Source organism: Syzygium oleosum, unplaced genomic scaffold (assembly GCF_021117445.2).
Source record: "Syzygium oleosum isolate NSW1041296 unplaced genomic scaffold, Sole_v2.1 Sole_v2.24, whole genome shotgun sequence".
Taxonomy (NCBI): Eukaryota; Viridiplantae; Streptophyta; class Magnoliopsida; order Myrtales; family Myrtaceae; genus Syzygium; species Syzygium oleosum.
In genome coordinates, this window is record NW_026607508.1 from 59,637 (window position 1) to 131,725 (window position 72,089).

At 41.6% G+C, this 72,089-nt stretch overlaps 2 protein-coding genes, 1 non-coding gene and 2 pseudogenes across 3 annotated transcripts; 4 read left to right on the forward strand and 1 right to left on the reverse strand.

Annotated features, from left to right (window-relative positions):
- Positions 1-2,716: 2,716 nt before the first annotated feature.
- On the reverse strand, positions 2,717-7,919 carry LOC115665966 (uncharacterized; annotated as a pseudogene).
- Positions 7,411-7,517, forward strand: LOC115665967 (small nucleolar RNA R71). Its single transcript, XR_004003817.1, has one exon. It is a non-coding gene; the product is annotated as a small nucleolar RNA R71 (small nucleolar RNA).
- A 24,848-nt stretch (positions 7,920-32,767) lies between the features above and the next one.
- Positions 32,768-35,742, forward strand: LOC130134876 (TMV resistance protein N-like). Its single transcript, XM_056302655.1, has 3 exons — positions 32,768-33,557; positions 34,132-35,236; positions 35,329-35,742. Exons 1-3 carry the CDS (start codon positions 33,064-33,066, stop codon positions 35,626-35,628), a joined length of 1,899 nt encoding a protein of 632 aa, XP_056158630.1. The 5' UTR covers positions 32,768-33,063; the 3' UTR covers positions 35,629-35,742.
- Positions 35,743-42,767: 7,025 nt separating this feature from the next.
- Positions 42,768-45,288, forward strand: LOC130134806 (disease resistance protein RUN1-like). Its single transcript, XM_056302511.1, has 3 exons — positions 42,768-42,794; positions 43,482-44,246; positions 44,578-45,288. The coding sequence occupies exons 1-3, from the start codon at positions 42,768-42,770 to the stop codon at positions 45,286-45,288; spliced, it is 1,503 nt and encodes a 500-aa protein (XP_056158486.1).
- Positions 45,289-46,662: 1,374 nt separating this feature from the next.
- On the forward strand, positions 46,663-55,256 carry LOC130134807 (tRNA-specific adenosine deaminase TAD2-like; annotated as a pseudogene).
- The last annotated feature ends 16,833 nt before the right edge of the window (positions 55,257-72,089 follow it).

Genomic DNA, 72,089 nt, shown 5'->3' on the forward strand with positions numbered 1-72,089 from the left:
ACAAGTAATATAATGATGAGAAGAGTATCGTCCCACAGAGATTGATGATAATAAACCAATTAAATATTAAAAATGGACTAATTCTAAAATTTATCTAACTGATCAAAATATAATTGAGAACAAATAAAAATTGACAATTTTTAAAAACGAAATTTTATAAACTAAAGGCAGATAATCAATCAGGTAAAATATGTTAGAGCATCCGATTTCACCATAACCGCTAGATATGAATTTCGGATCATTATGCATACAAGAACAATATCAAACATGTGATAGCGGAATTTCCGAGTCTATTTACTATCCTATCTCTAGGTATAGCAAACCTACTCAGTTTATCAATTCACTATATTTCTATGTGAATTTAAATAAACATAAGCGCATTAAAATCTGTGAATATTCCCGGTTTACAATGAATCTTTTGGACCACCTTATCACCGAAAGCTACACAAATAACATGGTATATTTCTATCCACATTTAATTCATGGTTATATATTATAAGGAGCAATTGCATATTATTACTTCTCAGTCTCAAACATGCACATCAGATCATTCAAGTGGTGGCCAGTCACCTAAACGCATTAAGCACAATAATATATAACTCACATGAATGAAATTACTTGCAAAGCATAAAAAGCATGAAATTCATATTATCATGGTTAGGCTACATCGTAGCTCTAACAAAGAAAATTAGAACATAATAGAAGAAGAAACGACAATAGAAATTAAACCAAACATCTTGAATCAAAGAACAAGAATTCTGTCACCACTTTTGTCTTCTCTTCAAAATACTTGAAAAACTCTCAGAACACTGAAAATAAAAACGATCTAAAAAAACTCCATGTTCCCCCAAAGTTATCCTATTTATATGATAACATCCAAGACTCCTCTCACAAGGCAATTGCTTCTTTTTCGTATAAAATTAGGGAAGAAATCGCAGAATTCCCAATGTGATATCCACCTTCTAACTCTTCTCTGGGTTGCATATTCCTTTCCTTCTTTTTGCCATATTGTCCTTATTTTCTCCATATCTCAATATTCTGCATAAACAAGGAAAAATTAAGTAAATAAAAGGAAATCCAAATATATTCTAACAAATATTGCATTATTTATTGCCTAGAGTAGATAAAATAACTCTATTTTTATAAAGTTATCAAACCCCCAAACTTAACATTTTGCTAGTCCTCGAGCAAAAGCAAGATATAAGACATACTTAAGCTAACAACCCCCTCCATGACTTCCTTCCATAATTGCTCGAAATCACAATTCAAAGACAAACAAAAATTTCATCCAAACATTGAAATAGATTCATAAGTTAAAACCAATTCTAACTATGTGATCCAAGTGTGTGTGTGAGTCCTTATCTTTTCAAATTATATGCAATCCAGATAAGTTCACATTGGTATGCAACCTCTCAAAAACTCTTTATAATTATAACCAAATCTCATAGGTTTGCTTTTCATTCCTCTCTCCACTAATGTAAGCTAATCATCCAACCAAAAATCAATAGGACTTTCCTCAGGTTGTAATGTAAGGCTGGGCTAACGGTGAGATAATGGTAAATTTAAGCTCAAATCACCCATGAACACATTGATTTCTAGGATCTAATTGGAGCATATGCCACTATCCCCAATTTCACATCTTCAAAATAATCTTTCTGCCACCACGTATCATCATGCTTTCTCCTTTTTTTTTCGTTTTTTTTTTTCTCTCTTTTTTTTTTTCATTGCTTTATGGTGGAGTTTCTCCCTAAGTCCCTCCTAATATAACGTGAACATTCCCAACCCATTGAGTATCCGAAAGGCTCACTCAATTGAAAGTTGGATAGGGAACCATAAAAGCAAATTTTTTTTTTCACCCCAAACAACCATAGCAATCAAATTATTTCCATGCTCCACCCTTCCTCCCAAATAAACTTTTATCCTAAAAAATTAACATGTTCATGGGGCGTGGGACAATGATATAATTTGGTAAAAGGTAAGCTAAAAAAATGCGGGTGCCAATAAAAGATTGGATAATAATTAAGGCTCAATGGGGGTGACTATGGATAAATAAACAGGGTTGGCTTGAAAGGTTCAATCGATCCAAAAATTGCCTAAATCATTTTCTCAGTTAGATGTAGCCTAGGATTTCGCCTCAAGAGAAAATCAAACAAATTCTAAGATTTGGGTGAGATCTAAGAAAATCACATACTTAACGTGAATGTTCTCTAAATGTATACACTACTCAAAAATTAAGGACTTCTAGTGCTCAGTAAGTGGATCGACATCATCAGAATCAAAATTAACTCACCTATCATTCGCAAGTTTGAACAAAATTTAAATTTTCCTAAGAATCGCAAAAATTCACAACAAGGAATGCAATAAAAAAACAAATTCAGATTTAGCAAAAAAAATTTTGAGCAAAAATTTTGTTTCCCCCCAAACTTGAATGAAGCATTGTCCTCAATGTGAAAAACAAAAGAAACAAAAGAAAAATAGGAACAAGAAAACTCCCCTTGCTGTCGGATGTGTCCATGGATGGTCTTGATGACTAAACTCCAAAAGGGTGATCCTTCAAGAAAGAAAATTAACCTGGATAAAAAAAAAAATTAATCATGTTTTTTTTTTTTTGAAAAAAAAATGAACGTAAAAATTAATGAAGAAACATAATAAAAATGCTTGGGTTGCCTCCCAAGAAGCGCTTGCTTTATAGTTTTCAGCCAAACTATCTCAGATGTTATTCAGGAGGATGAAGTTCAATAGTGGTCTTCTGCTTGTTGTAACCACCTTCGAAGTAGGGCTTCAAACGTTGACCGTTCACCTTAAATGTGCCTTCGGTGTCATGTGCAACTTCAACTGCTCCGTATGGAAATACCTGTGTGACTGTATAAGGACCAGACCATCGAGAACGTAACTTTCCTGGAAAAAGTTTTAGACGAGAGTTATAAAGTAAAACTTTTTGGCCAATTTCGAACTCTCTTCTGAATATGTGTTTATCATGCCATCTTTTGGTACGCTCCTTGTACATCTTAGCATTTTCATAGGCCTCATTGCGAAATTCCTCCAATTCATTTAGTTGCAACAATCTTCTTTCACCTCGTGCATCGCATGTCAAAATTCAGAAATTTCAATGCCCAATATGCTTTGTGCTCTAATTCCACCGGTAGATGACAAGCCTTCCCAAACACTAGCCTAAAAGGAGACATCCCAATTGGGGTTTTGAATGCTGTCCTATAGGCCCAAAGTGCACCATCAAGTTTCATTGACCAATCTTTCCTAGAGGCATTCACTGTTTTTTCTAAAATTCTCTTGATTTCCCTATTTGAAACCTCTACTTGACCACTAGTCTGAGGATGATAAGGGGTTGCAACCTTATGTGTGACTCCATACTTACTCAAAAGTGCTTCAAACTGTTTGTTGCAAAAGTGTGTCCCCCTATCACTTATGATTGCCCTAGGAGTGCCAAATCGCGTAAAAATATTTTTCTTCAAGAATTTGACAACAGCCTTAGCATCATTTTTTGGCAATGCTACAGCTTCTACCCACTTAGACACATACTCCACAGCCACTAAAATGTATAAATTACCATAAGAAGATGTAAAGGGTCCCATGAAATCAATACCCCAAACATCAAATAATTCACACACAATAATGTTGTTTAAAGGCATCTCATTTTTTCTAGAAATATTTCCAGTTCTCTGACACCGGTCACATGAAGCTACAAAGGAGTAAGCATCTTTAAAAAGTGTGGGCCAATAAAATCCAGATTGTAAAACCTTAGCTGCAGTCTTGGAGGCACCGAAGTGACCACCTGCCTGTCCATCATGGCAATGAAAAAGAATGTTAGGTATTTCTTCATTGGGAACACATCGCCAAATAACTTGATCAGCACATACCTTAAACAAGAAAGGATCCTCCCAAAAATAGTGTTTAACATCAGAAAAGAATTTCTTCCTTTGTTGATAAGTCAATTCAGAAGGGAGAACCTTACTTACCAAGAAATTAACATAATCAGCATACCAAGGGGTTTCGATTTTGACAGAGAAAAGTGCCTCATCAGGAAATTCATCTAGGATTGGTCTTTCTTCCACAGGGGCATTCGGCAATCTAGAGAGATGGTCGGCCACTAAGTTTTCTTTCCCTTTCTTGTCTTTGATTTCCAAGTCAAACTCTTGCAGCAGTAAGATCCACCTAATCAACCTAGGTTTTGAATCTTTCTTTTCAAGCAAATACTTAAGAGCAGAGTGGTCAGTGTAAACAATGACTTTGGAACCAATCAAATAAGAGCGAAATTTATCAAAAGCAAACACTACCGCCAAAAGCTCCTTTTCAGTTGTGGCATAATTCAATTGAGCTCCAGACAGGGTGCGGCTTGCATAGTATATGGTTCGAAAAATTCCATCCTTTCTTTGTCCAAGTACGGCTCCAACAGCCGAGTCACTAGCGTCACACATCAACTCGAAAGGCAAATCCCAAGTAGGCGCAGTCATGATAGGGGCCGAAATTAACTTCTCCTTCAATGTGTTGAATGCCTGCAAACAATCATCAGAGAAGTCAAATTTAGAATCTTTTTCCAACAATTTAGAAAGGGGTCTAGCAATCTTAGAAAAATCTTTAATGAAACGCCTATAAAATCCTGCATGTCCTAAAAATCCTCGAACAAGCTTCACAGAGGTAGGAGGCGGCAGTTTTGAAATAACTTCAATCTTAGCTCGGTCCACCTCAATTCCTCTTATAGAGATCTTATGGCCTAGCACAATCCCTTCCTGCACCATAAAGTGACACTTCTCCCAATTCAAGACAAGGTTAGTCTCCTCACATCTTTGTAACACCAAAGCTAAATTATTCAAGCATGAATCAAAAGATGAGCCAAAAACAGAAAAATCATCCATAAATATCTCAATATATTTTTCCATCATGTCAGAAAAAATAGCCATCATGCATCTTTGAAAAGTAGCAGGCGCATTACAAAGACCAAAAGGCATCCTCCTATAGGCAAAAGTGCCATAGGGACAAGTAAAAGTAGTTTTTTCTTGATCCTCAGGTGCAATAGGGATTTGATTATAACCAGAATATCCATCTAAAAAGCAGTAAAACTCATGCCCTGCAAGTCTCTCCAATAATTGATCAATAAAAGGCAAAGGAAAGTGATCTTTACGGGTGGCATCATTCAATTTTCTATAATCCATGCAAACACGCCATCCAGTAACTGTTCTAGTAGGAATCAATTCATTATCATCATTAGGTTGAACAGTCATACCTCCTTTTTTTGGAACAACTTGCACAGGACTTACCCAAGCACTGTCAGAGATAGGATAGATGATCCCTGCATCAAGTAGCTTAATTACCTCAGCCTTCACCACCTCCTGCATTTTTGGATTGAGCCTCCTTTGGGGTTGGATGATCGGTTTGAATTGCTCTTCCATCAATATTTTATGCATGCATATCGAGGGGCTTATTCCTTTAATATCTGCAATGGTCCATCCTATTGCTCCTTTATGATCTCTCAGGACTCGGAGTAACTTTTCCTCCATCACACCTGTCAAAGAAGAAGAAATAATTACTGGAAGAGAGGACACTCCATCAAGAAAAGCATATTTAAGATGAGATGGTAAAGATTTGAGTTCTAGAATTGGTGGTTCTTCAATAGAGGGTTTCGGTTTCTTCAAATTCGATCCCAATTCTTCGAATTTCGGTGGTCTAAATCTCGGAAGAGGTGGATTTGCTTTCAAAAATTTCGTGTACTGCTCGACCTCTATAGCTTTGGCTTCTTCTGTGCTTGGCCAAACCAAGCATGCCTCCAACGAGTCTTCAATTGTGGCTTTACTAAAAATTGATTCCACAAGCCTATCAACTGCATCAACTCTCAAACATTCATTCGGCTCAGCAGGATATTTCATGGCTTTGAACACATCAAAGGTGACTCGGTCATCTTGAACTCTAAGAATTAATTTTCCTTGTTGCACATCAATTAGAGCTCTCCCTGTTGCTAGAAAAGGTCGGTCTAGGATGATCGGGACCTCGAAATCCTCCTCCATCTCTAAGACAATGAAATCTGCAGGAAAAATAAACTTGTCAACCTTAACTAGAACATCCTCCACTATGCCTTTTGGGTATTTGATCGATCGATCGGCTAACTGAAGAGATACGGTGGTAGCTTTTGCTTCCCTCAAACCTAATTTCCTAAAAACAGAATAAGGCATTAGATTAATACTTGTACCTAAATCACACAATGCCTTATCAAAATAAGAATTACCAATAGTACAAGGAATAGTAAAACTCCCTGGATCTTTCAACTTTGGTGGTAACTTATTCTGCAAAATAGCTGAACATTCCTCATTAAGCTTCACAGTCTCATAATCTTCCAATTTCCATTTGTTTGCCAAAATTTCCTTCAAAAATTTCGCATAACTAGGCATCTGGGCTAAGGCATCTGCAAAAGGAATATTAATGTGCAATTTCTTAAAAACATCAAGGAATTTAGAAAACTGCTTATCTATTTTGTGTTGCTGAAGTCTTTCCGGGTATGGAACTGGTGGCACATATGGCTTTGGATTATCCGGAAATAACTTGCTTCGAGGTGGATCAGCTTTGGAGGGTTCAATTTCGGGTGTTTCGGCTCCGGGTGGTTCGATTTCTTTCTTCTTTCTTGCTGCTTCATTAGACAAATTTCTGCTAACTTCTTTTCCACTCCTCAAGGTGATTGCTTTTGCATTCTCAACTGGATTCTTCTCAGTGTTGCTCGGAAGGGTACCATACGGTCTTTCAGACAAATGGTTAGCTAATTGGCCAACCTGCTTCTCCAGATTTCGAATGGATGCCTCCTGATTTTGGAACCTCACATCTGCACTTTTAATGAAGTCTTGAGTTGTTTGAGCTAGCTTAGTAACCATCTCCTCAAGGTGATTGTGTTGTTTCTCCTCAGGCGGCCTAAATGATGGTGGTGGTGGTCTCGGCCCTTGCTGATTTTGGTTGCTCCAGGAGAAATTCGGGTGGTTTCGCCATCCAGGATTATAGGTGTTTGAATATGGATTATTCTGGGGAGGCCTGCTAAAATTTCCAACAAAGTTAGTATTTTCAGGAGGATGTGTGAAAGGATTACCTACCTGACATTCGGTGCTAGCATGGCTTCCATTGCAAAATTCACAAGTCGGGCCTTGAATCTTCAACACTGAGTCGATCTTTTTGTTTAAAGCAGCAAACTCTGCGGCAATGGTAGTATTGACACCGACTTCATGAATTCCACTCGACTTTCTAGCAGATAGCCTCTCAATCGGCCATTGGTAGCTATTAGCCGCCATCTCCTCCAAAAGATCAAAGGCTTCCTCAGGCGATTTATTGTTCAACGTCCCTCCAGCTGCGGCATCAATGGTAGACCTCAAATTCGGCATCACTCCATTATAGAATGTATGCACTTGCATCCAAACTGGTAGGCCATGATGCGGACAACGCCTTAGTAGTTCTTTAAACCTCTCCCAAGCTTCGTACAGAGATTCACCATCCATCTGTACAAAAGAAGTAATATCGTTACGCATCTTGGCAGACTTAGCAGGAGGAAAGTACTTACTAAGGAATTTTTGAGCCATGTCATTCCAAGTCGTGATAGATCCTGCAGGAAGAGAAGTTAACCACGTCTTAGCTTTATCACGCAAGGAAAAAGGGAATAATCTCAATCTAATGGCATCATCAGTAACGCCATTATATTTTATAGTGTCACAAATTTCAAGAAAAGCATCTAAATGGATATTAGGATCATCATTCGGCAATCCACTGAATTGGACTGCGTTTTGAAGCATCTGAATTAGGGAAGGCTTAATTTCGAAATTGTTAGCTTGTATGGTTGGCCTCCTAATGCTTGATGTTGATCCTTGGACCGTAGGTGCAGCATAATCCTTCAAAGTCCTCCTTGGATTTTCTTCTCCCTGTTGGTTTTCAGCCATGGTGTTGTTGTTTTGCTCTCGTCGTCGCCTTAGAAAAGTGCGCTGAATTTCAGGATCAAACTTCTCAAGTTCTCCCTGTTGGCTTCGAGTCATGCAATATTCCACCCAATTCTTGTACAGAGTCGAATTCCTCTTTCTTCTTTTTTTTCTGTAAAATCAAACTAATAAAATTAAAATAAAAAAATAAAAAAATAATGTTAGACTAAACCAAGAATTGCTCGGTATTAATATTAATTGATAATTATCAAATCAGTCCCCGGCAACGGTGCCAAAAACTTGTTCGTAAAATTCTACACGTGTCAACGAACGTGTTGAACAAGTAATATAATGATGAGAAGAGTATCGTCCCACAGAGATTGATGATAATAAACCAATTAAATATTAAAAATGGACTAATTCTAAAATTTATCTAACTGATCAAAATATAATTGAGAACAAATAAAAATTGACAATTTTTAAAAACGAAATTTTATAAACTAAAGGCAGATAATCAATCAGGTAAAATATGTTAGAGCATCCGATTTCACCATAACCGCTAGATATGAATTTCGGATCATTATGCATACAAGAACAATATCAAATATTTGATAGCGGAATTTCCGAGTCTATTTACTATCCTATCTCTAGGTATAGCAAACCTACTCAGTTTATCAATTCACTATATTTCTATGTGAATTTAAATAAACATAAGCGCATTAAAATCTGTGAATATTCCCGGTTTACAATGAATCTTTTGGACCACCTTATCACCGAAAGCTACACAAATAACATGGTATATTTCTATCCACATTTAATTCATGGTTATATATTATAAGGAGCAATTGCATATTATTACTTCTCAGTCTCAAACATGCACATCAGATCATTCAAGTGGTGGCCAGTCACCTAAACGCATTAAGCACAATAATATATAACTCACATGAATGAAATTACTTGCAAAGCATAAAAAGCATGAAATTCATATTATCATGGTTAGGCTACATCGTAGCTCTAACAAAGAAAATTAGAACATAATAGAAGAAGAAACGACAATAGAAATTAAACCAAACATCTTGAATCAAAGAACAAGAATTCTGTCACCACTTTTGTCTTCTCTTCAAAATACTTGAAAAACTCTCAGAACACTGAAAATAAAAACGATCTAAAAAAACTCCATGTTCCCCCAAAGTTATCCTATTTATATGATAACATCCAAGACTCCTCTCACAAGGCAATTGCTTCTTTTTCGTATAAAATTAGGGAAGAAATCGCAGAATTCCCAATGTGATATCCACCTTCTAACTCTTCTCTGGGTTGCATATTCCTTTCCTTCTTTTTGCCATATTTTCCTTATTTTCTCCATATCTCAATATTCTGCATAAACAAGGAAAAATTAAGTAAATAAAAGGAAATCCAAATATATTCTAACAAATATTGCATTATTTATTGCCTAGAGTAGATAAAATGACTCTATTTTTATAAAGTTATCACTACCCCGGCGATCACTCCCCGGCCTCATCGGATCGGGTTATGTCAAAATTCAACAGCCTTCTCTTGGCTCAACACCGAACTGCAACTTACTAGAGGGGAACCTTCTTTCGAGGTCGTGGCATCCTGATGGGACTTTCCTTTTTCCTCAGCGGTCGCAGCCTGGTCCTGAGCACTTATTTTGCTATCAATAGTCTAACAAGACTTTCTACAACACAAGAATAGGTCAGTGATCACAAACAAACAGGAGCACTTAACCTATTCAACCACAATCAATCATTCACACGCATAAGGGTGTTTCCTAGCTAACTACCCCAACTTCAGCGCGCCTTATCACTCCAGGTCTTTATTCCCACTTTGATTTCAGAATCGTTTTTCCCAATTCGGTGCACAGTTCGGTCATTCTCGCCCTTAGCCATCCTAGAAGCCTGCCAGGAGCCGCTCAATGATCAGGCCCTTCACCCTGGCGGCACTTCTGCCCAGAGTCCGCTTAGTGATCAGGCCTCTTACCCCGGCGCCACCTCTGTCAGAAGCCACTCAATGATCAGGTCGTTTGGCCCCGGCGCCACTCCCCGCCTTCGTCGGACTGGCCAATTGTAAGCTGCCCCGAACTGCACCTACTGGAGGGAAAACCTGCTCTGATACCAAATTAGACTGTAACGCCCCCACCTCAGGATCATTAATGTGACGTCCCGTTCATTGTTATCTTTCTTTACACACCGGCGGAAGCATAATTTCGGGACAATCACATTCAATTCACACAGCGGAAATAAGACAAGAAGCATCATGAGCAAACCTTATGTTTACAATGCATGCAAACATGTTTTAACAAGCCCTTCGGGCCACGGCAAATAACACATATTTCACACGTACTAAGAATAGCAAAACTCGGCTTGGGTTGTCCTATACCCACTACGGCTTCTCGCTCCTCGCTTCTTCACCTCCACCCCGGTCCCGTCCGCCTGGCCATCTCACATCCCACCCGTGGCTTTATCCCGGAGCCGACCTGCCCGCACCGCCAAAGCACTGTTGAACCCACATAGGGATCCAACCCATTCTCCTTTTGCATAGCGATACCACGCCACGTACGGATGAGGCACCAAGTCCATTAGGCCCTCATCGAATCATCACAAGCGTCGTGATTCGGCGATAGGCGCGGTCTTCTCTGGCATTTATCACGGTGAGCACTTCGGCTCTCATCTCCACGGGATTGCCAACGCGGGCTGGGGGAGATGCCATCCTACGGACCTGAAAAAGGGAAACAACGGGGGATGAGTCGGGGAGACTCAGCAAGTGAAAACACTAATATCAAGTGAGGATATATCGATCGCCATTAACATAAGTCGGCCCTTACCGCACCCGCATTGATGGCAGATCACTAGCAAAGTTCATACACGAAAACATCAAGCATGGCTATAACATGTGCACCTTGCCATTCAAGTCTCGGTTCTATCTCCAAAACAACAACAAATATGAGACATGATCAAACTAAGAAAATGAACCAACTACGACCAATCAAATGACCGAGAAACGGTCCAACCAAACCACGTCACAACGCATCTCAACATCCCTTCCCGATATTAGGGAATTCACTTACTCAATGATTTCAAACAAGAACTAGAGAAACGGGTGACGTGTGAAGAACACAAGAACTTCGGTGACTCTCGAGCGATTCTTGGCGTGTTGCTTGAGCACGTGGAAGGCGGAGAATTGTAACATCCTCAATTTCAGTCCCTGGAAAATGGCTATGGTTTTAGTTTGGTAGTTTTTCAATTGGAACCAATGTTTACTCGTGTTTTGGAAAACCCAATTTCGGATCCTTTGTACCCCTTCATTTTGTTATTTTTGGGGAGACTTTTGTGATCCGAATTTCCAAACACTTTATTCTTGAAAGTTTCTCCAAACATCTTGAAGTTTTACATACTTTGATTTTATAATTTTTGGAGTTGATATGAGTGGTATGATGGCCTGATTTTCGGACCGTGTAAAACTGCCCAGAATGGGTATTTCGGTGATGTTCACCCTTTCTTTATTTTGTACAAGCTTTTCTGGGATGATTTTGGAAAAGTTTCCTTCACAAAAGTTGTTGAGAACTTCCTTTTCTCTAACGTAAATAAATTTTGGAATTTTTTCAAGATGATTTGGATTCTGGACAGAGCTTACTTTGAGAAACAAGAATTCTGTTCCAGTGAACTGTTTTTAGTCTGTCTTTGAGCTACTAAAAATGGTTGTTAGGGAGAGATTGAGAATTCGTGCTCTTCACGAAAATTTTTTTGTAAGGCCTTTTTTATGATATATTCAAATTTGAGAATTTTCGGAGTTCATTTACTATGTTTTCAAGTTCGATTTCGTGAACAGTGCAAAACTGCCCGGTTTTGTAAGATTTTAAAGATTCAGCATTTTCTATACGAGAACGTTGGAATTTTGACTTGATGTCTTCTGGTGACTTAAAGTACACGTTCTGAAGTTTCAAAGGAGACATATTATACTTCGATTGGACGTCGGCCTAGGGGAAACCGAGAGAGAGAAAAGAGAGAGGCAAGCTTAGACTTGGAAGATTCTAGAGAAGTCAAAACTTGAAGCCTAAGTTGGGAGATGAATGACCAAGAATGAAGCTTGTTCAAGAATCCTAAATTAATGACATGAGACTTTTGAGACCCTTTCATGATGACACCTTATCTCTTCCTTTTAATGACTCAAGTAAGAGCCACAGAAATAGGGAGAGAGAGAGAGGGGAGTCGGACAAGAAGAGAGTCGGCCGAGAGAGTTGCCGAGAGAGAAAGAGAGGAAGAGATAAGGATAATTAATGGCTTGTATTAATTGAAGTTAGACTTTGGGGCACATCATCATGACAAGCCTTAAATGATTTTTTACTTTATGGACCCCTCCATCATGACACACATTAATGGCCATAAGACTTTAGGGACCCTTGTGAAAATGACATTTTTGTCTCTCTTGACCTTGGCTTGCTATATAAAGAGAGGAAGAGAAAGAGAAGCCTCACGTGAAGTCCCCCCCAAGAAACAAGATGGTGATGGCTTGAGAGTGGCGTGAGAATGGAGGATGGTGTGAGAGAGGAGGAGGAGGGGGGGTAAACAAGATGGTGATGGCTTTAGAGTGGCGTGAGAATGGAGGATGGCGTGAGAGAGGAGGAGGAGGGGGGTAAACAAGATGGTGATGGCTTGAGAGTGGCGTGAGAATGGAGGATGGCGTGAGAGAGGAGGAGGAGGGGGGGTACTTCACGTGAGGCTTCTCTTTCTCTTCCTCTCTTTATATAGCAAGCCAAGGTCAAGAGAGACAAAAATGTCATTTTCACAAGGGTCCCTAAAGTCTTATGGCCATTAATGTGTGTCATGATGGAAGGGTCCCTAAAGTCAAAAATCATTTAAGGCTTGTCATGATGATGTGCCCCAAAGTCTAACTTCAATTAATACAAGCAATTAATGATCCTTATCTCTTCCTCTCTTTCTCTCTCGGCAACTCTCTCGGCCGACTCTCTTCTTGGCCGACTCCCCTCTCTCTCTCTCCCTATTTCTGTGGCTCTTACTTGAGTCATTAAAAGGAAAAGATAAGGTGTCATCATGAAAGGGTCTCAAAAGTCTCATGTCATTAATTTAGGCTTCTTGAACAAGCTTCATTCTTGGTCATTCATCTCCCAACTTAGGCTTCAAGTTTTGACTTCTCTAGAATCTTCCAAGTCCAAGCTTGCTTCTCTCTCTCGGTTTCCCCCTGGGCTGACCTCCAATCAAAGCATAACATGTCTCGTTTGAAAGCTCAGAACATGTACTTTAAATCACCAGAAGACATCAAGTCAAAATTCCAACGTTCTCGTATAGAAAATGCTGAATCTTTAAAATCTTACAAAACCGGACTGTTTTGTACTATTCAAGATATCGGACTTGAAAACATAGTAAATGGACTCTGAAAATTCTGAAATTTGAATATGTCGTAAACAAGGCCTTAGAAAACATTTTTCATGCAGAGCACGAAATCTCAATCTCACCGCAAACACCATTTTTAGTAGCTCAAAAACAGACTAAAAACAGTTCACTGGAACAGAATTCTTGTTTCGCAAAGGAAGGTCTGTCCAGAATCCAAATCATCTCGAAAAATTCCCAAATTTATTTACGTTGGAGAAAAGGAAGTTCTAAACAACTTTTGTGAAGGAAACTTTTCCAAAATCATCCCAGAAAAGCTTGTACAAAATAAAGAAAGGGTGAACATCACCAAAATACCCATTCTGGGCAGTTTTGCACGGTCCGAAAATCAGGCCATCATACCACTCATATCAACTCCAAAAATTCTAAAATTAAAGTATGTACAAATTCAAGACGTTAGGAGAAACTTTCAAGAACAAAGTGTTTGGAAATTCGGATCACAAAAGTCTCCCCAAAAATAACAAAATGAAGGGGTACAAAGGATCCGAAATTGGGTTTTCCAAAACACGAGTAAAAATTGGTTCCAATTGAAAAACTACCAAACTTAAACCATAGCCATTTCCCAGGGACTGAAATTGAGGATGTTACAATTCTCCCCCTCTAAAAGAATGTCGTCCTCGAAATTTAAAACGTACCTGAGATTTAACTTACCTTAGTACCTTTACAGCGTTCACTGTAATTTGGACTAGCTCTGGACCGACGACCTTTCTTTCCCCAGCCTCGCTCCGACATACTAGAGTGCAGCAAGCTTGACCACGCTTCCGCTGCGCTACTCTGATAAAATCTTCCTCAAACATAGTTTACTTACTTATAACAATCACGAAGATCACACTTATCATTTCAAGTAACAATTCCCGTCTTACTTTCAATTCAGTACCTAGTTCGGTTTATTCCTTTTCTTACCGGCCATCCTAGAAGCCTGCCAGGAGCCGCACGTTGTTCAGGTCTTTAATCACTCTTGCTAGAAGCCGAACCTTGATCAGGCTTCTTGCCCCGGCGTCCACTTCCTAGCCAAGAGCCGCTCCTTGATCAGGTTCTACCCCGGCGATCACTCCCCGGCCTCATCGGATCGGGTTATGTCAAAATTCAACAGCCTTCTCTTGGCTCAACACCGAACTGCAACTTACTAGAGGGGAACCTTCTTTCGAGGTCGTGGCATCCTGATGGGACTTTCCTTTTTCCTCAGCGGTCGCAGCCTGGTCCTGAGCACTTATTTTGCTATCAATAGTCTAACAAGACTTTCTACAACACAAGAATAGGTCAGTGATCACAAACAAACAGGAGCACTTAACCTATTCAACCACAATCAATCATTCACACGCATAAGGGTGTTTCCTAGCTAACTACCCCAACTTCAGCGCGCCTTATCACTCCAGGTCTTTATTCCCACTTTGATTTCAGAATCGTTTTTCCCAATTCGGTGCACAGTTCGGTCATTCTCGCCCTTAGCCATCCTAGAAGCCTGCCAGGAGCCGCTCAATGATCAGGCCCTTCACCCTGGCGGCACTTCTGCCCAGAGTCCGCTTAGTGATCAGGCCTCTTACCCCGGCGCCACCTCTGTCAGAAGCCACTCAATGATCAGGTCGTTTGGCCCCGGCGCCACTCCCCGCCTTCGTCGGACTGGCCAATTGTAAGCTGCCCCGAACTGCACCTACTGGAGGGAAAACCTGCTCTGATACCAAATTAGACTGTAACGCCCCCACCTCAGGATCATTAATGTGACGTCCCGTTCATTGTTATCTTTCTTTACACACCGGCGGAAGCATAATTTCGGGACAATCACATTCAATTCACACAGCGGAAAATAAGACAAGAAGCATCATGAGCAAACCTTATGTTTACAATGCATGCAAACATGTTTTAACAAGCCCTTCGGGCCACGGCAAATAACACATATTTCACACGTACTAAGAATAGCAAAACTCGGCTTGGGTTGTCCTATACCCACTACGGCTTCTCGCTCCTCGCTTCTTCACCTCCACCCCGGTCCCGTCCGCCTGGCCATCTCACATCCCACCCGTGGCTTTATCCCGGAGCCGATCTGCCCGCACCGCCAAAGCACTGTTGAACCCACATAGGGATCCAACCCATTCTCCTTTTGCATAGCGATACCACGCCACGTACGGATGAGGCACCAAGTCCATTAGGCCCTCATCGAATCATCACAAGCGTCGTGATTCGGCGATAGGCGCGGTCTTCTCTGGCATTTATCACGGTGAGCACTTCGGCTCTCATTTCCACGGGATTGCCAACGCGGGCTGGGGGAGATGCCATCCTACGGACCTGAAAAAGGGAAACAACGGGGGATGAGTCGGGGAGACTCAGCAAGTGAAAACACTAATATCAAGTGAGGATATATCGATCGCCATTAACATAAGTCGGCCCTTACCGCACCCGCATCGATGGCAGATCAGTAGCAAAGTTCATACACGAAAACATCAAGCATGGCTATAACATGTGCACCTTGCCATTCAAGTCTCGGTTCTATCTCCAAAACAACAACAAATATGAGACATGATCAAACTAAGAAAATGAACCAACTACGACCAATCAAATGACCGAGAAACGGTCCAACCAAACCACGTCACAACGCATCTCAACATCCCTTCCCGATATTAGGGAATTCACTTACTCAATGATTTCAAACAAGAACTAGAGAAACGGGTGACGTGTGAAGAACACAAGAACTTCGGTGACTCTCGAGCGATTCTTGGCGTGTTGCTTGAGCACGTGGAAGGCGGAGAATTGTAACATCCTCAATTTCAGTCCCTGGAAAATGGCTATGGTTTTAGTTTGGTAGTTTTTCAATTGGAACCAATGTTTACTCGTGTTTTGGAAAACCCAATTTCGGATCCTTTGTACCCCTTCATTTTGTTATTTTTGGGGAGACTTTTGTGATCCGAATTTCCAAACACTTTATTCTTGAAAGTTTCTCCAAACATCTTGAAGTTTTACATACTTTGATTTTATAATTTTTGGAGTTGATATGAGTGGTATGATGGCCTGATTTTCGGACCGTGTAAAACTGCCCAGAATGGGTATTTCGGTGATGTTCACCCTTTCTTTATTTTGTACAAGCTTTTCTGGGATGATTTTGGAAAAGTTTCCTTCACAAAAGTTGTTGAGAACTTCCTTTTCTCTAACGTAAATAAATTTTGGAATTTTTTCAAGATGATTTGGATTCTGGACAGAGCTTACTTTGAGAAACAAGAATTATGTTCCAGTGAACTGTTTTTAGTCTGTCTTTGAGCTACTAAAAATGGTTGTTAGGGAGAGATTGAGAATTCGTGCTCTTCACGAAAATTTTTTTGTAAGGCCTTTTTTATGATATATTCAAATTTGAGAATTTTCGGAGTTCATTTACTATGTTTTCAAGTTCGATTTCGTGAACAGTGCAAAACTGCCCGGTTTTGTAAGATTTTAAAGATTCAGCATTTTCTATACGAGAACGTTGGAATTTTGACTTGATGTCTTCTGGTGACTTAAAGTACACGTTCTGAAGTTTCAAAGGAGACATATTATACTTCGATTGGACGTCGGCCTAGGGGGAAACCGAGAGAGAGAAAAGAGAGAGGCAAGCTTAGACTTGGAAGATTCTAGAGAAGTCAAAACTTGAAGCCTAAGTTGGGAGATGAATGACCAAGAATGAAGCTTGTTCAAGAATCCTAAATTAATGACATGAGACTTTTGAGACCCTTTCATGATGACACCTTATCTCTTCCTTTTAATGACTCAAGTAAGAGCCACAGAAATAGGGAGAGAGAGAGAGGGGAGTCGGACAAGAAGAGAGTCGGCCGAGAGAGTTGCCGAGAGAGAAAGAGAGGAAGAGATAAGGATAATTAATGGCTTGTATTAATTGAAGTTAGACTTTGGGGCACATCATCATGACAAGCCTTAAATGATTTTTTACTTTATGGACCCCTCCATCATGACACACATTAATGGCCATAAGACTTTAGGGACCCTTGTGAAAATGACATTTTTGTCTCTCTTGACCTTGGCTTGCTATATATAGAGAGGAAGAGAAAGAGAAGCCTCACGTGAAGTCCCCCCCAAGAAACAAGATGGTGATGGCTTGAGAGTGGCGTGAGAATGGAGGATGGTGTGAGAGAGGAGGAGGAGGGGGGGTAAACAAGATGGTGATGGCTTTAGAGTGGCGTGAGAATGGAGGATGGCGTGAGAGAGGAGGAGGAGGGGGGTAAACAAGATGGTGATGGCTTGAGAGTGGCGTGAGAATGGAGGATGGCGTGAGAGAGGAGGAGGAGGGGGGGTACTTCACGTGAGGCTTCTCTTTCTCTTCCTCTCTTTATATAGCAAGCCAAGGTCAAGAGAGACAAAAATGTCATTTTCACAAGGGTCCCTAAAGTCTTATGGCCATTAATGTGTGTCATGATGGAGGGGTCCCTAAAGTCAAAAATCATTTAAGGCTTGTCATGATGATGTGCCCCAAAGTCTAACTTCAATTAATACAAGCAATTAATGATCCTTATCTCTTCCTCTCTTTCTCTCTCGGCAACTCTCTCGACCGACTCTCTTCTTGGCCGACTCCCTCTCTCTCTCTCTCCCTATTTCTGTGGCTCTTACTTGAGTCATTAAAAGGAAAAGATAAGGTGTCATCATGAAAGGGTCTCAAAAGTCTCATGTCATTAATTTAGGCTTCTTGAACAAGCTTCATTCTTGGTCATTCATCTCCCAACTTAGGCTTCAAGTTTTGACTTCTCTAGAATCTTCCAAGTCCAAGCTTGCTTCTCTCTCTCGGTTTCCCCCTGGGCTGACCTCCAATCAAAGCATAACATGTCTCGTTTGAAAGCTCAGAACATGTACTTTAAATCACCAGAAGACATCAAGTCAAAATTCCAACGTTCTCGTATAGAAAATGCTGAATCTTTAAAATCTTACAAAACCGGACTGTTTTGTACTATTCAAGATATCGGACTTGAAAACATAGTAAATGGACTCTGAAAATTCTGAAATTTGAATATGTCGTAAACAAGGCCTTAGAAAACATTTTTCATGCAGAGCACGAAATCTCAATCTCACCGCAAACACCATTTTTAGTAGCTCAAAAACAGACTAAAAACAGTTCACTGGAACAGAATTCTTGTTTCGCAAAGGAAGGTCTGTCCAGAATCCAAATCATCTCGAAAAATTCCCAAATTTATTTACATTGGAGAAAAGGAAGTTCTAAACAACTTTTGTGAAGGAAACTTTTCCAAAATCATCCCAGAAAAGCTTGTACAAAATAAAGAAAGGGTGAACATCACCAAAATACCCATTCTGGGCAGTTTTGCACGGTCCGAAAATCAGGCCATCATACCACTCATATCAACTCCAAAAATTCTAAAATTAAAGTATGTACAAATTCAAGACGTTAGGAGAAACTTTCAAGAACAAAGTGTTTGGAAATTCGGATCACAAAAGTCTCCCCAAAAATAACAAAATGAAGGGGTACAAAGGATCCGAAATTGGGTTTTCCAAAACACGAGTAAAAATTGGTTCCAATTGAAAAACTACCAAACTTAAACCATAGCCATTTCCGGGGACTGAAATTGAGGATGTTACAATTCTCCCCCTCTAAAAGAATGTCGTCCTCGAAATTTAAAACGTACCTGAGATTTAACTTACCTTAGTACCTTTACAGCGTTCACTGTAATTTGGACTAGCTCTGGACCGACGACCTTTCTTTCCCCAGCCTCGCTCCGACATACTAGAGTGCAGCAAGCTTGACCACGCTTCCGCTGCGCTACTCTGATAAAATCTTCCTCAAACATAGTTTACTTACTTATAACAATCACGAAGATCACACTTATCATTTCAAGTAACAATTCCCGTCTTACTTTCAATTCAGTACCTAGTTCGGTTTATTCCTTTTCTTACCGGCCATCCTAGAAGCCTGCCAGGAGCCGCACGTTGTTCAGGTCTTTAATCACTCTTGCTAGAAGCCGCACCTTGATCAGGCTTCTTGCCCCGGCGTCCACTTCCTAGCCAAGAGCCGCTCCTTGATCAGGTTCTACCCCGGCGATCACTCCCCGGCCTCATCGGATCGGGTTATGTCAAAATTCAACAGCCTTCTCTTGGCTCAACACCGAACTGCAACTTACTAGAGGGGAACCTTCTTTCGAGGTCGTGGCATCCTGATGGGACTTTCCTTTTTCCTCAGCGGTCGCAGCCTGGTCCTGAGCACTTATTTTGCTATCAATAGTCTAACAAGACTTTCTACAACACAAGAATAGGTCAGTGATCACAAACAAACAGGAGCACTTAACCTATTCAACCACAATCAATCATTCACACGCATAAGGGTGTTTCCTAGCTAACTACCCCAACTTCAGCGCGCCTTATCACTCCAGGTCTTTATTCCCACTTTGATTTCAGAATCGTTTTTCCCAATTCGGTGCACAGTTCGGTCATTCTCGTCCTTAGCCATCCTAGAAGCCTGCCAGGAGCCGCTCAATGATCAGGCCCTTCACCCTGGCGGCACTTCTGCCCAGAGTCCGCTTAGTGATCAGGCCTCTTACCCCGGCACCACCTCTGTCAGAAGCCACTCAATGATCAGGTCGTTTGGGCCCGGCGCCACTCCCCGCCTTCGTCGGACTGGCCAATTGTAAGCTGCCCCGAACTGCACCTACTGGAGGGAAAACCTGCTTTGATACCAAATTAGACTGTAACGCCCCCACCTCAGGATCATTAATGTGACGTCCCGTTCATTGTTATCTTTCTTTACACACGGGCGGAAGCATAATTTCGGGACAATCACATTCAATTCACACAGCGGAAATAAGACAAGAAGCATCATGAGCAAACCTTATGTTTACAATGCATGCAAACATGTTTTAACAAGCCCTTCGGGCCACGGCAAATAACACATATTTCACACGTACTAAGAATAGCAAAACTCGGCTTGGGTTGTCCTATACCCACTACGGCTTCTCGCTCCTCGCTTCTTCACCTCCACCCCGGTCCCGTCCGCCTGGCCATCTCACATCCCACCCGTGGCTTTATCCCGGAGCCGACCTGCCCGCACCGCCAAAGCACTGTTGAACCCACATAGGGATCCAACCCATTCTCCTTTTGCATAGCGATACCACGCCACGTACGGATGAGGCACCAAGTCCATTAGGCCCTCATCGAATCATCACAAGCGTCGTGATTCGGCGATAGGCGCGGTCTTCTCTGGCATTTATCACGGTGAGCACTTCGGCTCTCATCTCCACGGGATTGCCAACGCGGGTTGGGGGAGATGCCATCCTACGGACCTAAAAAAGGGAGACAACGGGGGATGAGTCGGGGAGACTCAGCAAGTGAAAACACTAATATCAAGTGAGGATATATCGATCGCCATTAACATAAGTCGGCCCTTACTGCACCCGCATCGATGGCAGATCAGTAGCAAAGTTCATACACAAAAACATCAAGCATGGCTATAACATGTGCACCTTGCCATTCAAGTCTCGGTTCTATCTCCAAAACAACAACAAATATGAGACATGATCAAACTAAGAAAATGAACCAACTACGACCAATCAAATGACCGAGAAACGGTCCAACCAAACCACGTCACAACGCATCTCAACATCCCTTCCCGATATTAGGAAATTCACTTACTCAATGATTTCAAACAAGAACTAGAGAAACGGGTGACGTGTGAAGAACACAAGAACTTCGGTGACTCTCGAGCGATTCTTGGCGTGTTGCTTGAGCACGTGGAAGGCGGAGAATTGTAACATCCTCAATTTCAGTCCCTGGAAAATGGCTATGGTTTTAGTTTGGTAGTTTTTCAATTGGAACCAATGTTTACTCATGTTTTGGAAAACCCAATTTCGGATCCTTTGTACCCCTTCATTTTGTTATTTTTGGGGAGACTTTTGTGATCCGAATTTCGAAACACTTTATTCTTGAAAGTTTCTCCAAACATCTTGAAGTTTTACATACTTTGATTTTATAATTTTTGGAGTTGATATGAGTGGTATGATGGCCTGATTTTCGGACCGTGTAAAACTGCCCAGAATGGGTATTTCGGTGATGTTCACCCTTTCTTTATTTTGTACAAGCTTTTCTGGGATGATTTTGGAAAAGTTTCCTTCACAAAAGTTGTTGAGAACTTCCTTTTCTCTAACGTAAATAAATTTTGGAATTTTTTCAAGATGATTTGGATTCTGGACAGAGCTTACTTTGAGAAACAAGAATTATGTTCCAGTGAACTGTTTTTAGTCTGTCTTTGAGCTACTAAAAATGGTTGTTAGGGAGAGATTGAGAATTCGTGCTCTTCACGAAAATTTTTTTGTAAGGCCTTTTTTATGATATATTCAAATTTGAGAATTTTCGGAGTTCATTTACTATGTTTTCAAGTTCGATTTCGTGAACAGTGCAAAACTGCCCGGTTTTGTAAGATTTTAAAGATTCAGCATTTTCTATACGAGAACGTTGGAATTTTGACTTGATGTCTTCTGGTGACTTAAAGTACACGTTCTGAAGTTTCAAAGGAGACATATTATACTTCGATTGGACGTCGGCCTAGGGGGAAACCGAGAGAGAGAAAAGAGAGAGGCAAGCTTAGACTTGGAAGATTCTAGAGAAGTCAAAACTTGAAGCCTAAGTTGGGAGATGAATGACCAAGAATGAAGCTTGTTCAAGAATCCTAAATTAATGACACGAGACTTTTGAGACCCTTTCATGATGACACCTTATGTCTTCCTTTTAATGACTCAAGTAAGAGCCACAGAAATAGGGAGAGAGAGAGAGGGGAGTCGGACCAGAAGAGAGTCGGCCGAGAGAGTTGCCGAGAGAGAAAGAGAGGAAGAGATAAGGATAATTAATGGCTTGTATTAATTGAAGTTAGACTTTGGGGCACATCATCATGACAAGCCTTAAATGATTTTTTACTTTATGGACCCCTCCATCATGACACACATTAATGGCCATAAGACTTTAGGGACCCTTGTGAAAATGACATTTTTGTCTCTCTTGACCTTGGCTTGCTATATATAGAGAGGAAGAGAAAGAGAAGCCTCACGTGAAGTCCCCCCCAAGAAACAAGATGGTGATGGCTTGAGAGTGGCGTGAGAATGGAGGATGGTGTGAGAGAGGAAGAGGAGGGGGGGTAAACAAGATGGTGATGGCTTTAGAGTGGCGTGAGATTGGAGGATGGCGTGAGAGAGGAGGAGGAGGGGGGTAAACAAGATGGTGATGGCTTGAGAGTGGCGTGAGAATGGAGGATGGCGTGAGAGAGGAGGAGGAGGGGGGGTACTTCACGTGAGGCTTCTCTTTCTCTTCCTCTCTTTATATAGCAAGCCAAGGTCAAGAGAGACAAAAATGTCATTTTCACAAGGGTCCCTAAAGTCTTATGGCCATTAATGTGTGTCATGATGGAGGGGTCCCTAAAGTCAAAAATCATTTAAGGCTTGTCATGATGATGTGCCCCAAAGTCTAACTTCAATTAATACAAGCCATTAATGATCCTTATCTCTTCCTCTCTTTCTCTCTCGGCAACTCTCTCGGCCGACTCTCTTCTTGGCCGACTCCCCTCTCTCTCTCTCCCTATTTCTGTGGCTCTTACTTGAGTCATTAAAAGGAAAAGATAAGGTGTCATCGTGAAAGGGTCTCAAAAGTCTCATGTCATTAATTTAGGCTTCTTGAACAAGCTTCATTCTTGGTCATTCATCTCCCAACTTAGGCTTCAAGTTTTGACTTCTCTAGAATCTTCCAAGTCCAAGCTTGCTTCTCTCTCTCGGTTTCCCCCTGGGCTGACCTCCAATCAAAGCATAACATGTCTCGTTTGAAAGCTCAGAACGTGTACTTTAAATCACCAGAAGACATCAAGTCAAAATTCCAACGTTCTCGTATAGAAAATGCTGAATCTTTAAAATCTTACAAAACCGGGCTGTTTTGCACTATTCACGAAATCGGACTTGAAAACATAGTAAATGGACTCTGAAAATTCTGAAATTTGAATATGTCGTAAACAAGGCCTTAGAAAACATTTTTCATGCAGAGCACGAAATCTCAATCTCACCGCAAACACCATTTTTAGTAGCTCAAAGACAGACTAAAAACAGTTCACTGGAACAGAATTCTTGTTTCGCAAAGGAAGGTCTGTCCAGAATCCAAATCATCTCGAAAAATTCCCAAATTTATTTACGTTGGAGAAAAGGAAGTTCTAAACAACTTTTGTGAAGGAAACTTTTCCAAAATCATCCCAGAAAAGCTTGTACAAAATAAAGAAAGGGTGAACATCACCAAAATACCCATTCTGGGCAGTTTTGCACGGTCCGAAAATCAGGCCATCATACCACTCATATCAACTCCAAAAATTCTAAAATTAAAGTATGTACAAATTCAAGACGTTAGGAGAAACTTTCAAGAACAAAGTGTTTGGAAATTCGGATCACAAAAGTCTCCCCAAAAATAACAAAATGAAGGGGTACAAAGGATCCGAAATTGGGTTTTCCAAAACACGAGTAAAAATTGGTTCCAATTGAAAAACTACCAAACTTAAACCATAGCCATTTCCCAGGGACTGAAATTGAGGATGTTACAATTCTCCCCCTCTAAAAGAATGTCGTCCTCGAAATTTAAAACGTACCTGAGATTTAACTTACCTTAGTACCTTTACAGCGTTCACTGTAATTTGGACTAGCTCTGGACCGACGACCTTTCTTTCCCCAGCCTCGCTCCGACATACTAGAGTGCAGCAAGCTTGACCACGCTTCCGCTGCGCTACTCTGATAAAATCTTCCTCAAACATAGTTTACTTACTTATAACAATCACGAAGATCACACTTATCATTTCAAGTAACAATTCCCGTCTTACTTTCAATTCAGTACCTAGTTCGGTTTATTCCTTTTCTTACCGGCCATCCTAGAAGCCTGCCAGGAGCCGCACGTTGTTCAGGTCTTTAATCACTCTTGCTAGAAGCCGCACCTTGATCAGGCTTCTTGCCCCGGCGTCCACTTCCTAGCCAAGAGCCGCTCCTTGATCAGGTTCTACCCCGGCGATCACTCCCCGGCCTCATCGGATCGGGTTATGTCAAAATTCAACAGCCTTCTCTTGGCTCAACACCGAACTGCAACTTACTAGAGGGGAACCTTCTTTCGAGGTCGTGGCATCCTGATGGGACTTTCCTTTTTCCTCAGCGGTCGCAGCCTGGTCCTGAGCACTTATTTTGCTATCAATAGTCTAACAAGACTTTCTACAACACAAGAATAGGTCAGTGATCACAAACAAACAGGAGCACTTAACCTATTCAACCACAATCAATCATTCACACGCATAAGGGTGTTTCCTAGCTAACTACCCCAACTTCAGCGCGCCTTATCACTCCAGGTCTTTATTCCCACTTTGATTTCAGAATCGTTTTTCCCAATTCGGTGCACAGTTCGGTCATTCTCGCCCTTAGCCATCCTAGAAGCCTGCCAGGAGCCGCTCAATGATCAGGCCCTTCACCCTGGCGGCACTTCTGCCCAGAGTCCGCTTAGTGATCAGGCCTCTTACCCCGGCGCCACCTCTGTCAGAAGCCACTCAATGATCAGGTCGTTTGGCCCCGGCGCCACTCCCCGCCTTCGTCGGACTGGCCAATTGTAAGCTGCCCCGAACTGCACCTACTGGAGGGAAAACCTGCTCTGATACCAAATTAGACTGTAACGCCTCCACCTTAGGATCATTAATGTGACGTCCCGTTCATTGTTATCTTTCTTTACACACGGGCGGAAGCATAATTTCGGGACAATCACATTCAATTCACACAGCGGAAATAAGACAAGAAGCATCATGAGCAAACCTTATGTTTACAATGCATGCAAACATGTTTTAACAAGCCCTTCGGGCCACGGCAAATAACACATATTTCACACGTACTAAGAATAGCAAAACTCGGCTTGGGTTGTCCTATACCCACTACGGCTTCTCGCTCCTCGCTTCTTCACCTCCACCCCGGTCCCGTCCGCCTGGCCATCTCACATCCCACCCGTGGCTTTATCCCGGAGCCGACCTGCCCGCACCGCCAAAGCACTGTTGAACCCACATAGGGATCCAACCCATTCTCCTTTTGCATAGCGATACCACGCCACGTACGGATGAGGCACCAAGTCCATTAGGCCCTCATCGAATCATCACAAGCGTCGTGATTCGGCGATAGGCGCGGTCTTCTCTGGCATTTATCACGGTGAGCACTTCGGCTCTCATCTCCACGGGATTGCCAACGCGGGCTGGGGGAGATGCCATCCTACGGACCTGAAAAAGGGAAACAACGGGGGATGAGTCGGGGAGACTCAGCAAGTGAAAACACTAATATCAAGTGAGGATATATCGATCGCCATTAACATAAGTCGGCCCTTACCGCACCCGCATCGATGGCAGATCAGTAGCAAAGTTCATACACGAAAACATCAAGCATGGCTATAACATGTGCACCTTGCCATTCAAGTCTCGGTTCTATCTCCAAAACAACAACAAATATGAGACATGATCAAACTAAGAAAATGAACCAACTACGACCAATCAAATGACCGAGAAACGGTCCAACCAAACCACGTCACAACGCATCTCAACATCCCTTCCCGATATTAGGGAATTCACTTACTCAATGATTTCAAACAAGAACTAGAGAAACGGGTGACGTGTGAAGAACACAAGAACTTCGGTGACTCTCGAGCGATTCTTGGCGTGTTGCTTGAGCACGTGGAAGGCGGAGAATTGTAACATCCTCAATTTCAGTCCCTGGAAAATGGCTATGGTTTTAGTTTGGTAGTTTTTCAATTGGAACCAATGTTTACTCGTGTTTTGGAAAACCCAATTTTGGATCCTTTGTACCCCTTCATTTTGTTATTTTTGGGGAGACTTTTGTGATCCGAATTTCGAAACACTTTATTCTTGAAAGTTTCTCCAAACATCTTGAAGTTTTACATACTTTGATTTTATAATTTTTGGAGTTGATATGAGTGGTATGATGGCCTGATTTTCGGACCGTGTAAAACTGCCCAGAATGGGTATTTCGGTGATGTTCACCCTTTCTTTATTTTGTACAAGCTTTTCTGGGATGATTTTGGAAAAGTTTCCTTCACAAAAGTTGTTGAGAACTTCCTTTTCTCTAACGTAAATAAATTTTGGAATTTTTTCAAGATGATTCGGATTCTGGACAGAGCTTACTTTGAGAAACAAGAATTCCGTTCCAGTGAACTGTTTTTAGTCTGTCTTTGAGCTACTAAAAATGGTTGTTAGGGAGAGATTGAGAATTCGTGCTCTTCACGAAAATTTTTTTGTAAGGCCTTTTTTATGATATATTCAAATTTGAGAATTTTCGGAGTTCATTTACTATGTTTTCAAGTTCGATTTCGTGAACAGTGCAAAACTGCCCGGTTTTGTAAGATTTTAAAGATTCAGCATTTTCTATACGAGAACGTTGGAATTTTGACTTGATGTCTTCTGGTGACTTAAAGTACACGTTCTGAAGTTTCAAAGGAGACATATTATACTTCGATTGGACGTCGGCCTAGGGGGAAACCGAGAGAGAGAAAAGAGAGAGGCAAGCTTAGACTTGGAAGATTCTAAAGAAGTCAAAACTTGAAGCCTAAGTTGGGAGATGAATGACCAAGAATGAAGCTTGTTCAAGAATCCTAAATTAATGACATGAGACTTTTGAGACCCTTTCATGATGACACCTTATCTCTTCCTTTTAATGACTCAAGTAAGAGCCACAGAAATAGGGAGAGAGAGAGAGGGGAGTCGGACAAGAAGAGAGTCGGCCGAGAGAGTTGCCGAGAGAGAAAGAGAGGAAGAGATAAGGATAATTAATGGCTTGTATTAATTGAAGTTAGACTTTGGGGCACATCATCATGACAAGCCTTAAATGATTTTTTACTTTATGGACCCCTCCATCATGACACACATTAATGGCCATAAGACTTTAGGGACCCTTGTGAAAATGACATTTTTGTCTCTCTTGACCTTGGCTTGCTATATATAGAGAGGAAGAGAAAGAGAAGCCTCACGTGAAGTCCCCCCCAAGAAACAAGATGGTGATGGCTTGAGAGTGGCGTGAGAATGGAGGATGGTGTGAGAGAGGAGGAGGAGGGGGGGTAAACAAGATGGTGATGGCTTTAGAGCGGCGTGAGAATGGAGGATGGCGTGAGAGAGGAGGAGGAGGGGGGTAAACAAGATGGTGATGGCTTGAGAGTGGCGTGAGAATGGAGGATGGCGTGAGAGAGGAGGAGGAGGGGGGGGTACTTCACGTGAGGCTTCTCTTTCTCTTCCTCTCTTTATATAGCAAGCCAAGGTCAAGAGAGACAAAAATGTCATTTTCACAAGGGTCCCTAAAGTCTTATGGCCATTAATGTGTGTCATGATGGAGGGGTCCCTAAAGTCAAAAATCATTTAAGGCTTGTCATGATGATGTGCCCCAAAGTCTAACTTCAATTAATACAAGCCATTAATGATCCTTATCTCTTCCTCTCTTTCTCTCTCGGCAACTCTCTCGGCCGACTCTCTTCTTGGCCGACTCCCCTCTCTCTCTCTCCCTATTTCTGTGGCTCTTACTTGAGTCATTAAAAGGAAGAGATAAGGTGTCATCATGAAAGGGTCTCAAAAGTCTCATGTCATTAATTTAGGCTTCTTGAACAAGCTTCATTCTTGGTCATTCATCTCCCAACTTAGGCTTCAAGTTTTGACTTCTCTAGAATCTTCCAAGTCTAAGCTTGCTTCTCTCTCTCGGTTTCCCCCTGGGCTGACCTCCAATCAAAGCATAACATGTCTCGTTTGAAAGCTCAGAACGTGTACTTTAAATCACCAGAAGACATCAAGTCAAAATTCCAACGTTCTCGTATAGAAAATGCTGAATCTTTAAAATCTTACAAAACCGGGCTGTTTTGTACTGTTCACGTAATCGGACTTGAAAACATAGTAAATGGACTCTGAAAATTCTGAAATTTGAATATGTCGTAAACAAGGCCTTAGAAAACATTTTTCATGCAGAGCACGAAATCTCAATCTCACCGCAAACACCATTTTTAGTAGCTCAAAGACAGACTAAAAACAGTTCACTGGAACAGAATTCTTGTTTCGAAAAGTAAGCTCTGTCCAGAATCCAAATCATCTCGAAAAATTCCCAAATTTATTTACGTTGGAGAAAAGGAAGTTCTCAACAACTTTTGTGAAGGAAACTTTTCCAAAATCATCCCAGAAAAGCTTGTACAAAATAAAGAAAGGGTGAACATCACCGAAATACCCATTCTGGGCAGTTTTACACGGTCCGAAAATCAGGCCATCATACCACTCATATGAACTCCAAAAATTCTAAAATTAAAATATGTAAAAATTCAAAACGTTTGGAGAAACTTTCAAGAAGAAAGTGTTTGGAAATTCGGATCACAAAAGTCTCCCCAAAAATAACAAAATGAAGGGGTACAAAGAATCCGAAATTGGGTTTTCCAAAACACGAGTAAAAATTGTTTCCAATTGAAAAACTACCAAACTTAAACCATAGCCATTTCCCAGGGACTGAAATTGAGGATGTTACAATTCTCCCCCTCTAAAAGAATGTCGTCCTCGAAATTTAAAACGTACCTGGGATTTAACTTACCTTACTACCTTTACAGCGTTCACTGTAATTTGGACTAGCTCTGGACCAACGACCTTTCTTTCCCCAGCCTCGCTCCGACATACTAGAGTGCAGCAAGCTTGACCACGCTTCCGCTGCGCTACTCTGATAAAATCTTCCTCAAACATAGTTTACTTACTTATAACAATCACGAAGATCACACTTATCATTTTAAGTAACAATTCCCGTCTTACTTTCAATTCAGTACCTAGTTCGGTTTATTCCTTTTCTTACCGGCCATCCTAGAAGCCTGCCAGGAGCCGCACGTTGTTCAGGTCTTTAATCACTCTTGCTAGAAGCCGTACCTTGATCAGGCTTCTTGCCCCGGCGTCCACTTCCTAGCCAAGAGCCGCTCCTTGATCAGGTTCTACCCCGGCGATCACTCCCCGGCCTCATCGGATCGGGTTATGTCAAACTTCAACGGCCTTCTCTTGGCTCAACACCGAACTGCAACTTACTAGAGGGGAACCTTCTTTCGAGGTCGTGGCATCCTGATAGGACTTTCCTTTTTCTTCAGCGGTCGCAGCCTGGTCCTGAGCACTTATTTTGCTATCAATAGTCTAACAAGACTTTCTACAACACAAGAATAGGTCAGTGATCACAAACAAACAGGAGCACTTAACCTATTCAACCACAATCAATCATTCACATGCATAAGGGTGTTTCCTAGCTAACTACCCCAACTTCAGCGCGCCTTATCACTCCAGGTCTTTATTCCCACTTTGATTTCAGAATCGTTTTTCCCAATTCGGTAAACAGTTCGGTCATTCTCGCCCTTAGCCATCCTAGAAGCCTGCCAGGAGCCGCTCAATGATCAGGCCCTTCACCCTGGCGGCACTTCTGCCCAGAGTCCGCTTAGTGATCAGGCCTCTTACCCCGGCGCCACCTCTGTCAGAAGCCACTCAATGATCAGGTCGTTTGGCCCCGGCGCCACTCCCCGCCTTCGTTGGACTGGCCAATTGTAAGCTGCCCCGAACTACACCTACTGGAGGGAAAACCTGCTCTGATACCAAATTAGACTGTAACGCCCCCACCTCAGGATCTTTAATGTGACGTCCTGTTCATTGTTATCTTTCTTTACACACGGGCGGAAGCATAATTTCGGGACAATCACATTCAATTCACACAGCGGAAATAAGACAAGAAGCATCATGAGCAAACCTTATGTTTACAATGCATGCAAACATGTTTTAACAAGCCCTTCGGGACATGGCAAATAACACATATTTCACACGTACTAAGAATAGCAAAACTCGGCTTGGGTTGTCCTATACCCACTACGGCTTCTCGTTCCTCGCTTCTTCACCTCCACCCCGGTCCCGTCCGCCTGGCCATCTCACATCCCACCCGTGGCTTTATCCCGGAGCTGGCCTGCCCGCACCGCCAAAGCACTGTTGAACCCACATAGGGATCCAACCCATTCTCCTTTCGCATAGTGATACCACGCCACGTACGGATGAGGCACCAAGTCCATTAGGCCCTCATCGAATCATCACAAGCGTCGTGATTCGGCGATAGGCGCGGTCTTCTCTGGCATTTATCACGGTGAGCACTTCGGCTCTTATCTCCACGAGATTGCCAACGCGGGCTGGGGGAGATGCCATCCTACGGACCTGAAAAAGGGAAACAACGGGGGATGAGTCGGGGAGACTCAGCAAGTGAAAACACTAATATCAAGTGAGGATATATCGATCGCCATTAACAAAAGTCGGCCCTTACCGCACCCGCATCGATGGAGATCAATAGCAAAGTTCATACACGAAAACATCAAGCATGGCTATAACATGTGCACCTTGGCATTCAAGCCTCGGTTCTATCTCCAAAACAACAACAAATATGAGACATGATCAAACTAAGAAAATGAACCAACTACGACCAATCAAATGACCGAGAAACGGTCCAACCAAACCACGTCACAATGCATCTCAACATCCCTTCCCGATATTAGGGAATTCACTTACTCAATGATTTCAAACAAGAACTAGAGAAACGGGTGACGTGTGAAGAACACAAGAACTTCGGTGACTCTCGAACGATTCTTGGCGTGTTGCTTGAGCACGTGGAAGGTGGAGAATTGTAACATCCTCAATTTCAGTCCCTGGAAAATGGCTATGGTTTAAGTTTGGTAGTTTTTCAATTGGAACCAATTTTTACTCGTGTTTTGGAAAACCCAATTTCGGATCCTTTGTACCTCTTCATTTTGTTATTTTTGGGGAGACTTTTGTGATCCGAATTTCCAAACACTTTCTTCTTGAAAGTTTCTCCAAACATCTTGAAGTTTTACATAATTTTATTTTATAATTTTTGGAGTTGATATGAGTGGTATGATGGCCTGATTTTCGGACCGTGTAAAACTGCCCAGAATGGGTATTTCGGTGATGTTCACCTTTCTTTATTTTGTACAAGCTTTTCTGGGATGATTTTGGAAAAGTTTCCTTCACAAAAGTTGTTGAGAACTTCCTTTTCTCTAACGTAAATAAATTTGGGAATTTTTGTGAGATGATTTGGATTCTGGACAGAGCTTACTTTGAGAAACAAGAATTCTGTTCCAGTGAACTGTTTTTAGTCTGTCTTTGAGCTACTAAAAATGGTTGTTACAGAGAGATTGAGATTTCGTGCTCTACATGAAAAATGTTTGTTAAGGCCTTGTTTATGACATATTCAAATTGGAGAATTTTCTGAGTCCATTTACTATGTTTTCAAGTCCGATTTCGTGAACAGTGCAAAACTCTCCGGTTTTGTAAGATTTTAAAGATTCAGCATTTTCTATACGAGAACGTTGGAATTTTGACTTGATGTCTTCTGGTGATTTAAAGTACACGTTCTGAGCTTTCAAATGAGACATGTTATGCTTTAATTGGAGGTCGGCCCAGGGGGAAACCGAGAGAGAGAAGCAAGCTTGGACTTGGACGATTCTAGAGAAGTCAAAACTTGAAGCCTATGTTGGGAGATGAATGACCAAGAATGAAGCTTGTTCAAGAAGCCTAAATTAATGACATGATACTTTTGAGACCCTTTCATGATGACACCTTATCTCTTCCTTTTAATGACTCAAGTAAGAGCCACAGAAATAGGGAGAGAGAGAGAGGGGAGTCGGCCAAGAAGAGAGTCGGCCGAGAGAGTTGCCGAGAGAGTTGCCGAGAGAGAAAGAGAGGAAGAGATAAGGATCATTAATGGCTTGTATTAATTGAAGTTATACTTTGGGGCACATCATCATGACAAGCCTTAAATGATTTTTGACGTTAGGGACCCCTCCATCATGACACACATTAATGGCCATAAGACTTTAGGGACCCATGTGAAAATGACATTTTTGTCTCTCTTGACCTTGGCTTGCTATATGTTAAACTTCAAGATATTTGGAACAACTTTGAAGAAGAAAATTTCAGGAAATTCGGTCCACAAAGTTTTTCACAAAAATAACAAAACGAAAAGGTATAGAAGATCCGAATCTGGGTTTTTCCATAACAAGATCAAGAATTGAGTCCAAATGAGAAAACCACCAAATTTGGTTTGATAAAACTCAATTCTAGCAAAATCATGGGTAAGATTGGAGGGCTTAGAAATGAGTCTCATCCCTTTGTTTAGTTCTAATGGCACTTCCTTCTTCGGATCCCAAATTTCACTAAATTTGGTTTGGCAAAGAACTAAGGTAATCAAGATTTTAGGTGCCTTGAACGATTGACCATACTAGCCTGATCTATAACCGACCCTCGGATCAGTCCATACACTATTTCCATGGCCAATTCCTAGGGACTAAAATTGAGGATGTTACAAAAAACTACTCGAAGGTTGTGGATGTGATTTCGAGGAAGTCAACAAAGTTTCTTTATCAGTTTGTGCAATAATTGAGTCCACTGGGACCATTAGTGATCTATACTATTCTCTACCTTTGTTATCCATTTGCCCGCCAATCGGAATAACCCCGTGATTTGCTTTCTTCAGAAAAAATAAGTCCATGTGGTTACACCTATTAGATATCTTAGTCCATCATTTTCCAAATTTCTAATATTATTTTTTTATTGACTTTGCCCTAAAAAAGCCATACACCTCTGTCCTCTAGTATAAGAATAAATCAACAAGAAGATCAAATGGTGAATGAACTACCTGAAAACACACTACCAAATCTTAAGCTAATACTCTTTGCTGATGGTTGAACTCCATCATCTAATGGCTTCTTCATCAAAACCTGAAAGGATTTACCATGTGTTCTTAAGTTTCAGAGGTGAGGACATTCGGAACAACTTTCTCGGTCATCTCTACGAAGCTCTTAACCAAAAAGGAATCTACACTTATGTTGATAGCGAGGAGCTCAGGAAAGGAGAGCAAATAGTGCCAGCACTTATGAAGGCAATCGATGAATCACAGATCGCATTAATTGTTTTCTCTGAGGATTTCCCTTCCTCATGGTGGTGTTTGGAAGAGGTGGCGAGAATCATGGACTGCAAGAAAGAAAGAGCTCTCTTGGTCTTTCCCTTGTTTTACAAAGTGGAACCTAGAGAAGTGAAAACACCAAGAGAGAGGTATAGAGAAGCTATGATTAAGCATGAGTCCAAGTTCGGGAAGGATTCAAAGGAAGTGAAGAGATGGGAGAAAGCTCTTTCCGATGCTGCTAACTTGTCCGGGTGGCATTTGAAAGATGGGTAAGTAGAGTGGAGTCCATATTTTGTGTAAGAAGCCAATTTTTACAAGTACAAAGATTGTTTGTAAAAAATCTGCACACACATGATTGTAAGTACATGTATAGATGCTTCATCTTTTGGTTTCTGAAAATTCTTTAGTGGCTTAAGTTAAATTTAGTAATCTCATATAAGAGTTGGTAAATCTAAGATTTAGTTAAAAAAGAAAAATGAAATTTGAAAAAATTGAAGAAAATTTGATAATTAAAAGAAAATTAAGCTTGGCAAGTTTTTTGATTAAGTGTATAAATAAATCACATATAATAATAGTTCAACAAAAAAAAAAAGTAAATCATCATGCATAAATCAAAAGAACATGAATCACTTGGAAGACTAAAAGTTGAACCTGAACTTGTTTTGATTGTTGTGGAGCTCTTTTGAGTTCTAATTCGACTTGGTAGAAATACATTTTGTTTTGGCTATGGTTATGTAAAAATGTGATGCACTGCTTTTGTCATCGTTGGCTAGTAATTGCTTGTTATTTGCTTATTCAAATTGCTAAAATGATGCCACAACTTCTTCTTCTTCTTTTTTTCAGAGATGAGTCAGAGCTTATAAAAAGAATTGTGACGGAAATCTCCACTCACCTAGACCGAACACTTCTGCATGTTGCTACACATCCAGTTGGGATAGATTCCCGAGTGGTTAAGTTAAAATCGATGTTAAACCTTGAGTCTGATGATGATGTTCTCATGGTAGGATTGTGGGGACAGGGAGGCATAGGAAAGACGACTTTAGCCAAAGCTGTTTATAATGATATTTTCAATCAATTTGGGAATTCATGTTTTTTGGCGAATGTTCGAGAAGTTTCAAAAGATTGCAAGGATTTAGTAACTTTGCAAGAAAATTTACTATTTGAGATATTAGCACTGAAAGAAAGATTAGTAGTGTCCAATGTTGACAGAGGTATTAATCTAATACAAGAAAGACTTTGTCACAAAAAAGTTCTCCTCATCCTTGATGACGTGGATGACTTGCGCCAATTACATGCTTTAGTAGGAGAAGGTAAGTGGCTTCGTAACGGGAGCACGATCATTGTTACTACAAGAGATAGCCATTTGCTAACTTATCTCGGGATAGATCAATATCATGTGTACGAGATTAGAGAACTGGATGACAGTGAAGCTCGTGAGCTGTTTAGTAAGCATGCTTTTCCGACACACCAAAAATTTAAAATCAGGACAGATCTAGTGGATAGTGTTCTAAATCATGCTAAAGGCCTTCCTTTAGCACTTGAGGTGCTAGGTTCCTTCTTACGCGGTAGAAGAGAATATGAATGGGAAAGTGCACTGGATGAAATTTCTACGGCTCCTAAAAAAGGCATCAATGATGTGCTCAAAATAAGTTATGATGGACTAGAGCCAAAAGTGAAAGAGATCTTTCTCCACATTGCCTGCTTCTTTAAGGGCTGGGATAGTGAGTATGTAAAGAAAGTTCTCGACAGTTGCGATCTTAAGGCAGTAATAGGATTACAAATTCTCATGGAGAGGTCCTTGATAAGAATTGAGTCCAAGAACATACAAATGCATGACTTGATTCAATTTATGGGTATGGATATTGTGAACCAAGAAAGCGATGATCCCGGGAAACGCAGCAGACTATGGTTGTATGATGACGTTGTCGATGTTCTGTCAAGTGACACGGTAAGACTTGCATATATGATCAGAATTATGCTCCTTATCTGTTTTACTCTAATTACTGAACTTGCATAACCCAAATAGTTTTGTTTATACAGGAAGATTGTGTTGTAAAAGCCATAGTGGTGGAGCCACCTGAGCCGATAGAAATATGTATCAATCCTGATGCTTTTACAAAACTGAGAAGTTTGAGAATGCTCATTTTGCAAAATGTGCATAATTCTTTCCAAGGTCCTATATGGCTTCCTAATGAGCTAAGATGGTTTCGATGGGATAGATGTGCTCCTCGGATTCTAGAATTTTCTTCTGGTAGAAAGAAATTAGTGGGACTTGATATGAGCAATTGCAGTATCACAGTAGTGCCAAATCAATTTAAGGTGAGCATTTACCTACATTAGCCCTTTTGAATTCAATATATGAAATTTGTATTTTCTTTCCCATGTTTTTCAAAGTTGGTTTCATTGTCTTTGATAAACTTCAACAAATTTTAAATTTTATTGATTTTTGGGAAATTCTTTTGTGATAAAACATATATTCTTGACCTTCATCTATTATATATAGTTAGAGCCGAAATCCAACAAAGTGTTCACTCCTGTGCTCTCCACGTGACACTTCATTTTGCTTCTATGGTTGTCACATGACTTGACACGTGGCATCATTTTGTTACGTGGCCCACATCCATACTCGCCATGTGGCACTTTCCTGTGCTTCTATGATTGTCACATGGCATGACACGTGGCATAGTTTTGTCACATGCCCCACATTCGCATATTCGCCAAGTGACCCTTCACTTAGATTTTAGGATTGCCACATGCATGACACGTGGCACCGTTTTATCCTAAACCAATTTTCATCTACAAATAGAGAGTAGATTTGGGTGAGGAGTACTGGTATGGGATGTTTTATTAAACGAAAATTAGATTTTGATAAATGTGTCATAATTGTACCAGTGTAGGATTTTTGTAAGACGAAAATTAATAAGGGATAAATCTGCATAACGATTTGGGATTTTTAATTATACTTATTCTAATCTTCTAATAATTGTTACCCCAATTTTACTTGTGAACATTTTTTATATCGCGTGTCTATATATTATTCAATTCTTTCAAATAATATCTAAAATGTCAAATGATAAGAGTTAACTCTGAGTTACTAAAATGTACATATATAAGTATGTTTGTATAATTACTGGTAGAGTTTCAAAGTGTTTAGTAATTTCTCAATGTGATATTTAATACTCACAAAATCAGTTTACAGTAACTTTGAATGAAAAGTTCATTAATACGTTCAGAAATTCACTCAGAAACTTGAATAGTAGGTTCCGTGTTGTCTGATCTACCGAAGCTCCTTGCTTCCTTCCACATGAAGAGTGTTGTGGCCTAAGGATATGTAATAAGGACATATTCAGTGTTCACCCGGTCAATATAGATTATATAATAGTCGATGATTTGTTATATCTTATCTATTGTTTGGTAAATTGCAGTAATAAAGCTGGATATTTTCACATATTTCTATATCCATTATTTGCTATGAGCATTATATCAGTGTAAATGAACATAAAAATTACACAAATGAAGATGATAAAAATTTCTCACGATACTCTTACCTATTTCATTTTTTTTATTATTTTCCCTCTCTTTTTAATTATTTTCTTTTTTATTTCTTCCCCTTCCATCATTCTCTAATAAAATTTTATTAAATAGTAAACTATACAAATATGCCTAAAATATGTAATAAATATAAATATTAAATGTGTGTATATATATATATATGAAATTTACATCATAAGATATAAAGAAATTTGAATATAAAAATGAAAATAAGAATAAATAAAAACGAATTTATTCTTATTTTTTTGTTATTTTGAATTTTTTATATTAAAATTCAAATATTATTTATATTCAAATACTATTTTAATTTTATTAATTTAACAAGTTTGTTATTCGAGAAAAATAACTTTTATATTATGGATATTAGAAATCCTATCAACCTTTATTCCACCTCTCCCATGGAATAATTTTATCCGGGCTATATCCTTCATATGTCCGACTTTATCATATCCTGAACAGGCACCAAACATGATATATGACAAATTTTATCATAGTTTGAATTTTATCCCAACTACCAAACGTAGCTTTAGGGTTATATACATATCGATACAGTAATGGAAAGTTGGATAGAATAGTGTGCTATGGCTATATCATGCGTCCCACAATCATTGGCTCCATTTTCCTCCATCAACATATATTTTGTTAAAGATAATATGAGAGGGTGTTAGTTAAATGTTCTCTAGGACTAGAACTTAAAAAATTCATTTCTATAGTTATACACAAACTTTGTCATTTACTATTTTTTTGTACCATTAACTATTAGCTAAAAACAAAATTCCTTGCCGAGTCTTGCATGCAAAAGAATGCACCTAGCTCACTCAATCAAAGTTCTATTCCTTTATTCTATGACACCATTCTGCTGTGGTGTCCGGGGCACTATGTGGTGTCCCAAAACCACTTCTCCCTTGCAAAAATTGGTAAAATCTTTTCTATAGAACTCCATGTCGTTATTGATCCTAAGGCACTAAATTTGTTTACTGAATGCTTCTCAATGAGTGCCTTAAACTTCTTGACCCGATTGAACACCTCAAATTTGTGCTTTAGGAAGTATATCCACACCTTTGTCAAATAATCATCGATGAATATCAACATATATCAAGCTCTTCCTTTCGAAGAAATCGGAGATGGGCCCTAGACTTCTAAATGAATATAACCAATCAGTTGCTTGGTCGAATGCATAGCTGTAGTGAATTTAACTCGGCTTTACTTCCTAAAGATGCATTACTCACACAAGTCTAGCTTCCTTATCTTCTGACCGTTGAGCAATCCACTCTAACTCAGCATCGTCATACTTGTCATATTCTTGTGCCCTAATGGCATATGCCATAACTTAGTCAAGTTTGAGTCTGACTCGCTTGACGAAACTGCAAAAGATCTGGTTATGGTCTCTCCCAGTAGATGATATAGAGAATTCACCTTCTTCCCCTTCATCACTGTCATGGCACATTGAGAGATCTTCAGCACTCCTTCTTCAGTCGTGTACTTACACCAAATGTTATTGAGTGTTTCAAGAGAAAATACGATTATCTTAAGCTCCGGTACATGCCTCACATCCATCAATATGTGCATTACCTATCGTGCATCCGAATTCGAAGTGTCCCTATCCAGACAATCTTGTAAGCTGCGTTATTCCCCATCATAACTCTATCATCATGTGCAGTTTATTAAGTAGTAAACCAGTTCCTATGAAGAATCATCTAATAAGAATACCCCAAATTCTAGCACTACACATCTCTTGATGAGTCGATAGTCACACTCAAGACAGTCTTTGCATTATTGGTGCTTTCCTCGACAACGTTCGCCACACTACACTACTTGAGGTATTTTGCCTGCTATGCCTAACCGCCGCATCGAGAATTCGGGAGGGGGACACTGCAAGGTGGGTAGTTTATCTGGGGAGGATGCCTTCAACTTTGAAGGGCACGACTCTTTCTATTTTTGCACTGGCATATCTCTGTTTCTTAGCTTTAGGCAATCTCTCCTCATGTGCCCCTCCTCATGACAGTCAAAGCACATCACGCAACCCTTAGACTTTTTATTGTGAGATTTTGATCTGGTTTTACCTCTGCATCTAGACTCCGATGTTGATCTCTACTTCGAATCACTAGTTCTCACGCCACCTCTTGAGCTAGATCCTCATCTTTCAACTTTCTCTACCACTCCTTAGAGAACAAGACAGATTCTACCTCTTTTGAGGTAACTGTAGTATGCCCCTGTAATACTGAGTTAGTAAAGTACTCTCATGACTCTGGTAGAGAAGCCAACAATATCATGCCTTATTTTTCATCATCTAAGGTCTCTTCAACGTTCTTCAAGTCCATTATGAGTTTGTTAAACACATCTAAATGGGATTTGATGGAAGTAACTTTAGTATAATAAACTTGAAACATCATCTTCAACATGTATAAGTGATATTTGAACCCTTCTTTACATAGAGTGTCTGAAGTTTTGCCCACAATGCTGGAGCATCCTTCTCTTCGGCCACCATTATTAATACCCCATTTGATAAAATCAATAGAATCATACTCCTCGCTCTCTCAATTAACTCACCTTTATCGGCATCTTTCATCATTTCTAGCAACTTAGCCTTGCCATCCAATGCCTTGGCCAAATCTTGGGTTGTTAATAGAGCATGCATCGTAACGCTCCACAACGCAAAGTTGTTCCTCCCGTTAAATTTCTCAAAATTTTTACTTTCACTCCACACATAACTGCAACAATAAAATTTCTAGACAACAATCAGACAAGCAAAAATCCCATATCAAATCCAAAAGATTTTAGCAATAGCTCTGATACCAATCTTGGTAAAATAATACAGAAACTAACGGATCTTGCAATTAAATCAACACAAAATGACTAGAGAAATAACAAGAAAACACGAAATATTTGTGTGGTTCGGTCTCAGTATTGGTACCTACTCCATGGAGAGAGCCAGCACCAAAAACTCCATTAATTAATCAGAGAATTTTAGAGTTACAATCGCTTACGCACTCGAGCGCTTCCTAGTCCTAGATACACCTAAACCCATAGTGCTCACAAAGAAACAAATAAATTTGGATGTAAAACTACATTGCATATATATCAGCGTGTATTACCGCTCCTGTGCCCGGCCAAAGAAGAGCTTCCCCCTTGTTTCTCTTTTGTGCGGTTGCAGCTGAAGGGAGATCGAAATAGAACCCACACTTTATTTCTATCTCTGGAACCCACCTAGACTTTCTTCAGAGTATTCCTTTTTGTTTCCTCTTGTGCGGCCTTTTAAAGGAAAGTCAACCGGGCGGCAATCAGAGGAGTTCAACTCTTGATCTCATACCTTGGATAGATATGAAGAAACCCTTGTCGGTTGACCGAACGTTGGTTCATATATCCAACAAAGAAAAACAAATTATAATACGAGATTATGATCCATAGAATGCAACACCATGTCAAAGTCCAACTTGGACTTTTCTTTTACGCCTCATGCAATACGAAGGTCCCCATCCTCCAATCAGGTCGGGTTCAATATATAGGCTCAAACTTGAGACATAATTATAAAGTATGTGAGATAAAAGAGAATAATCAATTTCACGTATCCGTCCATGAGTATAATATTTGTAAAATAAGTAATTGAGTATAATTAAAGGAAAGAATTAAAAAGAAAATTGAAATCCCTTAAAAGTAGGATGTCCTTTCTTTACTTTATATAATAATATAGATGAAGGTAAAATACTTTTTAAATCCAATGTCTCTAACAATCGACATAGTTATATTTCAAAATCAAATCAAATCTACCTAGTGAAGAATGCAAATGTGCTAGTGTAAGCTGCGTAACCTATTCTAATTGTGTCGGTTGTTTACACATAACCTTTTTTTTTTTACAGAAAATTTGTATAATGAGCAAATATAGAGGAAACAATAATATAAAGAATGAATTCGTTGATATTGTGTATAAAAGTGAAAACACCCAAGCAGTAGCTGGCTAAGTGGCTAAATGCTTGATTTGGATGTGGTAAATTAGATATCCTTGTCACGACATCTCCAACTGAAAGTAACCTTAAGAGGCCAGTTAGTTATCAAGTGATAGAGCCTTACCCAATGTACGTACCTAACAATGAGATTTGTCATGCATCGATAGAATTAACTCTGTCAAAGGTTTGAATGCACTGTGCTGTAAAACAAGGCATTATTAATTACTTAAGTCAGTCCTTAAAGAGCAACATTTCTAAGCAAACATAATAAAATATTTATTAGAAGCTTTGCCAATAATGTTGTAATGCGTTTACAAATAATGGGATCTAGTGGTGGCATACGACTAGTTTCTTAATCAAAATTCAGAGCTAGATATTGAATTGTATATCTGAATTCTTTTTCTTCATAATTTTTTTCAAAGTTGGTTTCATTGTCTTTGCATGGTTTCAAAGAAATTTAAAATTTTATTTATTTTTTGAAAACTTTCATTGTGATAGAATATAGTCTTGACATTAAGCCATTATAAATAGTCTAAATTAGAATAAAAAAATGTTCACTCTGGTGCTCGCCACATGACAATAACTTTGCTTCTCTAATTGGCACATGGCATGACATGTCGCTTAATTTTGTCACGTGGCCCACATTCGCATGGTTGTCGTTTGGCACTTCATTTTACTTTTCTGAGGAGAAAGACATTAGAAGTGTCAAAAGTTGTGCACGGCGCTCATTTTAGTGTTAAAAGTTTTCACCGAATCATTTAAGTGCAAAATCTAATAAAAAATGATCACTTAAGTGCATCCGGTGAGAAACTCCGACCAAAATAAGTACGTGGCATTTATAATTAAAATTTTTATATAAGTTAGAATTTTTATAAATAAAAAAATTGGTCCACATGGCATTTCCATGTGTACATTTCTCCTCCTCTCCCTCCATGTCATTTTTTCTTTTTTTCTTTTTTTTCTTCTCTTTTCTCCCTTCTGCACCCTTGTTGCTTCACACTGTGACTACTTGGCCATAGCTTCTCCGATGCTCACCCATCACCACCTAGACCTATGAGCTGCGCCCCAACCTCAACAAACGACGCCAAGCCACCTCCTTCTCACCAAGGGCGATTTTAAGGGAAACCAAGGCTTCTATGGCTGTCGCAAGGCCATAAGAGGCGGTGAGGGGGTCATCACTGATAAAGTAGAAGGTGGAAGTGGGGTCAGGATCAAAGGAGGAGGAGGGAGCGGTGAAGGGCTTGGCGTAGGAGAAGCGGGTGTGGCGTGAGGTGGAGAGAGCAACGAAGGTGCGAGCAGTCGGGAACCACTCATGGGTCTAAAGGAGGATGTCAGATTCGTTGATAGGTTGGAGAGAGAGGGCAAGGAACGACATGGTTCAGATATGTGAGAAGAGTGCTGTTCAGTCGAGATCACTTGGTTTCATCTCATGTTGCAGAGCTCAGTCAAAGAAATGGAGGCGAGAGAGAGAGGGGAAGAGCAATCGCTCCGAACGAACCAGACTCGACGAAATATGAAAGACACTGGCGTGATATCAATTTAGAAAGCCATGAAATACATCCAGCAATCAATGAACGCCTAGATTGGACGAAAAACCAAGAACAAGTGCACAAACCTCACCCAGACATTTCATCGAACACCTAAGGTATAACGGCCGAGGGGACAACCAGAAAGCAATCGGGGCGCAAACTCAGACCATACTCAACCATAACCATAAAACAACACTAGGAATACACAGAGAAAGGTATGAGCAGGTTCGGAACGCGCGAGAATCAGGGCCGGTGAGCCCCAGCTCGCCGATTCGACAAAACAGGGGAAAAGAGAGGAGCTTGGGCGTACCTTGTGAAGGGAAAGTCGCCGGATGCGATTGCCGGGTAGATCGGAACAAAATGGCTCTAGAAACCGCCTCAAGGGACTTGGTTGGCGAAGGAGGCAACACCAACCGCGATTCGAACTCCTCACCATGCGTGGCTGAGAATGGATATGGCCGAGCCTTCGGTTTGCAGCCAGGTTCTTCAACGAATTAGCTCCGTTGACAGCATACTTTGAGGTGGTCTTGATGAATTGCCCAGACAAGAAGCCAGAGAGAATTTCCCTTTCGCTCTCTCACTAATGCTCCCTTTTTCCCCTTTGCATCCCCTTTCTGTCGGTCGTTCAGCAAGAAATTGATTTTTCTTGCTGAATGACGTCGTTTTGGGTCGTGCAGGCAGGTGAAACTTGTTGAACAACGTCGTTTCGGGTTTTTTTATGTTGATTTAGACGTCCAGCGAGCCATGTCAGTGGAAAAAATATTAAAATATTATCACGTCGGATTTTCGGCATTCGAGATCAGAGTTGACACTTAAGTGATCATTGTTTTTTATAAAGTGGCATTTAAATGATCCGAAAGAAACTTTTGGAATAAAAGTGAGCGCCGTCCACAACTTTTAGCACTTGTGGTGTCCTTCTACCACTTTTCTAATTGCCACATGGCATGACATGTGGCATAGTTTTACCACGTGGCCCGCATCCAACCAATATCCATTAGCTTTTTGATTTACCATCTATAAATTTCAATCTCTTACGGTATATACATATAGATTTGTAATTACTAGTAAAGTTTCTAATTGTTTACTAATTTCTCAATACAATATGTAATTCTCGGGAAATCAATTTATAGTAACTTTTAATGAAATGTTGGTTTCGCTGTTTTTGCAGGACTTCCAACAATTGAAGTACATTAATTTCAGTAACTGTGAATCGTTGGTTCATATGACCGATCTTTCTTATACTCCAAATCTTGAGGAATTGGTTCTCTGTGATTGCAAAAACTTGGTAGAAGCCCACGAGTCTATTGCTTATCATGACAAGTTACAGTTGTTGAATTTAAGTGGGTGCAGAAAAGTTGACAGTTTCCCTGATATTCCACGTAAACTCAAAGGCTTGAAAAGGCTTTGTTTACATGAGACCGCTATTAAAGAACTACCTACATCAATAGAAAATCTTGTCTCTTTGAAAATAATGATTTTAAGTAATTGCAAGAACTTGGCAAGTCTTCCTTCTAGTATTTACAAGTTACAAAACATTGAAATCTTGGAACTTTCGGCTTGCACAAATTTAATAGGATTTCCAGAGTATGAGGATTCAGTTGATCCGTGCATGAAGACTGGACTTTCAAATTTACTCTTTTTAAATCTTGGGACATGTAATTTGTCCGGAATAGAATTTCTCGAGAATCCTTCCTGTTTTCCCATCTTGCAACATTTAATTCTGGCAGAGAGCAATGTTACTAGCCTTCCTACATCTATTCATAAGCGTAATCATTTATCCGTATATGTAAATTCATATGCCTGTCAATTACAAGAGATACCCGAGCTTCCACCATTTTTGAAGCATATTTCGGCGAATAATGGAGATTCGTTTTCACCTTCTATTCTTGTCCGTAGAGTGTTGACAGTGGCTGACATTCCCTCGCTGGACCAGGTTGGACTCTCTCTCTCTCTAACGGAGTATATGGTGGATGTATTATGTTCTTGTATATTGCAATAGTAGTAAATGCAAAGGCTCAAGAAAAGCAAACAAATATAAAGTGATTCTGCAATTTTGTGCATGTAATAAAGTTGGCTACCGTACTTTTACGGGAATGATTTCTATCACATGAAAGTTGTATGTTAATGCAAGCAAGGGTCACTGAATCTCTACTCATTTAGAGAGCTCTAGTTTGAAGTGGAATTCACTGGGATTAATCACTAAACTCAAAATGAATTCGTTTATTTTAGTACTACTAATAACAAACTTCACTACTTTATTATAGATGCCTCCTGATAACACAATTTGGCTCCCTGGAGGAGAGATGCCAAAGTGGATCCTCCCTATTGAAGAGAGTTCCGTATCATTCATGGCTTCAAAGGACTTGTATGACAAGTTTCTTGGATTGACTCTTTGTGTCGTTTTCAATAATGATAGACAGGCACAAAATCAAATATTTCAGATTTTACCACATGTGAATGGCGAAATGAGGGATTGCAAAGGAGGAATCAACTTCTTGGCATTAGATTTGGATCAAATCTTGCTTTGGTATTTCACACCATATGATCTGTGGGGAGAAGTCGATTTTGGTCAAATTGATGGGAGTTATGTACACTTTAGCCTTACAGTATTGGCTACAAAGGCAAAAAAGTGGGGATGCCGAATAATATGCAAGTCACTTGATGACAATTTAAAGGTTGGGATTCAAAACAATCGGCTAATCAATCCAGCTTTACTCCACGAGGTTGTTCTTGAATCAACAGATTTAAAAGTTGAGGGTCCACTTATGCACAATGATAGTTTGATCGAAACAGAGCTACGGAAAAACTTGCAGGATTGCCAAAGGAGTAGTGAGGAACATAGTCAAATAGTATCAAAGGGAAATCCTAAGCTTATTCTTCCTCATGGCATGCGAACCAAGACTATGCCGACTTCCAATTCGACCGGCAGAGATGAGGATGGCAGTGTTGGCTTGCAGCTTTTGTTGTTGGGATGATCGAAACTTGCTAAGGAAGCAATTTGTAGGTAAGTGAACTCACTGATCTCGATTACAATGCGTTCTTTCTTCTTGTTCTTCTCGTTTTCTTTTCTAAAAAAAACTTGTAACCCGCTCTTTGTACCCGCTTTTACCCAAATTTATTAACATTGAGGTACTTTATGTGTCCATTTTAATTAGCGTTAACTTTGCTAGCTACAACAACGGAAATAATCAGCCCCATAGAGACCTCCACGAGGAGAGAGAAGGTCGCCCTACTTCTCGACTTGATATCGAGAAAATTAGTTCGACCAAGAAAGCATGCAAAGGTTGTGGCTGGAGAGTTACACGAGGAGGCTCGGGTGAATAATTTCACGTGTGTAGAGTACATATATATTATCTATCTTTTTTTTGTTTTTTGATAACCGAGGTGTCCGCGCGGCCGGTGAGCTAGGGCTCAAACCAGCGGTGATGCCCGACTAGTCCTCGAGGGGGGCTAGCGCAGCATCCCACCGCCACGACCCCCCACTTAAATCACCGATGGGCGAGTTTGAACCCAGGACCTCTCGTGAAAGGAACTGAGCGCAAACCAATGCGGCCACCGATGGGTGGGTTATATTATCTATCTTTGTGTTTCATTTTTTTTTTACTTGCACCTTTGTTTCTTACCACTCTCATTTCCGTGTGTTTTTGTTTCAAAATTTATTTCCTTGCAATGTAATTTCAATTCCAATGCATCTACTTTTCTCTCCACGCTTATTAGTTTCACGTCGATTCAACCCCTCAATCCATGCCCCATTCATGCATTTTATACTCGAGTATACAATCACGGAACGATCTCGGTCATTCTCCCTTCACTCAACAACTATCACCGTAAATAGATTTTGAACACAGGACTCATAAAAATTATCATAAGCCTCGATCATGTAACTGTCCCGTTATGTCATTTTTCTGGAACCGACGTTTTGAAAATTATCAATGTCAAATTTTTCACGAAAGGAGCATATCAAAATTGTTTTTTTGTCTTTGTCGAAGTACCCTTTCATCCTTGTAGAAATATAATGTATATTTGATGATCGCTTGCTTCAAATAAACAATCACCTTTTTTTTCTTTTTTGCTCAAATCCCCTTTAATTAACCCAAGTTAGTTAACTTTATTCCCAAATGGAATTCTGTAATTCTTTCTTCAAACTCCATCGACCCCACTTTACGCATCACGACTCCTCATCTTTCCATACGACGCCACCAGTGAGCTTCTACGCATGGAAGATCGCCACCTGCCAACGGAGGCGACCAACAGAAGAAGTTGGTCTTCCGGAAACAGAGTCCCTAGCGAACCGACGGTTGACGGAGACCGGCCAGTGGAAGTGAACGGACTACCACCGCCGAGAAGCCATGGAAACTGTTGACGTAGCTTCGGGTGAACGATTCTCTCCTGAGGTTCTGGGCTTTGCGCAGCTTGCTGTTGATAAGGTAATGCGTGACGCATCTGAATCTTAACAAGTTGATGTGATACTTGAGCTGGATTTTGAATTCGACTCAGTTGGTGCTACAATTGCGCGGGAACTTGAAGAATATGTCGTTGAATTTGTTCGAGAGACGCTGAATCGATGTTCCTTCGTAAGTTTTGTCTGTGGATGCTTGATTGTGAATTCATAGGTTGTCGACGTTACACGCTGCAAAATCAGCGACAATCTCTGGAATGTGTAGATTTTTTTGTTTTGTTTTCATCGGCGGCAATTTATAGAAAGAATTTGTTGAAGTCTAGGTTCAAAGAAAAAACAAGCAAGGGAGAGTGAAGTAATGGAAAGTAGGGTGTACATGGGTTGGTTCAGTCCCCTTCTCAGGCAAAATACTGAGCCAATCCGGGTGCTGTGGGTTGGGAGGGAGAGAGGAATGGCTTTGGGAGCTTTTGAGGTGTCTAGGAAATGTGGATGTGTAGTATCTAGTATGTACTTATTATACAGATGTGCAGCGGGTGATAGGTTTGCCAGGAGAATTGAATTCGAAGAAACTTCTATCACTGGGATAGGGCTCTGTCTCTATGTTTTATGAAGAAGAGGCACAACCATAGAGGAATTAAGAAGATGCAATGAGATGGCAAGCCACCAGGAAAGGTTGCTTGATAGTCGAGTCCTTTAACCACTTCTTGACTTTGGCAACTAGGGAGAATTCAAAACCAAATTTACTTTGAGTGTGAGCGTAATATGAACATCGGTTGTGCCCACGGATAACTGGTTAGGTGGTTATTTTCTTTCGTCCTGTGGACTGTGGATATGAAAAATAAATAATCATGAGAAACACGGAGTTTACATAAGTTATTCGGTAGAATAGAGACAAAAGCACAAGATGCTGATGTCGATTCTGAATCATGAGGCCTTCGCAACAGTTTAAATTCTCTTTTTATCCTTATATGCCATAGCTTTTATGAAGGAAAATGACCGAGAAGCTAAAACTCGTGGAAGCTTCTTGAATGTTTGAGCGAAACCTATTTAATGAAAGATAAGCTTCTGAGGTACCAATGATAGGACACACTGGAATGAGCAACTTGCAGTTTCTCAAAAATTGTTTGCTGTTTCTGCTTTAGTGTGGTTAGGGCCATATCAGTTTAACAGTTAGGTGTGATTTACATATGAATTACAGGACGAATATGTTGCAATAATCATTGTTTAGAAGTTTGTGATCAGTACATTACACAGGACCTGCAGGATCCTGATTATATAGCTGTGAGACATGCGTTCATTCCATTAGTAGTTGCATATTGATACTGAATATTTCTACTGCTGGACACTTGATGCTGATTTCCTCTTGAATAGCTTGAATACATGCATGCATGCTTGCGAATTTCTTACTCTTATACTCACAGTTTTTTCTTCTAACAAGTAACAAAACCTATTTGCTATTCTTATATAGGGCAAAGCTTGCTTTGGACAGCCTTAAAGTTCCAGTTGGGTAAAAAACTAATTTTCAGTAATCATGTGCATTTCAGATATAAAACTTTATTTTCTAATTAAGATGATTAGTTTGTCAGTCTTAATTAGTGAATGATTTCAGATTGTACTCTTTGATTGAACAGCTGTGTGATTGTTGAGGATGGGCACGTTATTATGACAGGAAGAAACCGGACTAATGAGGCACGTAATGTATGGTTTATCATTGCTTCTCCACCCCCTTGTATAAATTTGGCCAACGGCACTTTGTTATTGTTCTGAATTGATATCCTCGAATTATCTACTCGTAGTTATTGTTGGTCATTATATATTTCTCCCATGACTATTTCTTTAATAGATGATTAAATAATTATCAGAACAAATATGTTAATAAGTGGAATTTCCATGCATTATTAGGCTGTAAATGGTTTTGTTCCCATTATTCTTTCATAAAATATGATTCCGGCTAACACTAGCAATAATCTGGCTTTATTGTGCACAATGTTTTACGTATTTCTTACCATTGTGCTCTGTCTGGAACCATATTATGGTCTTTATCAGCTTTTGTGAAGTTCCTAACATTGTTTCCTTATACCATATGTTAGCTAAACTTTGGTATACTTATTTGGTATAAAATGAATTGTGAACATTGTATTGCCTTGTAAGATGTAAGAACCTGCTTCTTGGGCACATTTTTTTCGCACAATGGCCACATCTACACAAATAGTTTAAGCCTGGTTTCTGGTAGAGATAATCTCTTATCTAATAGTCTATTCCTAGAACCATTTATAGTTATGTGGTGACAAGACACTACTATAAATGACTTTGCAGACAGTAATAAATAGTTGATGTGAAAAATATTTGGCCCTTTTAGTATCTTGTGGAGCACAATGAAAAAACAAAGGCACCTTGCTATAGGGGTATATAAAAAATAATGTTAGAAAAGGTGGAGGTGGCCAATCCAATAAGAAGGCTCTTTTTCATGTGAGATTATCAGCAACTTCAAGTGAGCAAAACTTGTTGATATCATGTAGTATATGCCTTGATCAATCTTGTATATACTCAATCAGATAACTTGTCGGAGAAAACATTTCTTTTGAAACGCATTTCCTAAATTTTTTATGAAACTACACACTAAGAGCAACTTTCTCTCTGGCAAAGCTCCTAAGTTTGATATGCTTTCTTTATTTTTCACCTTGCGCTTTCATAGGCAACAAGACATGCAGAGATGGACGTTCTTGATGTTCTTCTTGAACAGTGGCAGAGGACAGGATTTTCGGCTGCAGAAGTTGTAGAAAAGTTTTCAGCATGCTCCCTTTATGTGACATGTGAACCATGCATAATCTATGCAGCGGCATTATCGATCACTGGTACATCTGTTGATTATACTGGAATAAAACTAAACTTTCCTAAGATTTATTTGGTCATAAATGATTAGATGACTCTTAGCCACTTTTAGGTATAATGGAAGTATAATCTGACTGTGCAAATGATAAATTTGGAGGCTGTGGATCAGTACTGTCATTGCATTCAAGTACCTCCGCCCCATGCATTAGGTCAGTTTCTGAACTTGCTTTTGTTACTGATTTTGTATCTACTTAGCTCCACTTTGAAATTGTGACCCATGACAATTGACAACTCAAGCTTACTGGAGGTTTATGATTCCTTATGTTGATTATTGATCGATGCAGTTTTGTATTGATTCTGTTTTCTGTAGCAACTTGAATATTGCAACACATAACCATGAAAATAGAAAAAGGTTTATGGAACTAATTATTCATCTTTTCTGTCCTTTTCCTAGTCTAAATGGAAGAAAGTGGAGTTTCCTCAAGCGTCAAAAAGTCGAGTTTATATTAATTCTTTCTATCCTCGCTTTATTTCCTTTTTCTTAAATTCTTTGTGACTGGTTGAACATTTTTCTTTTTTTTTTAATTTCCCCCGAAAAAATTTACAGTTCTGGGAAGTGCTACAAGTTAAGCTAACATTAGTTTGTTCTTTCCTTTTCCCTTTGCCCTTTTTTTCTTCATCTCTTCTTCCTCACTTGTTTTCACTGTAATTAGATTCTTTGCTGTCTTAATGTTATTAAGTTTAAATTGGGAAATATAGTATCTTCTTAGAAATATGATTTTTTAACTATGAGCAAATTATGCTTTCTGAGATGCCGTGGACAATGTGCTTGATCTTCCTGCATACATGAGGGCAAGTGCTTGCTAAATTGTGGTGGATGGCTTGTGTTTCCAGTACGATTTTTCATCTGTCTGACGCTGGCATGATCTAACATTTCATGTTTGCTAAGCTTGTTCAGAACTCATCATTTTTTTCTTCAGACTTTGTAGACATAAAACTTAAAACATAGTGAAATAGGATCTGTTTCAATGTGATCTGAACAGTACATGAAGTAGCTAATCTAGATTACGACATTGTCTTTCTGTTGAAGTAGTAGTTCTGAAAGAAAAAGCTCAAGTACGGGGGTGAGAAGCATGAGATGTACTAAGGATGCATCTAAACAAAAAGTTTAGTGGAAAAAAATAAACCATGAGAACTCTGACTTTTGGAGCTTGAAATACATAGTTATGCTGCTCTTAATAATCTGATTATGAGTCAAAAGTATCATGGGAAATGTGACCTAGCTCATTACCTTTCTGAATAAAACATCAAGCAAGGGGACTCATCTCGTAGATAAAGGACCACCTTGCTCAATTTCCTCTCTCTGGAGCTAAAACTAGCCCATTACTGCATAGTTTCATGATAGAGAGAACGAGACTGTTATAACAATGAACACAGTTCCTATGCGATGTTTGGAAGATGTAGCTGATGGAAACCCATCCTAGCCGGTACTAGTACACAAGTCATCCACAAATCTTCTCTCAATCAGATCACTGTTGCAAGATCTCTCTGAAGAGAAGTTGCCCATCAAAATTAAAAGCCTCTAAGTATCACCCTACTTACAGCATATTGTTTGTCCTCCAAGGACATTAGGTTCCATGTCGAAGAGAGAATATAGAACAACCCAAAGGCATCGTGAAAGTATAAAAAATTTAAGCCATAGTTACCCCAAACACACACTCTTTTATATTTGATGCAAGAATTTTGCCAAGGTCAATGCCTAGTTACTGTCAATTGAATCAAATGGTACAGTTCATAGATAATTTGCTTGCATGATTTTCCTGGGGTACAAACATTTCTTAGAATTGATATTCTTAAGAACAAGATATAAACTTCTTAAACTAAACATATTCTCCCACTGGCGAACTTGTTTTTGCTTAAATGATACCTTCTTATGCAAATTACTTTGTCAATTAGTCTGCTAAATTATCTCTAGCATGATATTTGGACATGTCTTGCAAATGGATCTGTCTCGGGTTTCAAGCTGACGACCGAGGTAAAAATGCAGAATCATTGGAAATATTGACTAGTTTCTACTGAAATTTCATCTATGTTCCCCCTTTCAAGTGTCTGCCCGATTTATGAATGTTTCCAACTTTTTTCTTGTTTCTCTTGCTGTAATGGTAATTCTGGATCAATGGGTTTCAATTGTTGGAGGTATAATGGCGTTAGAAGCAATATCTCTTCTGCGAGATTTTCTTGAATGAGGAAACCCTAATGGTATGAACAACGATTAACCACCAATTGAGCCATCTGTTCGAAAGAATTTTATAATACTGTCATCAGCACCTATTTACTTTAGATACCTAAGGAAAATGATAGTTCTTTTTTAATGAACCAATAGTTACTGCACATTTTAAGAGGCTTTTACTAGCGTAATAGAGCAATTCTACATTTTGAACCAAAGTTTACTTTATCAATTGATGAAGTAGAGCATTGTGCCTGCTAGCTACATCTCCCTGAAAGACCGTTCCAGAAAAAGTTCTCTTCTCAAATCTAATACAATGGTTTTCCTACCACTCATCCATTTCCATATTGCTTAAGAAGAATTCAGGAAGCCTCTTTCTATTTCCACCTTTCAATCAATTCTTCCAATCAGCTAGAGAAAGAATTGTAGCTGGGGCTTTCGGTGATTGCAGATCTTGCTGAACAACTCTCTCTCTCTCTCTCTCTCTCTCTCTCTCTTTCTCTCTCTCTCGTCCAAATGTAAATCGTTTGCTGCAGTAAAGATATGTTGTTGTATCCTTGCTCTGGAAAATTACCTGCACATCCCAGGTAAATAAAGCTGGCCCAGTGGAATGTTTTGTAATGACAAAGGGTTAATGAAATTGCAAGCATGGAACTAGCGGGCCATTGGTTGGATTAGAACCCATTTAGAAGTTTTCTCCATCAAGGCTAAGGTGCTTATCTTGAGATGGTGGGTACACTTATCCAGACTGACACTGAGTATAGTTGCTTGAGTGGACTGGTGTTCAGCCATATAATGGTTGCTATAATTAGGTGTAGAATTTTCCCAGGAAACAAAAGGTAGAGTTTCAGGTTCCCAGTCAATTCGTTTGGCCAAATTTCATATGCCTGGCTAATCCTATGTAGGTTTCCTCTAGACTGGGTATTTTTAACCAGATTGCCATTTGAGAAATAAAACTTCATGTCATTGGTTAAGAAAAAAGACGAAGTGCAGTATCTTAATAGTTGAGAATCCATTGGTTAGACTCGTTTGAGAGAAATATCTTCTTACTTGATCCCTTTCTTGAATTACTAAACATATGTGGTTCTTAGTCCAGCAATTCTCCAATTTGAGCTTTTTAGTTGCAAATATTTCAAGGGACTGACAGACCATAACGTTTTCATGCCTCTGAAATAATTAAACACTTAGGAAACAAATTACATACAGAACAAATGGCCTTTGAATAATTTGTCTTCGCAATGATAAAATCAATTTGGTTCATGTTTATTCTCTGTTTTGTAGAAACATGTTACATGAATGTCATTTCTCTTCGCCTTTCTTCCCCTCCTTTTCCATTCATTTTCCGTTAATGACACTGTGAATCTATGATTCGTTTAAGTATTTTATAGATATGCTGAACGCTTCTATTTGATGTTCAGCTCCAAAGCCTCACATGCCATGGGTTAATCATCAGGCTACTCATTTGATCTGCATGTATTGATTCTTCCTGTTGAATCCTCTCATGCCTTTGCACAACTAGGTAAGACCCTTGAACAATTGAATCCTTCCTTTTATGATTATCGTGACCACCATGTGTAGTAATATGATGCACCTCTGCTGCATATTCAATGATCATCAGTTACTCATGCATATAACAATTGGGTTGCATGGTGACATCAGCAAGTTGATCCAACCCAAAAGCTTAAGTTGATAAGTGGAGGGTGAAGGCAAGAGGAGAGAGAGAGAAAAGAATGGTTGCGCAGAGAAGAGATTGGGGTTAGGGTTTCAGTTCAGCCCCGGCTTTGATACCATGCTGAGAGACAAAAACACTAAACTAAATGCTTAGCTTAGGTCAATGTGAACCCAAGCTATCTATTTTTAATAAAGCAAAGAAGCCAAAATTACAATGTCACCCTTATTGCCGCCATACATGAAATAATAAAGGAAATAGACTAATATGCCCCCCATCGGCCAAATACTCTCAATAGTTATTTACAATGGTTAGCATTCTAATATATGGTCAGAGGATATAGTTAAACATCCAGCATTCCATAAAGTGTCTTCAAATGATTCAGTGCACTCTGACAATGCATGTGCCATTTACTGCTTTCCCAATTTGCAGAATTTCATCAAGGGACCCGAGAAAGGAAGCATAGTGCATGTACAGATCAGTTTTTCTCCAATGTTCATGTGTTTTACTAAAGGCTGCAGCTGTGATCAAAGTCCATTTCATGCTTGAACTTGTTTGTCAGATGTTTAAGATCATTTACAGCATAACCTTGTGTAGGCATCACTTTTCTGATGCTAAGTTTTTTGTCATCACACATAATCTGTAATCTAGCTTGATTTTTTCAGTTTATCAAACTTTGAGGTAATTCCAGGCATGCTATTGATGTGTCTGAGCTTCATAGTTCTGGACTATATTATGTGCTATCCCTTATAATGATAAAAGAGGTAAATGATTTACATGTGATTCGCATGGAGTTTTGGGCAAAAAATTGCGTTGACTGGATTTAAGCTTCGTGGTAAGTACTTCGCGGTTATACTAATTATGATCTACGTACTTGAATTTATAATATTGTAGAGTAAAGTCATGAATATTGTTGACTTTGCCTAGCATATTATTGTGAGAAAATCTCAGTGATTTGATCAGTGTTTTGGCCGGTCGAGAGGGAATTGGCGATTGCTTCTTCCCTAAGTGTGCTTTCATTATTGTTCAATCATGAACGAGTGACCTCTTTTCTTTCGATAATAAAGTGTGGAAATTTGTGTTTTTTTTAAGCTAGTAATGATTATATTAGAACCAAATCTGGTAAAACATTAGAAAGTGCCGAAACATTTGCTTGAAAGACCCCCATTCTAAAACGAACAGGAAGATGGTAATTTTGGACCGCAATCTGTTAGAAATTTGTAAAAAATGGGGGCTAGCGTTAATCGTATAATATTTTAGTTGGGGAAAAATAGGCTGTTATAAGTTTATAAAATATATGAGAATGCTGCTATATCACCCAAATATGGCTGGGATTACATTATTGGGTTTAGCACATCTCGGTTACAGTAATAATATGATTCATCGGTCAGTGTAGGTCGATATTTTAACATTGACCTGTTATAGATGAGTCAATTAGAATATGCTACATACATAGACTATGGTCTCCTTTCCCCTCCTAATTTCATATGCTTACGGTTTATCTGTTCGAGACCTTCTAGGGGAGGAGAAGGAGAGGAAGACAGTCCTGGAATCGTATGGTTTTATTTGTATTAATCAGTTCAAAGATGATGAGTGGCTAAATTAGGTATGTGGTTTAAGGTTAGGTATTCTAAGTACTATGTACAAGTTTTAGATCGTTTAATTTCTTCAATGTGGTATCAGGGCGAATGCATGTAGGTTTAGAATCTAATCAGTGCATAATCTTGATGCAATTACATGTATATGTTCGGGGAATTGATTCTTTTGGTTTGTGGGATCTCAGTTACCCATTATGTGGCAAATCTTCTTTGCAAATTTCGTGCTATAACTCAGTCTTTGTTGTGAGAATTTCAAAATTTGAAGAGCATGTGAACCGTAAATGATATTCTGTAAATGATATTCTGCAATTTGAGCCGTTTGCTTGTTCCATTCATTTTCTCTAACTGTAACAGTCTGAATTTTCGATCCTTTTCCCGGGATTTAGGAAATGAATTTGATCAATGCACTATAGTGAGGTCTCACCCGGAAATGCGCATTCACGGGATGTTAACCTTAGGGGTAGGGCCGTTACGGGATTGAGTTCACACGACCAAAGAACTCGACCTGGGTTCGATCTTCGATCATATGGATTGACGAGAGAATGTTTTGAGCCAACCGAGACCGGTCTACTTGATTGATCGTGTCCGAAGGGAACTAGCGACAGACCCTCGCAATTATATGACAACCGAGGTCGTCCCGGGTGGAATAAACTTAAACGTGATTTGACTTAGTGTCGGTCACGGGTCGAGAGCGCGTAATTCCAGAGAGCCACCCGTTAGCCAGAGATAAGCTAAAGTTGCGATTGCTCGATTTTAGTCATTTCTTGGAATTCGGGCCCGGGAATCGAGAATTTTGAAAGTGACAATTTTGGACGGCCGATGACGTTTTTGGCTTGGCCAACCTTGGGGCCAACCATTTCTGCAAAAAAAATGGATTTCGGTTTGGGACCGGGAAAATTACGATTTTGCCCTTGTGGACACTGATGTTGGATTTTGAGGCCGTTTGAGGTTATTTTTCGCGGCCAAGGTCATTTTGGGGTGGCCACGCACATTCAGAGTGGTTTTGGCCAAAAATTGGAATTTCGACAAAAATTGGAAAAATAATATTATTTTATTCCCGAGACTTTGACGTGGATTTTCGAGGGCTTGCGCGATGAATTTCGCGATTCCGACGCCATATTATGTTGGCCACGCACATATGAAACACGTATGTGCGAAAATTGGAATTTCGGTTCGGGATCGGAAAATTACGAAAATGCCCCTAGGCCTATTTTCCTTTATTCAGAATTTTTGGATTTAATTTTGGGATTAACCAAGGTTGGTTAGAGTTAATCTAGGTCTGGTCAGCCTTGGGTTAGTGACAAAGGACCATTCTACCCCTAAATTATTGGATGAGAAGGAAAGAAAGCCATTGGATCAAGAGCAAAATTGTCCAATTGGCTTAGATTGAGACACATGGATTCCACTCACACCAACTTTGACTCATTTGACCAGACTATTCTCTCTCTCTCGTGAAGACCATTCAGCCAATTTCCCCCAAAATTTTCTCTCTTTTCCCGTTTCCATTTCTGCAGACGTTTACGCTCAAACCTGATCTTGTTCACGCAGGAACAAGATTACCCGGCGAGCTATTTGGCCGCCACCTAGTCATACCGTTTGGCACAAGACACCCTTGGACCTCCCCCTCACCTGTTTAGCCACCACAGCCCCGGGTATAGTCCAGAAACAGCCTTGTTTCTCCCTTTTTCTCTTTCCCGGTCTGCAAACAGTACCGCCGGAGCTCCGATCGCCGTTCCGTCGACACCCAGCCGTCCAGCCTCGCCGTACGTCGCCGTCCAGCACAGTCTCGTATAGTGTCCGTACGGTACTGTTCACCGTCCGTACGGATCGCTGTTCACGCCGGGCCGTACGGACGCCGCGGCTGTCACCGGCACCTCGCCGGCCACCGTCCCAGCCTTTCCGTACAGTGTCCGTACGGGCGGGGGGAGGGGGGGGGGGGGTGGTACTGTTCACTGCGTCCGTACGGGGTACACTGTTTCACGCCGTCCGTACATCGCCGGCGACGCTGCTCCCACTGCTGCTGCTGTCCCAGCCCGTTCCAGCCCCATTCTGTCTCGCCTTTTTGGGTAAGTGTCTCCCCCAAAAACTACCTAGGAGCTCGGGTATTTCTAGACTCGTTTAGGACCCGGTTTAGGCGATTTTGTGACTGTTTTAGGGGCTGTTCGGGACTGATTTGAGTGACTGATTATTTTGTGGTTGCGGACTTATTAGGCGAAGAATTTTGAGGTTGAGGGAGCTTGGATTAGGGCTGTGATGTTGAGGTTTGATCGGGATTAATTTGTGCGATTAATTATTGGGATTGTGCCTTGAATGGAATTTTGTGCGTGATTGTGCGATTGGTGGTAGTTAGCTGATTTGGGATTGTGTTTCGGGTTGTGTACGTGTGGTTGTATATGTCACGTGTGTGGCCGTGAGGTGTGATGGTGAGGCAGTGCGATTGCGCAATATGTTCGCGTGCCAAGATTGTATATTTGCAAAATGTATGTGAATTGTGAAATGTCCATGCAATATGGAATTGTGTTTGGCCGTGCGAGTAATGGTCGTGCGTAAGTGTGGTTTGAGTGGAACGAGGATATGGAAATGTGGTTTGGTTGGAAAGGTCCGTCCTGAGGCGTGTACGTTTACGCGGGACGATGCCGTCCCTGACGAGGTGACGATGCCCGGCCCGACGGGGTGTCGATGCCTGACATGGTCAGAAGACCGTTGGCCTGATGCGTTTTACGCGGGCGCGGTATGTCACGCCCCGAACCCCGCGGGCGCACGACATCCCGCTACGGTCGTTATAATGCGACGTTCCAGGACCCGTCGCCGACTCTTCATTTTATCCTTTAGTACGCATGCGGAAGCGAACACAACAATCCTCGGACAACAATAATAAACAGGGATAGCAGAGGAAAAACCAGACATAACAAAAGCCATTTTAATATTCACTTGATTAACCCCTGGGAACATACTTACAGGCCCACTCCGGGCATTTTCGCAAAAGCCAGCAAAAGACAAAGGTTAGGGTTAATCTACTCCATCCAAAAGATCGGCTTCCAGACCTAACCCTCAAGGACCAACCAAAAACTGCGGTACTCCAAACCGCATAGGAAGCAACGACAAGCTAAGGTCCTGAAAAAGGTTTAACAACAACAAATGAGATAAAATCTCAATAAGTTAACGGCCTAAGCCCCGCTTAGGAGGCCAACTCGCACGGGGGTCCCTAAACAGGCAACACGGCATCCATAGCAACATTCTTAAACAACCACAGGCATCCTTACCTCGCCTTGGTACACTCGTTGATGAAATGCATATGTCGCAAACTCGAAGCATCTAAATCAATTACTCATGCATCAATGCATCACAAGCGGACGTGTCCCGATTATAAGATAGAATCCACTTGGGCACGTCCCATACCATGCCTAGCAGTTTCTACCACATAATCAGGCACTATGAATCACACGTATTCCAGTTATTACGCCCCCTCGGGGCCACTACACATCAAGCGATACGCAGCAAGATGGCAGTCTTCCGGTAAAAACCGGGCTTCATCCCGCCCCGTCGGGCATGGCTACGTCAAACGATACACAGGATGACGGCATTCCAATACGGCAACATCAAACGATACACAGTAAGATGGTATCCCGTAAGGAGCATCGAGTCCGGCCTCGGGCCGCGACAAGGTATCCGGGGTATCGGCACTCCAGATAATCCCCAGGCATCCGATAAATCGGGCATCGTCAAGCGATACACAGCAAGACGGCTCCAACGTGTGACCACACGAGCACACAAGCATTCCGGCCAATTATTATCTTCTCAATTAGCCCATGCGTCCGTGAATAGTGCTCACATTAATGCCATACAATAACATCACATGGTCACACATGCAACAGTCAATCAATTTCGCAAGCTTCGATAACGACACAAGTATTAACCGCAAAACACCACTATCCATTTCTGGCATAACAATAAAAATAATTTAATTTTCCAAAATTCAAATTACTTTCTCGAATCAAAATCATTTAAACCGTTTTCCAAATACGCCAACTTATACGGCGAAATCCAATATTGGCATCACAATTAACGTTAGAAAATTTTCCGAAAATAATACTATTTAATTTTCGGAAATTAATTATTTAACAATAAAATAATAATATTTAATTCGGAATTAATTTATTAACTAATAAAATAATATTTAAATTCCGAAAATAATAACATTTCATATAATAATCAATAACAATAAACTAATCAATAACTTATACCCTAAACACAATTAATTAACTACTAACCCACAATTAACACAAACTAAACATAAATTAAACTACCCTAAGCAAGTTTAACGCCCTAAACACGGGATTAGGGGTTAACTTACTCGGCTAACGCCGGCGAAGACGCGAGGACGACGGCGGCGACGAGGGCGGTCCGCGGTGTCCTCGGAATGCTCCGGTGAGCGACGAACGGGCGTGGCGACGGGAGACAGCTCCTGTAGTGGCTGATCGGGGCTGCTCGGGGCTGGTTCCAGGGCTGAACGGCGGCTGATGGTGGTGTTTCGGCGGCGGGGACAACGGCGGCGACGGCCGGGGCGACCACGGCGCGATTGGACAGCGTCGGGCACGACGAGTAGCGGCGGTAAGCTCGCTACCGCGCGCACGAAGGAAGGGAAAAGTGGCTGGCGGACGGCGGCTAGGGGCGATGCGCGGCGGCCGGACGGTGCGCGGCGCCGACGAGCGACGGAGGTCGGTCCGGCGAAGGCTGCTGCGTCGGTGAGCGGGGAAAAATGAAGAAGCCGGGCGTGAGCAAAAGCGGACGCACGAAGAAGAAGCAGCGGCCAAGAAGGAAAAGAAGAAAGAAATAAAAAGGAAAAGAAATGATGGGCTTTGGTTGGGAATTGGTGAGAGTCAGAGGGGGAGTGGGTGAGAGTCAGAGGCGTGGAGGGGTGTCGGCGGGGAAGGGGGAAAAGAGAGAGGGGAGAGAGGAGAGAGAAGGGGGGTGGTCCACGTGATCATCCCCCAAAATATCTTCTACATTCTTTTTTTTTTCTTTTCATTTTGCGAATTTATCTAATTTTTGTCCTCAAATTTTCACTTCAAAAATCACCAAATCGGATCGAATTTTCAATTCTTCGATCCTTTTCCGAAATTGGAATTTTCGATGGCCAATTCGTAAAAATTACGAGGCGACATCCTACGGTTCGGTTTGTAAATCCTTAAGAATTCAACACTAAAATTGGATCGTAATTCGTGGTTGAAATCGATCAATTGCAACTATAATAAATCTCGAACTAACGGGCGGCTTTTAGGAACAAATCCTCAGTAGCCTTTCCCCTTTGGTTAGTATTCCCTGGGTGATCAAGCCAGAGCAAGAATTACTAATAGAGCAATCGATGAAATCACCATTTCATATATCACCAAAATGTGTCGAATTTTCAGGATATTACAATTCTTCCCCCCTTACAGAAATTTCGTCCTCGAAATTTGAATCAACATTCAATTCTTCAAAAAGATAGGGGTACTGGCGCCTCATTATCTCTTCACTTTCCCACGTGGCTCCCTCGATCCCATGATGTTGCCACACAACTTTGACAAGAGGAATCGTCTTGTTTCGCAATACCTGCTCTTTTCTATCCTCAATTCTCACGGGTCTTTCCACGTACGATACTCTGTCATCCACGTCAATCTCTTCGTAGTTCAAAACGTGGGTCGGATCCTATTCATACTTTCTTAGCATAGACACGTGGAATACATCATGTACTTGAGCCAACCTTGGTGGCAATGCTAGACGATATGCCAACGTTCCAATTCGCTCCAAGATTTCGAACGGTCCTACATATCTTGGGCTCAGCTTGCCTTTCTTGCCAAAGCGTGATGTCCCTCGCATCGGTGATACCTTGAGGAACACATGATCTCCGACCTGAAACTCCAATGGTCTACGTCGCCTATCTGCATAACTTTTCTGGCGACTTTGGGCAGTCTTTAGCCTATCCCTGATGACTTTAACATCATCCGACGACTGTTGTACCAACTCGGGTCCCGAAATCTTTCGTTCTCCAACTTCGTTCCAACAAACAGGAGTCCTACAGTGGTCTGCCATAAAGTGCTTCGAAAGGTGCCATTTTGATACTCTGCTGATAACTGTTATTGTACGCGAATTCGACAAGATGCAACTGTTCTTCCCAACTCCCTTTGAAATCCAGAATGCAGGCTCGTAGCATATCCTCGAGAGTCTGAATCGTTCTCTCGGATTGTCCATCTGTCTGCGGATGAAAAGTAGTGCTGTACTGCAGCTTTGTTCCCATGGCGCCTTGAAGACTTTTCCAGAACATGGCGGTGAACTTGGGGTCTCGATCTGACGTGATCGTCACCGGCACGCCATGGAGACGAACTATATGTCTCACGTACAACTCAGCATACTTGTCCATGGCAAAATCCTTTCGCACTGGAATGAAATGAGCAGACTTTGTGAGTCTATCTACCACAACCCAGATGGAATCATTACCTCTTTGGCTCCTCGGTAGACCCATCACGAAATCCATCGTGATATGCTCCCATTTCCATTCTGGTATTTCCAGCGGTTGCAGTAGTCCGCCAGGTTTACAGTGTTGAGCCTTCACCTGTTGACACGTTAAACATCTAGCCACATGCTTGGCAATATCTCCTTTCATGCCACTCCACCAATAATATTGGCGAAGATTCTGATACATTTTTGTGCTGCCCGGATGAATACTGTAGTTACTGCGATGAGCTTCCGCTAAAATTTCCTCTTTAAGTCTTTCATCGTTGGGCACACACAACCGTCCACGAAACTTCAAGATCCTATCCTCGGATACTTGAAAGTCAGGTTTTCTCTTAGTTGCGTCCATTTGCAAAATCTTTTGCAGCTCAGGATCCGAAGGTTGCGCTGCTTTAATCCTGATTTGCACTTCAGGCTCGATTCTGAGAGTAGCCATTAAACTCGAGAGGTGACTTACCTCGAACCTAAAATCCGAGTCCCGGAATCCTTCAACCAAAATCCATTCTTGAACCATCATATGCGCAATCGAGGACTTTCGGCTTAACGCATCGGCTATCTTGTTAGCCTTACCCGGATGATACAAAATGTCGCAATCATAGTCCTTAAGAAGCTCCATCCATCTACGCTGTCTCATATTCAATTCTTTCTGCGAAAATAGATATTTTAGACTCTGATGGTCCGTATAGATATGAAACCTTTCTCCGCACAGATAATGTCTCCAAATCTTAAGCGCGAATATGATAGCAGCCAATTCCAAGTCGTGTGTCGAGTAATTCAGTTCGTGTGGTCTTAATTGTCGGGACGCATATGCTACAACTCTTCCATGTTGCATTAAAACACATCCCAATCCTTTGTATGACGCGTCGCTATAAATCTCATATCCCCCTGAACCAGACGGTAAGGTTAGAACAGGCGCAGTAGTTAGTTTCTGCTTAAGCTCTTGAAAACTACGTTCACACTTATCCGTCCATTCGAACTTCGCGTCCTTTTTCAGTAATCGCGTCAAGGGCATGGCTATAGCAGAAAACTTTTCCACGAACCTCCTATAATAGCCGGCCAATCCCAAGAAACTCCGAACTTCAGTTACTGTCGTTGGTCTAGGCCAATTCATAACCGCCTCAATTTTAGCCGGGTCTACTGAAATTCCTTCCCCAGAAATCACGTGTCCAAGAAAAGCCACTCGAGTTAACCAAAACTCGCACTTACTAAACTTGGCATACAATTTATGATCTCGAAGGGTCTGCAGCACTGTCCTCAAATGTTGTTGGTGTTCTTCCAAACTTCTCGAATACACCAAAATGTCATCAATGAACACGATCACGAACCTATCCAAATACTCCTTGAACACCCTGTTCATCAAGTCCATAAAAGCTGCAGGCGCATTTGTCAGACCAAACGGCATCACAGTAAACTCATAGTGTCCATAGCGCGTTCTAAATGCCGTCTTCGGTATATCTTCCTTTCGAATCCTCAACTGGTGATAACCTGTCCTCAGGTCTATCTTCGAGAATACCGAAGCTCCTTGAAGTTGGTCGAATAAATCATCTATCCTGGGCAACGGATACTTATTCTTAACCGTCATCTGATTGAGTTGCCGATAGTCGATGCAAAGGCGCAACGACCCATCCTTCTTCCTTACATATAGAACTGGCGCTCCCCAAGGTGATGCACTAGGACGAATAAATCCTTTGTCCAACAATTCCTGCATTTGAACCTTTAATTCCTTCAATTCCAACAATGCCATTCTATAAGGTGCCTTAGAAATCGGTTCCGTTCCAGGAGTTAACTCAATTACAAATTCTATTTCCCTCTCTGGGGGCAACCCAGGCAATTCCTCAGGGAAGACATCCGAAAACTCTTGTACTACAGCGATATTTTTCATTCTCAGCTCCTCTACCGACGTATCCACTACAGACGCTAAATAACCTTGGCAACCCACATCCAATAACCGAGTCACCTCGAGCGACGAGATCAAAGGGATCGAAGGTCCTCCTCGATTCCCGACAAACTCAAAACCAACACTCCCTGCTGGCTCAAACTGTATCGTCTTACGATAGCAGTTTACCGTGGCTCGTTGCTTGGTGAGCCAATCCATTCCAATAATCACGTCAAAGTCGAACATCGTCAAAACAATCAAATCTATGATGTCCTCACAACCACCAACAGATAATCTACAACCAGTACAGCCTACTGCAGACACTATGCTATCCTTTAAAGGGGTAAAAATACTATAAACCACTCCCAGCGGTTTCGGACTTAACCCCACTAATTCCACAAATTGCTTAGCCACAAATGAATGCGTAGCTCCAGGATCAAACAAAGCATAGGCAGCATGGTCGTGTAATGAAACCGTACCTGTAATGACGGCAGGCGAGTCCTCCGCCTCCTTCCTTGTGACAGCATAGACCCTTCCTTGCACTTGGGGTCGGTTCCACTGGTTCGGCGGGGCGCTACTTGTAGGTTGTCCTACCTGCTGCATTGGTCTTTGCGCTCCCGTTGCCTGACGTGGACAGTCTCTCACGTGCTGGCCGTGCTGGCCACATCCAAAACAAGCTCCCGTCCTCATAGGGCATGAGGCTGATCCATGGTGTCTTCCACAGGATCGACAGGGACCATTGTTGTTGTTGTATACCGGCTTTCTCACTCCACCTTTCTTATTAGGAGGGACATGGAACTTACTTCCTGTCATTGGCCTCTTCCCAAACCGGTGATTATCCTTATTTGGCATAAACCGCGATCCAGACGCGGCTGTCCTCTCAGCCAAGTTTCTCTCAATCAGCTGTGCCCTCTCATATAGCTCATCATAGTTCTTCAGATTCAGAGGCACCAGTTGGTCCTTAATCTCAGGTTTCAGCCCATCCCTAAACCTCCTTGCCTTGTCAACTGGGTCTTCAATCAACCTTGGGGCATATTGGGATAGCTCAGCAAACCTTGCTTCGTACTGGTCTACCATCAACTGGTTCTGTCGGAGACGCTGAAACTCATTCATCTTTTGCTCTCGAGCGCAGTCCGAAAAGTACTTATTGTAAAAAGCTTCCACAAAGGCACCCCACACCCGGGCCGTACCTTCGGGAAATACCCTCCTCTGGGTAGCTTCCCACCAAGTACTGGCGTTACCTTGCAATTGGTAGACTGCCAGTGTCACCTTATCTTCATCTGTACATCTCAGTAAGGCAAAAACCTTTTCCAACTCCCTAATCCAGAGGGTTGCAGCCTCAGGATCACCCGCGCCAGTGAACTTGGGCGGCTTGAGTTTCAGAAATTGCTCCACCAACTTGTGCATGGGCTGTTTCCCATTTCCATTGCCAGCTAACGGAACATCTACAGGCATAGGTGCGGGTGCGAGGCACGGGTGCGAGTGTGCGAGTGCCGGTGCGGTGCGGAGTGCGAGCACTGACCTTGGCGGCGGGCAACCCGGTCCCGAGCTTCTTTGTCCTATTAAAGTCTCTAAAGCCTGCAGGATCTGGTCCAATCTAGGATCCCCTGGTGCTCTCCTTCTGGCACCAGCCTGACCTGGTTCGGCCCTCCTCCTAGGGGCTCTCGATTCAGGATTGTCCATCTCGTAGGATCTTTACAGAAACCTGCTTTCCAATTCCAACAAGGAATTAGAATTCCTGAGCAACCTGCTTACGAACGAGAAAGATAACAACCAAACACAGGCACTTAGTGTCTTCCTAACTCACTATCCCAAAACCCATCGCACCTTATCATTCCAGGTCTCGACCAAACTTGGATCGAGCTGACCTTGCTCTGATACCAATTCGGACAGGGATGTCACGCCCCGAACCCCGCGGGCGCACGACATCCCGCTACGGTCGTTATAATGCGACGTCCCAGGACCCGTCGCCGACTCTTCATTTTATCCTTTAGTACGCATGCGGAAGCGAACACAACAATCCCCGGACAACAATAATAAACAGGGATAGCAGAGGAAAAACCAGACATAACAAAAGCCATTTTAATATTCACTTGATTAACCCCTGGGAACATACTTACAGGCCCACTCCGGGCATTTTCGCAAAAGCCAGCAAAAGACAAAGGTTAGGGTTAATCTACTCCATCCAAAAGATCGGCTTCCAGACCTAACCCTCAAGGACCAACCAAAAACTGCGGTACTCCAAACCGCATAGGAAGCAACGACAAGCTAAGGTCCTGAAAAAGGTTTAACAACAACAAATGAGATAAAATCTCAATAAGTTAACGGCCTAAGCCCCGCTTAGGAGGCCAACTCGCACGGGGGTCCCTAAACAGGCAACACGGCATCCATAGCAACATTCTTAAACAACCACAGGCATCCTTACCTCGCCTTGGTACACTCGTTGATGAAATGCATATGTCGCAAACTCGAAGCATCTAAATCAATTACTCATGCATCAATGCATCACGAGCGGGCGTGTCCCGATTATAAGATAGAATCCACTTGGGCACGTCCCATACCATGCCTAGCAGTTTCTACCACATAATCAGGCACTATGAATCACACGTATTCCAGTTATTACGCCCCCTCGGGGCTACTACACATCAAGCGATACGCAGCAAGATGGCAGTCTTCCGGTAAAAACCGGGCTCCGTCCCGCCCCGTCGGGCACGGCTACGTCAAACGATACACAGGATGATGGCATTCCAATACGGCAACATCAAACGATACACAGTAAGATGGTATCCCGTAAGGAGCATCGAGTCCGGCCTCGGGCCGCGACAAGGCATCCGGGGGTATCGGCACTCCAGATAATCCCCAGGCATCCGATAAATCGGGCATCGTCAAGCGATACACAGCAAGACGGCTCCAACGTGTGACCACACGAGCACACAAGCATTCCGGCCAATTATTATCTTCTCAATTAGCCCATGCGTCCGTGAATAGTGCTCACATTAATGCCATACAATAACATCACATGGTCACACATGCAACAGTCAATCAATTTCGCAAGCTTCGATAACGACACAAGTATTAACCGCAAAACACCACTATCCATTTCTGGCATAACAATAAAAATAATTTAATTTTCCAAAATTCAAATTACTTTCTCGAATCAAAATCATTTAAACCGTTTTCCAAATACGCCAACTTATACGGCGAAATCCAATATTGGCATCACAATTAACGTTAGAAAATTTTCCGAAAATAATACTATTTAATTTTCGGAAATTAATTATTTAACAATAAAATAATAATATTTAATTCGGAATTAATTTATTAACTAATAAAATAATATTTAAATTCCGAAAATAATAACATTTCATATAATAATCAATAACAATAAACTAATCAATAACTTATACCCTAAACACAATTAATTAACTACTAACCCACAATTAACACAAACTAAACATAAATTAAACTACCCTAAGCAAGTTTAACGCCCTAAACACGGGATTAGGGGTTAACTTACTCGGCTAACGCCGGCGAAGACACGAGGACGACGGCGGCGACGAGGGCGGTCCGCGGTGTCCTCGGAATGCTCCGGTGAGCGACGAACGGGCGTGGCGACGGGAGACGGCTCTGTAGTGGGCGATCGGGGCTGCTCGGGGTGGTTCCGGGGCTGAACGGCGGGCGATGGTGGTGTTTCGGCGGCGGGGACAATGGCGGCGACGGCCGGGCGACCACGGCGCGATTGGACGGCGTCGGGCACGACGAGTAGCGGCGGTGAGCTCGCACCGCGCGCACGAAGGAAGGGAAAAGTGGGCAGCGGACGGCGGCTAGGGCGATCTGCGGCGGCCTGGACGGTGCGCTGGCGCCGAAGAGCGACGGAGGTCGATCCGGCGAAGGCTCGCTGCGTCGGTGAGCAGCAAAAATGAAGAAGCCGAGGCGTGAGCAAAAGCGGACGCACGAAGAAGAAGCGGCCAAGAAGGAAAAGAAGAAAGAAATAAAAAGGAAAAGAAATGATGGGCTTTGGTTGGGAATTGGTGAGAGTCGGAGGGGAGTGGGTGAGAGTCGGAGGCGTGGAGGGGTGTCGGCGGGGAAGGGGGAAAAGAGAGAGGGGAGAGAGGAGAGAGAAGGGGGGTGGTCCACGTGATCATCCCCCAAAATATCTTCTACATTCTTTTTTTTTTCTTTTCATTTTGCGAATTTATCTAATTTTTGTCCTCAAATTTTCACTTCAAAAATCACCAAATCGGATCGAATTTTCAATTCTTCGATCCTTTTCCGAAATTGAAATTTTCGATGGCCAATTCGTAAAAATTACGAGGCGACATCCTATGGTTCGGTTTGTAAATCCTTAAGAATTCAACACTAAAATTGGATCGTAATTCGTGGTTGAAATCGATCAATTGCAACTATAATAAATCTCGAACTAACGGGCGGCTTTTAGGAACAAATCCTCAGTAGCCTTTCCCCTTTGGTTAGTATTTCCTGGGTGATCAGGCCAGAGCAAGAATTACTAATAGAGCTGTCACGCCCCGTACCCTACGAAGCGCTAACATCCCTACCTTGGTCGATTGCAGTGCGACGTCCCAGGAAGCGTCGCCGACCCAACGCCCAAATAGAGAACAAGCACAAACGGAAGCGATTAAATAAACAACCCTGACAATTAAAAAAAAAACGAGCCAAGGATAGCCAAGCAATAAACACGATCGCAGTAGAAAATAGGTACAGACTTACATTGCTATAAAAACCTTTTTACAATATTTGTTTATACAACAACAAAGATCAACACTCATAATAGCGAGCCTCTAGGTCAAAAGGGTCGGTGGCTAGAAGTCTTGGATGGGACTAAGACGAGGCTTGAGTCAAAAGGTGTACTCGCTTTACTTAGGAGTATTGCTAACCTAAGGACCCTAGTCCGGGTCGGACCCTGAGGACTCCTCTATCGAGCTCTCCTGGGACTCGGACTCCTCGGAATCCATGTCCTCTGCTGCATCACTCTCGTCCTCCGAATCCGGTTCTAACTCAGGGTCTAAGTATAATCCCAGCTCGTCCTCGGCTCCTATTTCCTGATCGGATCCCAGTTCCTCAACCTCTCCATCCTGTTCGTGATCTACTTCCATGGCTACCGGCTCTTCTTCATTCTGGTGGTCCAAGGGTTCCGGACCAGCATACAACACTTCGGGTTCCTCGGCCTCCTCGACCATAGCAGCGGGTCCGTCCACGGTCTCGCCCCCGGGCTGCTCCAATCGAGCGTAGTTGGAGGATCGGAAATCTCACCACTTACCATCTGTGGGATCATGACATTATTCACGTCTACAGGGACATCAAAGGTCCTGAGCGGGGGTCCGATTGCTCCGTCGGCTCCTCGATAGCACAAAGCCACATATTCTTGGGTGTGGTAGTGCGCCTCTCCCACATTTATAAACAAAACAGCATAATATCTCACATAGGCTGCTCCATCGCCACGTGGGTGCACGCTTGACGACCGCTGAATATTGTGCGGTATCCCAAAAAGAGGTGGTGACCTCGGCATCCTACCTGTGGGGGTCTCGAAAAGTTTCGGTTTGCCACACAACCGTGAGACGAATCTCAGTGAGTTCAACCCCTAAACCTAGGCTAGGCTAGCATGCAATCTCCTGACTGGAAACAAACATTTAAAATCATAACACAACCATAATCATACAATTCTCTGACCCTGCAGGTTAGATAGTTCAATATGTAATAATCACGGGACATACGTGGCACACATTATCACACGTACGCCAATCACATGCTCATACACCGAGTCTCACACACTCGCATGCCATTCAATGCATGTTTATGCATGCAAATGTCATTGACATGTCATGCACATTTCTTTGGCCCACTGGCCCACACCGGCACACTTGCCCAATTAATTATTATTACGACTCGAGTCATCAATTTTTCATGGCCCGGTGCGTCTAGCTGCTTCAAAGTGCATGAGGCGCAAGATCCGATCTCGGCCCAGTGTCTCTAGCACACTTCAAAGTGCATGAGGCGCAATATCGTTCTCTTGCGAACCAGAGCCTGCTTCAAAGTGCATGAGGATGGTCGCCTTCCGGACGTACCGGGCATCGTCCTGTTTCAAAGTGCATGAGGACGGTATCGACCCGAAGGTCCTTAGGTGATCACATAGCTCATTATTATCTGAACCCAGCGTATAGCGCTTCAGGGTATTTTAGGTGATCACATGCTCATGGCAGACACGCATTCTCGCACAATTTTCATCACATGCCTCACTCTTGGCATACGCAATGCGTGTCCATGTTATGCAATGCAATGAACCACGAGCACCAATATAATTCAGACAACCCGGGCATACCCGGCAATTTCACCGATGAACTCCTAAATTGGTCATTAAACCCTATTATCCTCCCCAACGATTTTCATTAATCCACTAAATTTTTCCGATAATAAATTCTACTAATCGGTCCTCAACCCAGTCTCAATTACACACTGCTATTATCTAAGCCAGTCCAAAATGCACCGATAACACCTAAACCAGTCCAGAAAAATGCAACATCAGTCCTAATACGGGTTTAGGAATTTTACTCACCAAAACAAGGGTCACGACGACGGGGAATGGCGGCCGATCACTGATGAACAGTGAAACCGGCGGCGGAATTCCCGGCGGACGGCGGCGCGGTGTACGGACGGGGGAACAGTGATTCCGTACGGACGCGTGGCCAGTACCACCGTGCGGACACACTGTACTGGACGGCTGGGAACGGTGGCGGCGGCGGCCGTCACGGGTCTGGATAAACGGTGACCGTACGGACGTGAACGATAAATTGTACGGTCACTTGTACGGACTGGGTGAACGGCAACGTATGGACATCTTGAATGTACCGGGTGTCGACGGAACGGCGATCGGAGCTCCGGCGAAGCTCGGCGTGATCATTTCTGAGAATGAAAAATGAGAAAAAGAGAGAAAAGAGGGGAAAGGGAGAGAGAAATGGACGGAACCGAGGTGAGTGAAGCGGGGGACCAAGGGGGTCGACGGCGAGGCACGGCGGTCGCGGCGTGCTCCGCGGCTCCCGAGAGAGAAAATGAGAGTGAAAATTTGAGAGAAAATGAGAGAAAGTGAGGGGAAAATGGAGAGAAAATTTTCGAAGGCTGGTCGGTCGTGGGAGTGAGAGAGGAGAGAGAAAAAATGCTTATCTTAGTCAAAAACTAGGGCCTAGGGTGCCATGTGTCAAAAATCAAGCCAATGGACAATTTTGCCCTTGATCCAAAGGCTAGGATTTGCCCTAATCCAATAATTTAGGGGTGAAATGGTCTTTTGCCCCTAACCATGGTTGACCAGACCTGGTTTAACCTTAACTCACCTTGGTTAATCCCAAAATTAAATCCAATTTTCGGAATTAATCAAAAATGGCCTAGGGGCATTTTCGTAATTTTCCAATCCCGAACCGAAATTCCAATTTTCGCACATACGCGTTCCATATATGCATGGCCAACATAATATGGCGTCGGAATCGCGAAATTCATCGCGCAAGCCCTCGAAAATCCACGTCAAAGTTTCGGGAATAAAATAATATTATTTTTCCAATTTTTGTCGAAATTCCAGTTTTTGTCCAAAATGACTCCTGGTAAGCGTGGCCACCCAAAAATGGCATCGGCCACGAAAAATAACCTCATTTGGCCTCGAAAAGCGACGCTGGCATCCCGGGGGCAAAATCGTAATTTTTCACCCCCGGACCGAAATTCCAATTTTTACTCGTACTAACTCCACATGTGAGTGGCCAGCGTAATATGACGTCAGATTCCCAAAAATAGTCTCTTAAGCCTTTGAAAATCGATACCGAAATCCGGGCCCAATTCCGTGAACAAAACCCGCTAAACTTTCAATTTCAGAGTCTCTCACTAACGGGTGGCTGTTTAGAGGTTACGCGTATCGACCTAAGGCTATTCGTATCGTGACGGTCTCGATCATTGAGAGAATGAGAAATTATCATTAGTTCCGAGGTCACAATCATTAGGTTCAAGTTCGGATTTGGTTGACCACGTGCACTTTTGGTCTTGCAGAATCACTGCGTCCCAATCGTACATCGTTGGCCTTGGCCAAACCAAATCCGTTACCTTTCCTAAGATCGGCTCACGTTGGCCCAAAATATTTCCTCGGCGTCTCTCGTGATCGGTATCCCTTTCGCGATAGGGTCCCCTGGTCCACGTACCATCTTCTAGTTAGCCATACCACTATTGGTTAGTATCCCGAGAGTGATCAGCTCTGGGTGAGACTTACTAAAATGAAATGCGAAATAATATCAGTTTCATTGATCCCGGAAATTACATCGAAATTCGGGCTGTTACAATCTTCCCTCCTTACAAAAATTTCGTCCTCGAAATTTGCAATCTATCCTTATCTACTCAAACAACTGGGGGTGTTGACGTCTCATCGCTTCTTCGCTTTCCCACGTGGCACCTTCTGTTCCGTGGTGCTCCCAGACAACTTTGACCATCGGGATCGTTTTGTTCCTCAGCACCCGTTCTTTTCTATCTTCGATCCTGACTGGTCTTTCCACGTACGACACTCTATCGTCCACTTCTATCTCCTCGTACCGCAAGACATGAGTCGGGTCTGGGTCATACTTTCTTAACATCGACACGTGGAAAACATTGTGTACTTGGGACAAATTGGGCGGCAAGGCAAGTCGATAGGCCATCT

Coding starts and splice junctions, on each gene's coding strand:
- LOC130134876 (XM_056302655.1), top strand. CDS start 33,064: ATGGTTGAACTCCATCATCTAATGGCTTCTTCATCAAAACCTGAAAGG. Junction 33,558..34,131: donor GGGTGGCATTTGAAAGATGG/GTAAGTAGAGTG, acceptor TCTTTTTTTCAG/AGATGAGTCAGAGCTTATAA. Junction 35,237..35,328: donor ATGTTCTGTCAAGTGACACG/GTAAGACTTGCA, acceptor TTGTTTATACAG/GAAGATTGTGTTGTAAAAGC.
- LOC130134806 (XM_056302511.1), top strand. CDS start 42,768: ATGGCCGAGCCTTCGGTTTGCAGCCAG. Junction 42,795..43,481: donor AGCCTTCGGTTTGCAGCCAG/GTTCTTCAACGA, acceptor CTGTTTTTGCAG/GACTTCCAACAATTGAAGTA. Junction 44,247..44,577: donor ACATTCCCTCGCTGGACCAG/GTTGGACTCTCT, acceptor ACTTTATTATAG/ATGCCTCCTGATAACACAAT.